We start from the raw sequence: 70,066 nt of genomic DNA on the forward strand, positions 1-70,066 counted from the left end.
GACCCAGATTAAGTTCCTGGCTCCTGGCTTCAGCCTGGCCCTGCCTTGGCTGTTGCAGGCATTTGGGGAGTGAACCAGCAGACAGATGATCTATGTTTCTCTGTCTCTCTTGTATAAACAATTTTTTTTTTTTTTTTTTTTTTTTTTTTTTGTTAACTAGCTGTAGAGTGGTAAATAAGCCTAGATTAGGGGAAAACAGGCACAGAGACAGAAATGGAGGCTGAGCGCCTCAGGACGCCCAGGCCTGGCCTCCACATTCCCCAACTCCCACCATGCCCCCACACTTGTGTTGTCCGGATTACTTAGCTTTTCTGCAGCGCTACTGTTACTGGAGAATGGCAGGGTTCTTGTCCTCACGCAAGAAAGAATTCAGGTGTGAGACAGAGAGTAGTGGAAAGTAAAACAGCAAGGTTTATTAGGGAAGGGACATCCATAAAAAGGGATGGGCACCTCTCCAAACAGAACCTGAGAGAGAGCGCCCAGTCACTCGGACTGGGGGGGAGAGCGAGGTTACATGGTTGAGTGGAGAGATTACACCTGGGCAGGCCAGGTGGGCGGCTCAGCATGGAGGCAGAGGACTGAGCACGCAGTCCATTTGAGGCCTGAGGTTTTTAAGGAGATGGGTCTTTGTCTTCACACATCTCCTGGAACAAAAGACTTTATGGATGTAAATACTAAAAAACTCCTATCTGAGTTTTCGCTCTGAAGGTATCAGACAGGAGGAAGCCTAACTGACAGATTATCAGGCAGAAGGGGCGGAGACCCCCACCTGGCAGGTTACCAGGCAGAAGGGGGCAGGGCAGGATGCAGATACTGGACTGCCCCTGAGAAAGCTATCAGGATAACTTTGAGATGCATAGATGTCAACTCTTTAGGCCTTTATGTTACACACACATAAGCTCATATCTGACTTCCTACCTAACACCACCTTTCCTGATTGGGCCAGGAGCACCCCCTTCTGCACCCTGCGCTCCTGCTCGGTCCAGACCCCCTCATTGTCCCAGGTCCATGAATGCTTCCTGCTCAGGCCTCCCCTGGTGCTCCCAGGACGCTGTACAGAACCCCAGCAAGGTGGACTGCAGGTCTCTGGGTAGCTTCAGGGCAGTGACTTCACTGTGTTCAGCTCTCTTTCCCCAGCACCTAGCATGAGCCCCATCCCACTGTTTAAATAAGCGCTGAGGAAGAAGGAAAAGAAGAGCTACGAGAGGGTCCCAGAAGGGAGGCAGACCCAAGGGTGTGAGTTAGGAGAGTGGACTTTATTTCCTTCCTGTGCACATCTGCCCATGGTCAGGGTCAGTGGACTGAGTGCCCACAAGAGGGTCAGTGAATTTGTCACGGGGGTGGGGGGGGAGGCCACAGAAGCAAAGGCCACGGTTCTTCACGCAAGAAAGAATTCAGGCATGAGACAGAGAGCAAAGTGATGAGGCTTTATTGGGGACAGGGCATCCGTCAGAACGGAGAGAACAGACAGAGAGCGCCCAGTTGCTGGGACAGGGGGAGAGCGAGGTCACATGGTTGAATGGAGAGAATACATCTGGGCAGGCCAGGCCGGTGGCTCAGCAGAGAGAGCGCTGAGCTCGAGGCCTGTTTGGACTCCCTTGGTTTTTAAGGGAGTCTGTTTACCCACCTCCCCCTCTCCTCCAGGACAAAGGAGGGGGAGCCCTGGCGGAAGGGTTTGTTGGGTGAAAATTTGCAAATTCCTCCCCAGGTTTGCTGGCAAGGGGCCTCTGAGAAGGTTTTATTGCCCTGTGTTATCAGGTCAGGTAACCCCTTTGGTCCTGAGGAGAGAGAATTCTCCTGGGAGTTTGCCTTGGGGGAAGGGGTGGGACCACCTGGGAGGTTACCAGGGTCTGGGCAGGACTCTGATGTGCAAGATGCCGGGCTCCTGGGGCTTCCACAGTGGGTGCTGGTCTTCAGGCCTGTCTCACACACACACATAAGCTAATATCTAACTTCCTGCCTAACAAACTGGGGAGTGGGAAGGCAGTGAAGAGGCAAGCAGACAGGTGTACCAGTGCCATGTTTACGTTTATAGGTGGATTACACACAAACTGCTTATCTACACGTGAGAACTGGCACAGGCAGCTCCGGGGTTCCTGGAGCAAGGGCCTTGCTGAACACCGAAGTGGCAGGCACCCGGCTGCGGGCTGCCGGGGAGGAGAGCAGGGGCAGGAGCAGGGGGCCAGTCTTCTGGGCGGCCGTGTGGACGGCCCTCTGGGCAGGGCTGGGCCTCCTGAGGATGAACCAGGGCCGCCAGGCGCTGCCGGACACACTCAGCCGTCAGCCGCGCTTCCGGGTCTGCGTCCCAGCAGTCCTCCAGCAGCTCCCTGAGCCCGCCGGGGTCCTGGGGGAGCAGGAGGCAGGCTTGACCCCAGGAGCTTGAGTGGCTCCAAGGCTACAGGCATCTTCAGTGCCGCTGCTGTTTCTCCCTGGAGCCTCCCTCCTCTCCCTCTCGCTGAGACAGCTGCCTGAGAGCCTTCCAGAGGGTCCATCTTTCCTCCAAAAGAGCTAATTTGCTTGGATAGCTCAACTTGCTAATAGGAAATCCACCCTCCTTCCCCAGGGTCTTTTACAACCGCTGCCTGGCTTCTGTCATCTAACCGACAGACCAGGTAGCAGGAGAAGGGGCAGCCTGTTTAGGATGCTATCTGCAGGCCCTTTGCCCCTAGAACTGGCTTTTACTGTGGTCCCCTCGCAGCAGAAACAGATATACAGGCCAGAGCGAGGAGCAACTGCATTGAATCCTGGGCTCCCGTGCGCTAGGAGAACCAGCACCTTGGGGCAGAGTAGAGAGCCAGGGAGGGGCACCTTGGGGCAGGAACAGAGGCAGGGAGAGCTTCCTGGTGGGGAGGATTGAGGAGCAGGGCTAATTGGTGGCAGTGAGGAGGGAGAGACTGCCCAAGGCTGGGCGGGACAATGTCATGGGTCTCCAGTGCAGGGAGCAGGCTGTGTTAGGGTAGAAGAGCAAGTTTGCCCAGTTCCAGCTGAATGTGAACTAGGAAGTGGGGCATATGGGAGGAGATAGGAGCAGATGAACTTGGCCCTGACAGGGGCGTCCTTGAAGCTCACGCCCAGCAACCCCCCTTGCTCCAGATCCCTAGGCCACCTGCCCGTGGCCTCTTACTGTGGCAAAGCAGCACCAGGAGGATGGGATGTCAGGGCGCCTCCTCTCCTCTACTGCCAGGGCCCACAGCTCACAGGTGGTGGGGGAGCTGCCCAGTTCTGCTTCATAGGCCAGTTGGAAGGGTGGTGGTCTGCCGTCTGGGGGAAGGTGGCGGGGAGGGGGGTCAGTTTCCCTTCCGTGTGGAAAAGCCAGGAAGAAAAAGGTCATAGCTTTCTGAGAACAAGGTCAGGACGTGGTTGGCCCCTAAAATGGGTCAAAGGGGAACCGGGGAGGGGTCCAACCCCCTGCCGCCATCCGTACCAGGCCTCAAATCCGGGCAGCGGCTCAGGATCTCCCACAGGAGCAGGGCCAGGGAGTAGACATCGGCTCGCCGGAGGGCAGTGCCCCAGTCCTGGAGGTCCAGGGACTTGTCCAGGAGCTCTGGCGCCATGTACCTCTGTGTGCCGGCCTGAAGAGGGCGGTGTGGAGGGCCAAGAATCACCTCTGCCAGACCCTCACTGCTGCACTGTACCTCCCCCGCACCCAGCTCCAGACTCAGCAAACATCCTGCCCATTGTAAATCCTGCTGCTCTATCCCAAGGACTCCATCCGGCACCCTGGGCCTCACCCTTACCCAGGGCACTCACCTCCATGATGGCCGCTGGGCCTCGGGGCTGCGAAGGGGCCCAGGCACGGGGCTGAGCGAAACCAGGGAGCACCAAGGCCAGGCCCAGGTCTCCAATGGCACATGACCCATCTTCCCGGATGAGCACATTCTGGCTGCTCAGATCTCGGTGGGCAATACCAGGCTTGTACTGGCCTGTGAGGAAACCCAAGGTTCAAGGTCACAGATCTTCTCCCAGTGGGGCCCCTCCAAGCTAAGGGAGCATCGGAAACCTAACAGTGTGGCTGCTTCCCTGCTCCCAGCTCACCTACCATCCTGCCAGCACTCCTCATGGAGAAATGCCAGGCCCTGGGCTAGAGACAGAGCCATCCTCAGGGAACTTCCCCAGTCACTGGTGTGCTGGCTCAGGTACTGGCACAGGGAGCCCTGGGGGGTGGGGAGGCAGAGGGAAGGATGGGGCACACAGAGCTCCATCCTAGAGAACAGACATCAGTTCACCCCCTCCACATCTCCCCAGCAGACACCCAGACAAATCCAGGCCAAGACACAGGCAGCATGGGGGGTGAGAGTGAGCCTCAGTCAGACTGATGCGACAAGCAGCAAGTGCGGGTCAGGTGTTCCGAGCATGCCCTGTGGCTCAGCCCTGTGCGCAGGGCTTCCTGTAATCCTTACCACGACCCTAGGAGGTGGGTGCTCCTAGGGCCTCCACGAGACGGCTGAGATTTACAGAGTGAAACTGACTTCTCTGAGGTCTGTGAGTGAGCACGTGGACCTTGAATCCAGGCTGACTCACGCATCGCTCACTGTCCACCACCACCCTACCCTGACTCAGAGGACAAAGGCGGAAACAGAGAAGGCTGGATGAGCTGCACAAAGGCATTGCTCATGACCCGGCTGGCCTGAGGCGGCCAGAGTCCACGGGAAGGGTGAGAGAAGAGCAAATTGTAATAGAAGGGAGAGGAGCAGTTTGCTCAGACACCGGGATGCCCAGGGTCTGGTGAGAGATAACAGTCCCATAAAATACAGAGTGTGCAATAAACCCCAGGATAGGAACCCGCACTCAGTGTCAAGGGCATAGAATAAGAATGACTAATGCTGCAGGGTGGGGTGGGGGGCAGAGAGAGAAGCTTAAACAAACAATACTTTTTGGGCTGGGCCAGTAGCCATGAGGTCGAAGAGAGGGGGCTTTCCAGAATTTAAGATTCCAGGGGTGGAGGAGCTGATCCAGGGCAGGAAGGGGGCCACAGCATGTGGGCACCGAAACTTAAACCGGAGAGGCGGGGCTACATGGAAACGTGGGAAAAAACAGGTAGCCCTGACGGAGCGGTAAAGAGGAGAGAAGTAGCACAGATAACAGGAGAGCCCTCTGGTCACCCGGATACCAGGCAAACTCTCCTTTCCTGGGCCCCGGGTGGATCATAACTCCTACTTTATAGTGCATTTGTGGAGGTTAAGTTTGAAAGTACGCATAGGGGCCAGCAGGTTAAGCTGCCCCCTGCGATGCCAACATCCCATATCAGAGCACCAGTTGGAATCTCGGTTGCTCCACGCTGCTCCAGCTCCCTGCCAATGCGCCTGGGAAAGCAGCAGATGACCCAGAAGCTCCTGGCTCCTGGCTTTGGCCTGACCACCCAGCCCTAGCCACTGTGGCCATTTAGGGGGTGATTCAGCAGATGGAAGACCTCTTTCTCTCTGTCTCTCCCTCTGTGTCATTCTGCCTTTCAAATAAATAAAATAAATCCTCAAAAAATGTGTTGAAACTTCCTATGCAATGCATAGTGCAAAGTAGATGGGGAAAAGGTGTGGAATTCAGGAAGAGCTTCAGATCTTGAGCTGGTCTTCCGCCTTTGTTGCTCTTGATCTCCCCCTCGTATTTTCTCTTACAGGATCACGGCCCTCTCTTTTAGCACTTAGAACACGCAACATTTTTGTCTCTTATTTTTCTTCACTTGATCCATTTCTACCTCCGCTCCAACTAGAAAATCTGTAAAGGCAGTGACTGTTTTTCTTGGTATTGAGTAGAGCGCTTGCCATATAGTTTGTAAGTATTTGTTGTTGAGTGAAGACATGAGCAAATTTGGAGGGCAATGCCTAAATGCCTAGAGGCATTTCTGCTTTTTTTTTTTTTTAAAGATTTGTTTTATTTGTTTGAAAAAACGGAGTTGCAGAGAGAGGTAGTGACAGAGAGAGAGAGAGTTCTTCCATTCACTGGTTCACTCCCTAAATGGCCGCAACAGCTGGAGCTTGAGCCGATCTGAAGCCAGGAGCCAGGAGCCTCCACTGGTTATCCCACATGGGCGAAGGGGTCCAAAGACTTGTGCCATCCTCCACCGCTTTCCCAGGTGCACCAGCAGTGAGCTGGATCAGAAGTGGAGCAGCCGGGACCAGAGCTGGCATTCATATGGGATGCTAGTGCTGCAGGTCAGGGCTTTAACCTGCTACGCCAGAGTGCCCACAGCACTGGCCCCAGCATTATTTATTTTGTATTTATTTGAAAGCCAGAGGAACACAGAGAGAGATTTTTCCATCAGCTTGATTCACTTTCCTCCAAATACCCACAACAGCCAGGGTTGGCCCAGGCCGAAGCCAGGAGCCAGGAACGACATCCGGGTCTCCTACATGGGTAACAGGGACCCAAAGTACTTGAGTCATCAGTATCTCCCAGGGTGCACATTCACAGGCAGCTGGAATCAGAAGTGGAGCTGGACTCAAACCCAGACATTCTGACAAGGGATGCAGGCATTCCAAGGGCTGCCTTTGGAGGTATTTCTTTAACAATGATTTTCTTTAAAGTTGGGAATATTTTAATTTCTGCCTTGCTGTATCTAATATATGGACTAAAAATATTAACATGTATAATTTGTGTAATGAAAAAGAAAAATCACCTTTAGTGTTTTAGAGAAAATATGAAGCAAAAGAGGAAGTGCGGCTAGGGTCTAGCTTCCATGCAACCCCTGACCCCGTATAAACATACAGGTGGGGCCAGCGCTGTGGCGTAGCTGGAAAAGCTGCTGCCTGCAGTGCCAGCATACTATATGGGCGCCAGTTCTAGTCCCTGCTGCTCCACTTCCCATCCAGCTCTCTGCTATGCCTGAGAAAGCAGTGGAGGATGGCCCAAGTCCATGGGCCCCTGCACCCACGTGGGAGACCTGGAAGAAGCTCCTGGCTCCAGATCAGCCCAGCTCCAGCCATTGCAGCCATCTGGGGAGTGAAGCAGCAGATGGAAGACCTCCTTCTCTGCCTCTCCTCTGTGTGTGTGTAATTCTGACTTTCAAAAAACAAAACAAAAAAACATAGGCACACATTCCTTGGTGCTTACCTTAGGGTGCAGTTCCAGTACCAGCAGGGGCCCAGAGGGCAGGGGGCCGGGTCCCCCCTGGCCAGCAGCGATAAATCGGACAACGTGGTTGTGCTGCAGGCCCGGCAGCTCATACAAGGCTCTCTCAGCTCGGAACTGGGCCACGGCCCTCCGGGGAAAGACCTTGATGGCCACCAGCTCCCCTTGTAGCTGCCCAGCCCACACTGCCGCGTGACCTCCTTCCCGGATGACCTGGTGGGGAACCTGTGCTGGGTGTGGACCTCTGAGCTAGGACCAGGGCCAGGCTTCCTCCCCAGCACAACCTCCAGGAGGACCCAGAAGAACCCAGCCCTCCCTCCCTCCCTGGGGCACCTGGGAGAAGCACAGCTGGGGCAGCTCCGGCAGCTCCTCACTGCAGTCCCTGCCTGAGTCTGGCTCTGGCTCTGGCGCACTCTGCACCCTGTAGGCCTTTCGCTGGAGCAGAGCTGGGGCAGAGAAGAGCCGTGGGGTTAAGGGTACACGGGCACGGAGACCGGGAAGGGGCCTTTGTGGGGCGGGAGTTTTGGTGAGAGGTCAGGGGTCGGGGTGAGAGGTGCCTGGAGAGGGATTGGAACTTTGGGGCGGGGGGGGGGGGGGCAGATCAGTACCCACGACGATACCGCCTAGCAGCAGCAGCAGCAGCAGCAGGACCAGCCCCAGCAGCACCAGTGCCATCCAGGGGGACTCACCTGGACATGAAGGCAAGAACCAGCCTGGCGAGCCCTGCCCCAAACCCTGCAGTTGGCTCTTCTTCCCCTCCTCACCGAGCTTGCTTCTCAACCCACCCCCACCTTGGTCGCCAGCCCCCTTATCTCCCGTCACCAGGGCAACCAACTTCCCAAGGCCAGGAGGAGGAAAGCTTGGGGCAGGGAGGTAGGGTGAGAACTGGCCCTGTTTCTGCCTCTCATGCTAACCTAGACCCCAACCCCCACGGGGTTCCAGTACCCCTGGGTTGTAGCTACCTGGGGCAGCCTGGGGACCCTGGGGGCCAGGAGTCCCAGGGCCCCCCAGAGGAGGCAGATGGCTGTAATTGGCATTGCAGAAGTCAGCACCACAGGAGCAGGTGAAGAGAGTGGAGCCAGAGCTGGCGTGGGCTCGGGGACTCGGGTCACAGCTAAGGGACTCACAGCCCGGCTCGTCACTGTCTCGGCATCCTGAGGGTTGGGTTTGGGGAAGAGGAGAGAGAGAAGGAGTGGGGGAGAGAACTCAGCCGGGTCTGGGATGAATCCCTTCTCTATCAAAGGCGTCCCTTCCAACTCACGTGGGCTTTTCTTTCCCTCCAACATTCCATTTCCCCCTTCCTCCTCAGCGCCGCCCACCCCCACCCTAGCTATCACCTGCCATTCACCTTGCATCTCCACCTGTGCCCGGTCTCGGGTTAGGTTCCAGATCCCAAAGCAGCAGCGGCTGTAGAGGCAGCGGATAACCCTGGGGGGCCCTGGTCCTGCATCTAGCAGCTCCCCCAGTGTCTTTGTGCTTCCCCGCACTCCAGGGGCCTCAAAGAACACACAGGTCCTCCTGTTTGGGGGTGCTGAGGCCCAGGATGGGGGAAGGGGAGGATTCAAAACGGGAGTGAATGCTGGGGCAAAAACAGTAGCCAAAAGGATAGACAAAGCATATATATATAGATAGATTTTCATATCCCAGGGTCAGTAGAGTGAAGCCACAGGAGGACATGGGGTCAGCCGAGGCCTGGAACCTGAACCCCACCATCGGGACACATGGATCTACCCTTCACCCTCACTCATCCAGCCCTCTCGCCATCTCCTCACGGTGCCCCCTCCCTGTATGGGGTGACAGGAAAGACCCTGCCCCTCTCTGTGGGCACTTACCCTGCACAGCCGCAGGAAGCAGTGCCCAAAGCCCCAGAGTGCCCAGCATCCTGCCGCAGGGTGGCAGCCGCTGCAGGAGAGTACGAGCCAGTGCGGCCAGCGCTCCCTTTACATACAGGGCGCTGTGGGGCTTCAGGTCCCTCCGTCCCCAACTCCGCCCCCTCCGTCCTATCCCAGTCTCCAGGGAGAAGGCTGCTGTGGGGGAGAGGGTGGGTGGGGGGAGAGCAGGGGAAGAAAGGGAGGAGCGAGAACCAATCTCATAGCCTCCTCGCTTCAGTCACCTCCTCTTTCCTCTGCACGGTGGGAGGAAGGGGCCGTGGAGGCCCGGCGGAGAGCCTGGTGATGCCTGACTGCAATCCGCTGCCTTTGGCTGACTTTGAGAGGGTGCCCTGCTGGCCACTTCTCAGGCTTAGAAAAACCAAAGACCTTGGAACCATACATTCAGGGGTCACATCTGCAGGTCTCTGGGCAGAGAGCAGCATCACAGCCCAGAGTTCCAGTCTTCCAAACTCAGGAACTAGAAAGGATATAAAATTCCCCAGAGTTAAAATCACATTGATTCACATCATTATTGAAAGGTTAACTCTTTTTTTTTTTTTTTTAACTGGGCACACACCATGTGCTAGGGTGCAGCTACATCTATTCTTTGACAATCATCTCACTTCTCCTGCACAGGTAGTTAGGAAAAGTGAGTTTAGGTAGGCTGCCCAAGGTCGAGTCGGACCTGAACCTAGGTAAATGACTCTGAAGCCCAGGCTTTGTTCTTTGTAATACACCATGCTGCCTGAAAAAACTATGTAAAATTCAGCAATAAAAGAGATATTTTCACTTAATATTTGGATCGTTGAGAAAATATGCACCATTACCTGCCGGCGGGCCACTAACTAGAAAAGGAGGGTACAGTTCACCCTGTCACCACCAGAGGTCAGCAGACATGGGAGAAACTCCAGGCTGCGCTGGGGGCAGAGGGATGCCCACAGTACACCTCTGGGGAGGAATCCGATGCAGTGAAGGGAGGACACGGGGTGTGAGGAGAGAACACAGGGTGCGCACGGAGAAGGCCTGTGGCTTCGGCTGCAACGGACACAGGAGTCCAGCCCCAGCAGACTCTTGCCCAAAGTGAGAAACTAGTGAACTGGAAATTATTTCCACACCTGTGAGCAGCTGGCTCCCAGGCGAATGGGGGTGGGGGAGAAGCAGTGTTTCCCCAGCTTTCTGTCCCCCTGGTGCAGCCCAGAAACCCTTCCTCAGAGTGACCTGGCTGAGGCCAGCGATGAGGATAGACACTTTCGTTTCGGGGGGCCTTTCTCCTCCTGGGTTGCTGCGTGCAAAGGGGAGAACAAACGCTCCAATGGCTGTAAAACTGCCACTGCAGGGACGGCCAGGGCTGGAGGGGGCTGCCCGTCCTTCCCCGTGCCCTTCCAGGAGCCTGCGGGGCCATGCCGGGGAGGAGGAATGTGCAGCTGTCTGTGGGCTCCCAGATCAGATCAGTCTGGGAAGGAGGGTGGTAACCGGTGGGTGGAGTTGAAGGTCAAATAGCTTCTTTTGTCTGGAGTGTCTCAGACAACTCCTTCAGGGTGGGAGCAGGCCAAGAAAGGCAGCGTCTACGCTGAAAACCCTTTTCAAAGGCAGAAAAACCATGCCTAGAGATGCTGAGAGCAGGAGTGAGGATGTGGGTGCTGGGTAGGAAGAGCCTGGAGGAGGCTTCCAGCCCCAGAGGAAAGGCTTCCTGGATTGCACATTCACAGCCAACCTCATCAGGGACTCGGGATTCAAGGCAGCGGTGATCCTGCTGAGTAAGGGGCTACAGGGAGTTGTTTATTCATTCAATTCAGCAAATAATTAGATCTCACTCTAAAAAAAAAAAAAAAGGTATTTCATTAGGTCCTGGGCCTACAAAAGATGGAAGTGTGATTCCAGCCCTCTAGAAACTTAGAAAAGCAGGTGCATACACACATTAGCAAGCAAGCATAAAATTTATTATATTAGGCGTATCAACAAGGAGCCATCCAAACAGAAGGAAGAAATCAGCTGATTCAGCCTAAGGCACAGAAAATAGGGGGGAGGTGCCCAGAGAGGGCTTCAGAGGAAGGGTATTTCCATCACCCCAGAAAGGAGCATGAGCGTGGCACGGAGATATAAACACAAAGCAGACTGTGCTGGGGGTGAGGGAAGTGAGAATAAAGCGGTATGAGACCGGGGCCAGACCAGACTGGAGAGGTTTTCCAATCCTGCAGCCAGGAGCTTAGCCTTTTTGTAAAAAGCAAAGGATTTTAGGCAGGGGCCTGGCAGCAACATGACAGTGGCTGAATGGGGCTCAGGGAGATCAGTAGGGAGGCCGAGGCCATGGGGTGGACACTGCGGCACAGTGGGTTAAGCTGCCACTTGGGACTCCCCCTCCCACACTGATGTGTCTGGATTCAAGTTCTGCCTCTGATTCTGATCCAGCTTCCTGTTAATGTGCATCCTGGGAGGAAGATGATGATGGTCAAGTACCTGGGTGTCTACCACCCACGAGAGAGACCTTGGTGAAGTTCCCGGTTCCTGGCTTTAGCCTGGCCCAGCCCTGGCTATTGTCGGCATTTTGGGGAAGCAGATCAAAGCGCTCTTCTCTCTTTCCAATCTCTGTTGCTCTGCCTCAGAGACAGCACTAAAGGCCGACTGAGGTTTTAAGTATGAGTGTTCAAGGGCTAGGTGATACTGTTAAGTGAGACATGGATCAGAAAAGACTGTCCTTCTAACATGTGCAGGACGTCCAGATGAAAATGTCCTGCAGGTATCCAGGACAAGACAAAAGCTAGGACTCGAGGTTTGGGAGTTGTCATCATTTAGGTAAGAGTGGACAGGACTTAAGGGGGAGAAGGAACAAGGAACAGAAAATCAACATCTGAGCACCAGGTGACTATGGAGGAGAACCAAGAGCGTCGACGTCACCCCATGGGAAGGAAGCTATAGGACGCGGTGGTCAGGAGAATATTGCCGCAGAGAGGCCTAGGGGGCCGGCTACTCAAAGATGACTGGGGCTGGCAACTGGGTTGCTGATGTTAATTAGAAAAAAGTCTTGGTAAATAATGGGTGCCAAACAGGGGCTTAAGGAGTGCATCCTGGAAGAAAAAAAATGAGCATAAACTACCGTAGGAACTTTGGAAATGAAAGGAACTAGATCAGAAGCTTGAGGTTTTTTCAAAATGGGGGAAGGAAGAGGGGACTCAAACAGGCTGCCAGGCTAACCAAAGGGAACCAAAGGAGGGACTAAGGATAAAAGAGGAAAATATAAAAAAGAAGGAAAAAAAGAAGCCAAAGAAACGCGATCAAGAGCACACATAGCCGGTCTGGCCTACTAAATGGTGAAAAAAGAACAAAACAGGAGGAGTCTCAGATCATCCATGGAAACACAAGTTACGGAAAAACTATTCATTGATTTCAAATTTTGTTTGGCACCAAAATAAACATCTTGGAGAAACTTTTTTTTTTTTTTTTTAAAGAGGGAGGTGGGGCTGAGAGAAGCTCCCATCCAATCTGCTGGTTCCTTCCCTAAATGCCTGCCCTGCTGCTGCTGGGAGTGGGCAGAAGCCAGGAGCCAGAAAAGCAATCCGGAGCTCCCACGCAGGAGTCCAGTTATTTGAGGGATCACTGTCGTCTCTGCATCCCCATTAGAAGCTGGGGTCAAGAGTGGAGCTGGGGAGCATTTTTTTTTTTTTTTAATTAATTTGAAAAGGTTACAGAGAGAAGAGAGAGAGAGAGAGTCTTCCATCTATTGGTTCACTCCCCAAATGGCTCCAACGGTCAGAGCCAGGAGCTTCTTTCAGGTCTCCAACAAGGGTGCAGGGGCCCAAGGACTTGAGCCATCTTCTACTGCTTTCCCAGGCCATAGCAGAGAGCTGGATCGGAAGTGGAGCAGCCAGGACTAGAACCGGCACCTATATGGGATGTCGGCACTGCAGGCAGGGGCTTTAATCTACTGCTCCACAGCACCAGCCCCAAACCCATGCATTCTGATATGAGATGTGGGCATCCTAAGCCAGAATCCAAAACTCATCTTTTAATTCCATTTTCCCATAAACATTTTGAAGTTCCCTGTCTAGTGTTTGTATTGTGAGAAGAGGAAAGTTTGAAAACACTTACACTTCCATTTTATCCATGAACTAAGAGACAAGTCATCTGCTGAAAATGAGGTCAGGATTGGAAAACTAGCAATTAATGGAATCTGTCTTAACTTCCATACTATGAAGCATTTAAAATTTTTTTTCAAAGATTTATTTTATTTATTTTACAGGCAGAGTTACAGAGAAAGACACAGAGAGGTCTTCCATCTGCTAGTTCACTCCCCAAATAGCCACAATGGCCAGAACTGGGCTGATCTAAAGCTAGGAACCAGGAGCTTCTTCAGGGTCTCCCAAGTGGGTGCAGGGGCCCAAGTACCTGGGCCATCTTCCATTGCTTTCCTAGGCCATCAGCAGAGAGCTGGTCAGGAAAAGGAGCAGCTGAGATCTGAAGCAGCGCCTGCAAGGGATGCTGGCGTCGCAGGCAGAGGCTTAACCTACCATGCACAGTGCCAGCCTCCCAGCCATGAAGTCTTGGTGGCAGGGCCTGTTGTATGTAACTTTCTATCCTCAGCCTAAGTTCATATCCCATACACAGGAAAGGCTCAATAACTGTTTACTGAATAAATGGCGCAATTAGGGGCTCATTTAAGGCTGCAAAAATCACACACACACACACACCCATGTGAAAATGTTATTTTGTTATGGCTATCGAAGGAAATCAACTGGTTGAATTTACCCAGTGCTGTGTATTGACAAGACACAGGGAATGGAATGAGCAAAACAATTGAGAACACTGGTACTCATGGTATTAACAGTTGACTAAAGATTTCTTGGCTGGGTAGGAAAATGAAATCAGAGCCTGATGGACAACCACGGAGCCTGTCAGGATAATTTCAATTTCAGAAGGGACTGCAATCCAGATTTAATGTTAGATACAGGCTGGTATTAACCAAACACAGAGTATGTCGGATCTTGGTATCTAAATCCCATTCTCCAATAAAACAAAGCTCCTTAAGGAAATGGCTAACCCTTGGACTGGGGCAGGGGAAATACAAGATGAACCTAAAGTATTTTATGTTATCAGAAAGCAAGACAGTGTTAAAAACAAAACCCTAAAGATGGTGAGTGGGATGCATGGGGAAGGTTCTGGAGTAGAACCGTGGTATGTATGAAGCAGGATGATAAGGTCCCCCAGGGTGGGGTAGGGGACAAATCTTGTTTGGTGGATGAGGAGGCATATTTTTCATCATACAGTATTTTAAAAGAGTAATTTGGGGGCCGGTGCTGTGGCGCAGCAGGTACAGCCACCACCTGTGATGTGGGTATCCCATATAGGCACCCATTTGTGAACCGGATGCTCCATTTCCAACCCAGCTCCCTGCTAATGGCCGCAGAAGAGCAGATGGCTCAAGTGTTCAGGCCCCTGACACCTATGTGGGAGACTTGGATGAAGTACCTGGCTTTGGCTAGCCTCAGCCCTGGCAGTTCCAGCCATTCGGGAAGTGAACCAGCAGATTTAAGACCTCTGTTTCTCCCTCACTCTCTGTAATACTCAAATAAATAAATAAACCTTTAAAAAAAAAAAAAAAACCCAAGTGGCAAAACTAAAAAAGGAAGCCCAGGGGCTGGCACTGTGGCATAGTGGGTAAAGCAGCCACCTGCGATGCCAGCTCCCATGGGTGCTGGTTCAAATCCTGGCTGCTCCACTTCCCATCCAGCTTCCTGCTAATATATCTAGGAAAGCAGCTTGGGCCCCTGTACCCGCATGAGACCCAGAAGTTCCTGGCTCCTGGTTTTGGCCTGGCACAAATGGCCTTGGCTGTTGTGGCCATTTGGGGAGTGAACCAGCAGATGGAAGCTCTCTACCTACCTTTCAAAAAAAAAAAAAAAAAAAAAAGGTGGGGGTGGGGGGGATGCTCGCATTTGGCCTAGTAAAGATTAAAGAAACCCTCATCCCATCCTGGAATGCCTGTGTTATATGAGGCTCTGGCTCCTGACTCCACCTTCCTGCTTGTGCAGTGCAGACCTTGGGAGGGAGCAGGTGATGGCTTCAAGCAATTGGGTTCTTGCCACCCACATGGGAGACCTGGATTGAATTCCCGGCTTCCAGCTTCAGTCCAGCCCACGCTCTGTGGGCCTTAGGGGAGTGAACTAGCAGATGGGAGTTCTTTCCATGGTTCGCAAACAAACAACAAAAAAAGAACAGATAAAAGATATACAGGAGCCAACCTGGAAGAGCTCCCAATGGCCAACCCTGGGACAATGTGAACAACCAAGTAAAAGTAGCAGTGACTGATTGCAACCCATGTAGGAACTATACATGAAGACATATCTAAATCCTAACTTCAGAGCTAGAAACCTGACACACACCAATTTAACAAACTCATGAAAATGATCACGGGAAAGGTTAAGTGGATGCCACTTACTGTCTAACAGGATGTGATAAGGGCACTTACTGTCTAACAGGATGTGATAAGGGCACTTCAATCTCTACGGTATTCCAAAAAATCCAAAGGAAGTTTCACAGTGAGCAAAAACCCCAGACAACCCCAACCTGGGAGATTTCAATAGGATACTTGTTCAATATTCCTGAAGACTGCGAAGGCCATGAGAAACAAGAAAAGAATGAGAAACTGTCCAGAGGAGACTGGGGAGGCACGGTAAATCAGAGGGAACAGACCCTGGACAGAAAAAGGGCATCAAAGGAAAAACTGGGGGCACCCAGAGTCTGCAGTTCAACGAATGTAACGTGCCCGTGTTAGCTTCTACTTTTTTTGGTCATTGTATCACAGCAGTAATGTCAGTAATGTCAACAAGGGAGAAAACTGGGAGAGGACTATATAGAAACTCTATCATTGTAACTTCTTTACACTCAAAATTATTCCAGAATCAGCAGCTTGGAAAAAAAAAAAAAAAAAAAAGTTGGAGCTGCCCCTCTTCCTCTCGATGGTCCGTATCTCTATGAAGTTGTGGCGTACTGATCTGATTGTGAAACTGTTACCTGGAAGATAAGTATACGATGACTGCACATGTATGGTAGCACACCAGTATAGTTGGAAACCTTTGTTCAGTTTAGAATTCTACCCATTCCCAACCCCCCTCTCAATACACCAGAGACAGCTTTTTATTAAAAAAACTTTTTAATTGGTTTACAAAGGAGCTACAGACTACATTGAAACTAATCTTTGTACAAAAGGCCAAAAAAAAAAAAAAAAAAAAAAAGCGCCCCCAAAACACCCAGAGACAAAAGGTAGGGGGGAGAGACAAGAAAGGAAGAGACAAGAGGAGCAGGAAGAAACTGAAAGGTCAAAGATTAGCATCGTACACACCCGAGGGTGAAGGGGGAAAGAGCAGGATGGGAGCATTTAAACGCATTTACCCACACAGCCCTGGTGACAACTGGATGGGAACCGATAACACAGTGTGAGATTATCAGGAAAAGGCAACAGTGGTATGGAGACTGGTTATTGCCAGTGTTAAGAGAAAAATTAACTTGTTTTAGGCACCAGAGATTGGAGCACTACCCCTCGCCCCCAGAGGATGACAGACCTGGGAAGAGGGAGCAGGCCCTGGGGCAGCTGCCATTGGTGTGTGTAGGAGGGATCTCCTCAGGTCAATCTCAGCACATTCTCCTCAAAGTCTTTGTGTCCTAAACTCTAGAAAAGGGTTACAGGATGTCAGTGGGGAACAGGGATGATCAAAAGTATGAGACCTGCCTTTGTCCACACTGTTCAAGAGCAGTTACTGGGGAAGTGGAGAGCTGGGGAGACAAAGCCCATTCCCCTGTGGAGAAGGCACAGTGGAATTCCTGAAGGCGAAATACAGGAAAACACACAGCCCAGGGGAGGGATCAACAAAGTCTTCACTGCCTGCAGCAGTGGCCTAACCCCATCTGAAACCCCACCCTCCCTGCGGAGCTGGGACTTGGGGGAGATGAGAGATAAATTACACTTCTACTCCCTTAGCAAAAACAAAGAAGGCTGGGGCTCTTTCATATGGAAGAAGGGAAAGGTAGGATGAAATTCTCCTTTTTTCACATAGGAGGTTGTGGAAGGTGTCTTTTGGGACTTGAGGAGGTCAGAGTAGAGAAGATTTAGGGAGAAATGAAGCAATGCACTCCCCCTTCTTTTCCCAATCTTCAATCTAAGGCAAGTGAGCCAAATCTGAAGAGGGAAAAGAAACGTAAGCCTATGGCTGCTTAATGTCTTCCGGGGGGCTGGTGTTTCGGGAAGGCAGACAGAAAAGAAACAGGTCAACCTCAAAGCTGGTCTGCTCATCCTCCCAGAGGAGGTCTGCACCCCCGGAGTAGAGCCAAGAGAGGCACTAGAGAGAGAACAGTCTCCCAAACAAAAGCAATAACCTGCCCCTATTTTATCAGCAGTTTTCAAAAGCAAGGTTTTCCGGGGCTGGAGCAGTGCCATCTCCTCCTCCCTCTCCCCCAAGCTACCGCTGCCACCTTTCATCCTCGCATGGAAGTTACTGGTTCCCTTCTAAGTGAAGATCAAACTCTGAGATTCCACATTTCTCCTCCCAACCCCCGGAGACTACCCAGCTTCAGCTAGAGGAAGAGGAGCTAGGCAAAGGGACCTCCACTTGAGTTAGCAAAACTGTCCTCTCTTCCTTGGTACCTGATCTCCAAAATTATTCTGATCTGATCCCAAGGTTCAAAAGGCATCAGGGTACTTAAAATTGAAGGAAAACTCTACGCAAGTAGCACCAGGGCTCCCCCAAAGCATAACAGGGGCCTGATTAGCACCCCCAGAAGAACCCCTTAAAAAGTATATAAATTTATTGCGTTCTAGCAAAGATCTGCAGCTTCCAGTATTCACACAATGTGAAGATATTAACAATACAAAATATACTCTGACAGTCAAACACCTGCAGTTCATAGTGCTTTCTCAGATTTGTTAAAAAAATACGCTTACTTCCCTATATAGGATATACAAAAGCAAAAAATATATATATGTATATAGTAGAAATAAATCAGCCATAGTAATTTACAGCTTTTGTCTCCAACCCTCCCCCAATCATAATCTTTACCCCACACTCAGTCTACACTTTCTGGGATCAAAGGTTTATTCATCCTAAAACCAAGCTGAGAAATTTCCATTAAACTGCATTCTGAACAGCACCCACAGACAGAGTGCAGGCTGGGAGCCCTGAAGGGCGATGCTGTGGGTAAAAAGTGAGAAAGTCAAAGGGTGAGCGAATCAATGCGACTGGGAGCCCCAAAAGGGCGAGGGAGTGAGTGCTTTCACAGCACCCCTCTTCTGGGCATCCCCCGCCTCGCAAGGCTTGGTCATTGAAGAAATTAATTAATTAAAAAAAAAAAAAACTCATGAAAAAACTTCAGAATCAACATACATGTCAGTTAATTTCTGCTGGCTGGAAAGCTCTGGGAAAAGGGCTTTTCAGTAAGGAGCTCCTGCTCACAAAACGCAGCCTCCCAGCTTGCGATGGAGGAGACCCAGTGACTCACGAGTCACGGCTGCTGGAAGACAAGGGGCCCAAACAAGAGAGCCGGGTCAGGAGCTTGCCTGGTAGTAAGGTAAACAGAGCAAGTGGAAAGAAGTGGCTATCAGTTCACTCGTGGTAATGCTAATGAAGGGGGCCGAGGGTAAACCAGCAGTTTTTCATTCAAGAGAGAGAGATAATCAAATAACCTCAATGCTTGCAGTCTCCTGCATTGTTAACCTAGTTTGTAGCTAACAATTTCATACTGGAGAAGGTTCCATCCCTTGAAATGCTCTAGCAAAACACTGCTCACTCCAGTTGATCCTGCCCCTTTCCTCCAAAATACGCCAAAGCACATGATTACAGACATAAAATAACAGGTCTGAGTTCTGCCTTTCAGTGGGGATAAAGGGTGTGAAAGTGGCTGGGCATGGATGGCTTTTACTTCAGCACTAACAGGATCTGCACTGGGTCAAGTTCCTTGCAATAGTTCCTGAGTGGTATAAGAAGTCTGCAGAGAAAGGAGTGAACTAGTATATAGAGTATTAACAGTTATTATATTTCAGGTTAAACAACATAAAGTTACCCAAAATCTAATCTGGGTGAATTTTATATAAAATATATAGTAGAATCATAGCATCATCTTTTGTAGCCAAGATAAAAAAGACATAAGAAAAGGACAAAACTCTGCTATAGCTCTGGATGTTGGTTTCACTTTCAAACACAAAAATAGTTCCTTCTTTAAAAAGTGCAGAATATCCCCCATTCATAATTGTAAATGATTTAGCAAAAGCAGAGAAATTACCTCAGGAACATACCCAGGTTGTAAGGTAGATTTCTAGGTAATGGGCCTGAAAGGCATTTTGATCTGAATTTGATTTATTTTCCAACAATTTCAAATATAATTTCTCATCTGTATGTAGATATATACAGGAACACACACACACTCACACACAGTCATCCACAAACACTGCACTTTCTATCAGATCAGGGTTATTTTTTATTGCAGGTCTTTTTTCATATTGGCTAACAATAAACCTACCCCCAACCTAACAGATTACACACATACACACAGCCATTTCCACACTTCCTCACAGTGAAAAGCTCTCTAACAAGATACCAGAAGGTCAAGAGAGACAATGCTTTTAATGGCTGGGCCTTGAGGACAACTCTGGTTGCATTTAAATCTCAGTGCCAAACGCACTAAGAGTTCCCTGCCGCTATAATTTTTGGATCAGTCTCTTCTGGAATCAGGCCACGGAGAAAGTAGGATGGTTTCTCCCAATCTCTCCTATAAACCAGTGGTAAGACAAGATTTCTTTTTGTTCTGGGCTATCATTCCCATGATCGCATGCTTCTTTTTCCCCTAGGAACCACCCAAGTACATACAGGGAAGAGTCTGGGGAAAAGATCCTAAGAACAACTGTCTTGCCACTAGGACATGCTCTGGAGTTCTGCAGAATGGAAACCTGGAACACATTCATTGGCTGATGCTCCTTAACAACAGAATGGAAAAGAAACTAATGGGGGGTGTTCAAGAGGAAGTATGTTTCCTTTCAGGATCTGAACTCAGAGCTCCACACATCAAGGCTTAGTGTTACCCTGGAAGACAACGGTGCCCAAGTCCAAATACTCCACTAACTTCTGAATCTGACTACTACGAGTCACTTCCTCTTCTGAACACATCTTTTCCTTACTGAAGGCTTCTACCTATCATTTGACCACTTTTTAAAGTTTAAGCAAAGTGATTTCAGATCATCACCTTCAAAGCATCTCTTGTATAGTTCCACAGAAAGGCTTCCGATTCTTCACGTTTACAGCAGCTAGTGAGGGGAGATGTGTTTGACTCTCCGGCGCCAAGAAGGTGCCTGCGTCAGTAGTATTTTGAGCACTCCCGCCACAGCTACCTCAAGCATCAGCCTGAGTTCTGAGGTTTTTCCATTCTGCTGCTGGGACTAATGTCTTGAAAAGATGGACAGAAGTGCCTCACCTAGGGATCACTATCAAACACAAAGTGTGAAGTGACCAGGAGAGAGAGGGGCAGACAGAAAGGGCGGAGTCAGGAAAGGAGTGCAAGAAGCTGATCCCAAATAAAAATACAAAATTAAGAAAGGAAAAACATTATGTTTGTATAATTAAACTAAAAGCTGAAGATATGAACGCTTAATCTGGTGGGTAGCCAAGACAACATCCACAGAAAAGCTTGATGTGTCACAACAAGGCTCAGCCATAGGAAAATAAGGCAATATAAAAAAAAAATGACCAAGGTATTTTGGTCACAGAATGGTCTCCTTCCTCCTCCCAGCCAACCCCTGTGAATGCATCTCTATATATCTTTTTATATATAATATATATATATAATATAGAATCTTTTTTGTTAAAAAGTATTTCAATGATCATATATATTTATCAAGGCATGATGGCTTTAGGAAAGGGGGGATCCATCATGAGAGAGCTGAGAAGGGAAATGCAGGAAGGAGAGGCTGGGGTCAGAAGTGTAAAAAGAAACCAGGGTCAAACACTCATCAAAGGGTGGCATCAGTAGAATGTTCACTAATGTCTCCCGCCTTCAGAAAGGCACTGATGACACACAGGTAGGTGCCAGGACCCCATCGCTTCTCTCGTTTGCCTTCCCCAACTCTTCTACCACCATGCATTTTAATGCCTCATGGCTTCACTCTCCCACATGTCTCTTGGACCCATGCTACCTTGTATCCCAGGGTTGACAAGTATGGCCCATGTGTCTCTGGCCCCGGGTGCCTATCTCAGAAGCCATTGCCACTGATATTAATGGACTGCAGATCCGCCACCTGCATGACGTTGATGCCACTGTTGGCAAGACGGGCAATGCCCTCTGGACAGATGGCCTCCATGGCTACCATATTGGTGGTAATAAGGGCTGACGGGGTAGCAGTGCCGCTGCCTTCTGAACCTGCCCCACTGTCCAGGGGCAAAGTGCCCACACTCAGGGCAACACCTGGGCCTGCCTTCTTATTCTGGTGAGTCTTGATATGCTTTGACAGGTGGTCACTCCTCATGAAGCGCTTAGGACACTCAGGACAGGCAAATTTCTTTTCACCTAGGTAAAGAAGAGAAAGAAGATAAGAAACTAGGGGCTGGCAAAGTGGGTAAAGCCACTGCCTGCAAAGCTGGCATCCCATACTGCCACTGGTTTGAGTTCTGGTTGTTCCACTTCTGGTTCAGCTCCCTGCCAATGTGCTTTGGAAAGCAGCGGACGACGACGCCTGGGCTCCTGCACTCACATGGGAGACGCAGAAGCTCCTGGCTTCCATCTGGCCTGCGCTAGCCATTGTGGCCATTTGCGGAGTGAATGCATGAAAGATCTCTGTCTCTCTCTCTCACTTCCCTATAACCCTTTTATTTTTTTTTAAAGATTTATTTATTTGTGGCCGGCACCGTGGCTTAACAGGCTAATCCTCTGCCTTGCGGCGCTGGCACACCAGGTTCTAGTCCCGATTGGGGCACCGGATTCTATCTCGGTTGCCCCTCTTCCAGGCCAGATCTCTGCTATGGCCCGGGAAGGCAGTGGAGGATGGCCCAAGTCCTTGGGCCCTGCACCCGCATGGGAGACCAGGAGAAGCACCTGGCTCCTGGCTTCAGATCAGCGAGATGCGCCGGCCGCAGCGGCCATTGGAGGGTGAACCAACGGCAAAAAAGGAAGACCTTTCTCTCTGTCTCTCTCTCACTGTCCACTCTGCCTGTCAAAAAAAAAAGATTTATTTATTTGAAAGTTAGAGTTAAACAGAAAGAGAAGAGGCAGAGAGAGAGAGAGGTTTTCCTTCTGTTGGTTCATGCCACAAATGGCCGCAACGGCCAGAGCTGCACTGATCCAAAGCCAGGAGCTTTTTCTGAGTCTCCCACATGGGTGCAGGAGTCCAAGCACTTGGGCCATCTTCTACTGCTTTCGGCAGCACCGGCCCCCACCATAACTCTTTTAAATAAAAGCAAAAAGAAAAAGAAACTAATAATAAGGGGGCCGGTATTATGGCATAGCGGGTTAAGCTACCACCTGTAATGCCTGCATTTCATATGGGTACCAGTTCCAGTCCCAAATGCTCCACTTCAGATCCAGCTCCCTGCTAATGCTCCTGGGAAAAGCAAAAGAAGATAGCCCAAGGGACTGGGCTATCTGTCACCCATGTGAAAGACCTAGATGAAGCTCATGGTATCAGCATGGCCCAGCCCTGGCTGTTGCAGTCATCTGAGGAGTGAATGGTGGATGGACAATCTCTGACTTTCAAATAAATAAATGTATCTTTGAGGGAAAAAAAAAAAAAAAGAGCGAGAGAAACTGCTAATTCACTGCCTTCAAACTGTATTAGGCAGAAAAAGACCAGAATTCTTTCCAATTTTTGGAGAAGAACCTTAGGTAAAGGCTGGGAGGCGACACAGAGACTAAAAATATGAGATCAATCCTCCTCTTTCAAAATCCCACTTGAGGGGCTAGCATTGTGGCATAGGGAGTTGGGCTGCCCCTTTGCAGTGCCAACATCCCATGGGCACCAGTTTGACTCCTAGCTGCTCTACTTCTGATCCAGTTCCCTACTAGTGTGCCTGGGAAAGCAGCAGCAGATGACCCAAACCCCCAGGTAGGAGACCAGGAAGAAGCTCCTGGCTCCTGGCTTTGGCATGGCCCAGTCCTGGCTGTTACAGCCATTTAGGGAGTGAACCAGTGGATAGAAGACCTCTCTAACTCTGCCTTTCAAATAAAATATTAGAAAAGGGAAAAAAAAAAAAAAAAAAAAAAACACACACACACCACTTGAAACCTAGTTCCTTTTTAAAATTTATTTGAAAAGCAGAGTTCAGAGAACAGAACAGAGAGAGAGAGAGAGAGAGAGAAAGAGAGAATCTTCCATCCACTGGTTCACTCCTCAGATGGCCATAACAGCCAGGGCTGGGCCAGCCCAAAGCCAGGAGCCCAGGGATTTGGGCCATCTTCTGCCACGTTCCCAGGCACATTAGCAGGGAGCTGGACTGGAAGTGGAGCAGGATGGTCTCCAACTGATGCCCACATGGGATGCTAGTTTTGGAGACCCAGACTTAAACTGTTCCACCACAGCACTGGCCCCTCCTTCCTTCTTTTTTTAAATTTATTTTTAAAGATTCATTTATTTGAAAGGCAGAGATACACAGAGTGAAGGACTTGGGTCATCTTCCACTGCTTTCCCAGGTGCATCAGCAGCGAGCTGGGTTGGAAGTAGAACAGCTGGAACTCGAACCGGTGCCCATTTGAGATGCCAACACTGCAGGCAGAGGCTTAACTTTCTATGCCACAGCACTGGCCCCTCCTCCTTCCTTCTGAAGTTTTCCAGATTAACTCCAATTCTATTTGTGACCCAAATACATATTTCAGTTTCAAAATCCTAAGTTGCTCAGAAAGTGAAGCTGCTTCATAGGTACATTTTGTGCCTTTCCATTCTGGTCTATTACTGCTCTTGCTCACCTGTGTGTGTGCGTTTGTGCCTCTGGAGCTCATCCGAACGTGTGAAGCGTTTCCCACAGTAGGACCAGGTACACATGAATGGTCTCTCGCCTGTATGCCAGCGCAAGTGTGCCCGTAGGTGTGAAGTCTTGCCATATACTTTCCCACAGCCTTGAATGTGGCAAATATGCTGTTTTTTCTTGCCAGGATCTCCAGAGGCCCTGCAAGAACACAAACTGATTTACACATTCTAGAGACAGAAATGTATCAACTGCAATTACCCAACCCACCCAAAATTAACCTGAAATGAACTTTCATTTTTGAAAAAGTTTCTGGGAGCCAGCATCCCACTTCAGATCACATATCAGCTGCTCTGCTTCTGATCCAGCTCCCTGCTAGTGCACCTGGCCACCATGTGGGATGGAGTTCCTAGCTCCTGAATTTGGCCTGGCCCAGACCTGGCTCTTGCAGCCATTTTGGGAGTAAACCACAGAAATGAAAATCTCTCCTTCTTACTATCTGTGCCACTCTGCCTTTCCAATACACACGTACATTGTAAAATAAAAGAGATAAATATCCAGCTATTCTGGCTCCAAATTCCCAAAATTCAAATTGTAGGTTTGCCCTTTACTGGGTATTTGTTTGTTCTTGCTCTTCTTCTTCTTCTTCTTTTTTTTTTTTTTTAATTTTTTGACAGGTAGAGTGGACAGTGAGAGAGAGAGAGACAGAGAAAAAGGTCTTCCTTTTTGCCGTTGGTTCACCCTCCAATGGCCGCTGCGGCTGGCGCACCGCGCTGATCCGAAGCCAGGAGCCAGGTGCTTCTCCTGGTCTCCCATGGGGTACAGGGCCCAAGCACTTGGGCCATCCACTGCACTCCCTGGCCACAGCAGAGAGCAGGCCTGGAAGGGGGGCGACCGGGACAGAATCCGGCACCCCGACCTGGACTAGAACCCAGTGTGCCGGCGCTGCAAGACGGAGGATTAGCCTTGTGAGCCGCGGCGCCGGCCCTGCTCTTCTATTCTTTAATTAATTTAACCGCTGTTATTTCTTGTTGTTTCAAGAGATAACCATGCTCAAGGTACTTGTGAAGTGTATGTAATTTTTTTTTTATTATTTATTTTTACTTTTTGACAGGCAAAGTGGACAGTGAGAGAGAGAGAGACAGAGAGAAAGGTCTTCCTTTGCCATTGGTTCACCCTCCAATGGCCGCCGCGGCTGGCGCGCTGTGGCCGATGCACCGCGCTGATCCGATGGCAGGAGCCAGGGGCTTCTCCTGGTCTCCCATGGGGTGCAGGGCCCAAGCACTTGAGCCATCCTCCACTGCACTCCCTGGCCACAGCAGAGAGCTGGCCTGGAAGAGGGGCAACCGGGACAGAATCCGGCACCCCAACCGGGACTAGAACCCGGTGTGCCAGCGCCGCAAGGCGGAGGATTAGCCTAGTGAGCCGTGGCGCCGGCTAAGTGTATGTAATATTTTTTGGGCAGTTTACAGAGAGGCAGCTAGAGACAAAGAAAATCAGACAGAGTCTCCATCCTCTGGCTTACTGTACAAATGCCTACAAAGGCTAGGAGCAAAGCTGGGAGCTAGGAGCTCAAGCTAGGTCTTGCACGGCAGGAGGACCAATTATTTGAGCCATCAATGCTATCTCCCTATGTCTGCGTTAGCAGGAAGCTAAAGTCAGGAGCCCAATTAGGGTACTCCAAGGTGGGATGCAGGGATCTTTTTTTGATTTATTTATTTACTTGAAAGAGTTACACAGGGAGAGAAGGAGAGGCAGAGAGAGGGAGAGAGAGAGAGGTCTTCCATCCGCTGGTTCACTTCCCAAATGGCCACCAACAGCCAGAGCTGGGCCGATCCGAAGCCAGGAGCCAGGAGCTTCTACGGGTCTCTCACACGGGTGCAGGGACTCAAGGACTTGGGTGATCTTCTACTGTTTCCCCAGGGCATAGCAGAGAGCTGGATTGGAAGTGCAGCAGCCAGGACATGAACCAGCGCCCATATGGGATGCCAGCACTTCAGGTGGCAGCCTTACCTGCTATGCCACAGCACTGGCCCCTGGTGCAGGCATCTTAACCAGAATCATAACTACTAGGCTAAACACCCATCCCATTTTCAGAAAGTTTTGTTTCCTTAAAAATAAAATCCATGGGGCCAGCGCTGTGGCAAGCCAGGGGAAGCCACTGCCTTTGGTGCCGGCATCCCATGTGGGCACTCGTTTAGGTCCGGCTGCTCCACTTCTGATCCAGCTCTCTGCTATGGCCTGGGAGAGCACTAGTGGATGGCCCAGGTCCTTGTGCCCCTGCACCCACCAGGGAGACCTAGAAGTAGCTCCTGGCTTCAGACTGGCCCAGCTCCAGCCATTGCGGCCATTTGAGTGAACCAGTGGATGGAGGACCTCTTCCTCTCTTTCTCTCTCACCTCTGTCTCTGCCTCCCTGTAACTCTGCCTTTCAAATAAATAAATAAATCTTAAAAAAAAAAATCCATTTAAGTGCCAGCTCAAGCCCCAGCTGTTCCACTTCTGATCCAGCTCCCTGGTAAAGTACCTGGGAAAGCAGTGGAAGAGGGGTCAAGTCCTTGGGAGCTTGTACCCATGTGGGAGACCTGGATGAAGCTCCTTACTCAACCCAGCCCCATCCTGGCTATTGTGGCCATTTGGGAAGTGAACCAGTGGATGGAAACTCTCTCTCTGTAATTCTGTCTTTCAAATAAATAATCTTTTATAAAAAAAAATATTTTATTTATTTATTTGAGAGGTAGAGTTACAGACAGTGAGAGGGAGAGACAGAGAAAAAGGTCTTCCTTCCGTTATTTCACTCCCCAAATGGTCACAATGGTTGGAGTTGTGCCAATCTGCAGCCAGGAGCCAGGTTCCTCTTCCGGATCTCCCATGCGGATGCAGGGGCCCAAGGACTTGGGCCATCTTCCACTGCTTTCCCAGGCCATAGCAGAGAGCTGGAGTGGAAGAGGAGCAGCTGGGACTAGAACCGGCGCCCATATGGGATGCTCGTGTCACAGATGGCACCTTTCCCCTTTATTCCATAACACTGACCCAAAATTTTTTCTTTAAAGCTACGAAGGTGAAGTTTTGGTTGTCATTTTTTATTTTATTTTTATACATCTATTTATTTGAACAGTGAAGTTAGAAAGAGAGAGGGATCTTCCATCCATTGGTCACTCCCCAAATGGCCACAACAGCCAGAATAAGGCCAATCCGAAACCAGCAGCCAGCCAGGAGCTTCTTCCAAGTCTCGCATGTGGGTCCAGGGGCCCAAGTACTTGGGCCATCTTCTGCTGCTTCCCAGACCCATTAGCAGGAAGCTATATTGGAAGTGGAGCAGCCGGGACTTGAACTGATGCCCATGTGGGATGTAGGTTCTATAAGAGGAGGCTTAACTTTCTATGCCATAGTGCGAACCCAACGGCCGTTTTCCAGTGCCTTCCCAGGTGGATTAGCAGAGAGTTGGAATGGAAGTGGAGCAGCTGGAACTCGAACAAGTGCCCATATAGAATGCTGGCATTGCAGGTGGCAGCGTTACAGGGTACACACAATGCTGATGTAGTGTTTTGTTTTTTAAAATATTTATTTATTTATTTATCTGAAGGGCAGAGAGACAAAAAGAGGGAAAGATAGAGAGAGAGAAGAAAGAGAATCTTTCATTTGCTAGTTCGCTCCCCAACTGCCTGCAACACCCAACTGCCAAAGCTAGTAGCTAGGAACTCCATCTTGGTCTCCTACACAGCTGGCAGGGGCCAAAGGACTTGGACCATCTTTCTCTGCTTTCCCAGATGCATTAGCAGGAAGCTGGGTCAGAAACGGAGAAGTCAGGACTCAAACTGGCACTCTGATACAGGAGACTATTGTCACAAGTAGTGGCTTGCCCTGCTGTGACACAAAACTGGCCCACTGGTTTAAGAAAATGGTACTGTATTTGGTGCTTTTGACTCAGGGACACTCAAGTCTGTCAGTCCTGTAATACAGGACAAACTAAAGAATTCACATTACTTTTCTGTTTTGGTAATCTTGCTTTGCTATTTTTGTGCTTATTTTATTGGGATAAGGTTTTGGAAGATTTTTCAAGGGAACTGAAAAGCTGAAGCAAGGGCAGGTATGTGGCCTCGTGGCTGAGATGCTGTGTGGCATGCTCACATCTCCTGCCTGCATTCCAGCCCCACTCCTCTTCTTATCCAGCTTCCTGCTAATGTGTACTCTGGAGGAAAGCAGGTGATAACAAGTACCTGGGTCCCTGTCACCCCCGTGGGAGACCCAGACTGAGTTCCAGACTCCTGGCTTCAGCCTGGCCAAGCCCTGGCTGCTGTCTTTGAAGAGTGAACCGGTGAAAGGGAGCACTCTGTCTCTGACTTTCAAATAAATAAAATAAATGGATAAAAGACTAAGTGACTTTCTTTTCTTTTTCAGAAATAATGACCTGAACAAAAATAACTTACAATTCTCCAAAGGTAAAATGATATAACAAGAGCTACTAATAAGAAAATTTGTTAAAATTCTGATCTTCAGGATACTTTAGATGCTCTGATGGAAGAATTTTCTAACTGGAGCTGGCATTTTTGTCTATTTTTATGGAAAACTGTATTCTCAAATCATTACAGTAGGTACAATTTTCCATGTTATTTTGCAAACTGGTTAAAGCCATCTTGAGGGGCCAGCACTATGGTGCAACAGGTTAAGCTGCTGCCTATGACACCAACATTCCATATCAGCACTGGTTCAAGTCCTGGCTGCTCCATTTCTAATCCATCTGAACGTCAGCTCCCTGTTAATGCTCCTGGGAAAAGTAGCAGAAGATGGCCCATGCAATTGGGGCCCTGCCACCCACATGGGAGACACAGATGAATCTCTTGGCTCCTGACTTCTGCCTGGCCCAGTCTTGACTGTTGAGGCCATATGGGGAGAACCAACAGATGGAAGATCTCTAACTTTGCCTTTCAAATAAATAAATCCCTTGGGGCCGGTGCTGTGGCGCAGTAGGTTAATCCTCTGCCTGCAGCCCCGGCATCCCGTATGGGTGCCAGTTCTAGTCCCAGCTGTTCCTCTTCCGGTCCAGCTCTCTGCTATGGCCTGGGAAAACAGTAGAAGATGGCCCAAGTTCTTGGGCCCCTAAACCCTCATGGGAGACACAAAAGAAGCTCCCGGCTCCTGGCTTTGGATCAGCACAGCTCTGACCATTGCGGCTATTTGGGGAGTGAACAAGTGGAAGGAAGACCATTCTCTCTGTCTCTCCCTCTGTAACTCTACCTCTCAAATAAATAAATAAATAAAATGTTAATAAATAAATAAATAAATCCCAAAAAACAAAACACATCTCAAAGCAGACATCTGGTGTCAAACAAGCTAGCTCCATGCAATTTTCTGATCTCTAGGTGAAAGCAGGCACCTATTAAGTCCCAATATCTTATGAGACAATGATGTAAAAATGAAAAGAGAAAAAAGGTGGAGGAGATGGGAAGGAGAGAGAATAGGGTGGGAAGTATCATTATGCTGTTAAATCTGCATATATGAAATACATGAAATTTGTTCCCCTTACATAAATTTTTTTTTTTTTTGACAGGCAGAGTGGATAGTGAGAGAGAGACAGAGAGAAAGGTCTTCCTTTTTGCCGTTGGTTCACCCTCCAATGGCCGCTGCGGCTGGCACATCGCGCTGATCCGAAGCCAGGAGCCAGGTGCTTCTCCTGGTCTCCCATGTGGGTGCAGGGCCCAAGCACTTGGGCCATCCTCCACTGCACTCCTGGGCCATAACAGAGAGCTGGCCTGGAAGAGGGGCAACCGGGATAGAATCCAGCGCCCCAACCAGGACTAGAACCCAGTGTGCCGGCGCTGCAAGGTGGAGAATTAGCCTGTTAAGCCATGGCGCCGGCCCCCCTTACATAAATTTTTAAAAGGTAACAAAATCAATGAAAGGGTCAGGGCTGGGACAAGTTCCTATAATATAAGATATTCAAATGTACTATTATTATCCCTTTGTAACATGGCTACATTGGTCTGAAAAAACTACATTTCACATGATGGCATGCTCATGAACCACAAAAGGATCTACTGAGTCTTAAAATAGAAAAAATTGACCCTCTTCCTCTTACTTTCAAATCCATTGTTTTTTTTTTTTTTTTTTTTTAAATGCAACTCACCTTCCTTCGCTATCTTTACAGTAGGGACAGGTGCATGCTTCCCGGCGGGTCCTGCGACCAGCCTGGGGTTGGGGATCTGGGCTGTTCTCGCCTTCCTCTCCACCTGCTGTATCATCATGTATTCCATCACCACCAGCACCATGGAGGCCAAGCTGAGCTCCATGATCACCTGAAATTAAAGAAAACAAAGTGGGAAAGTGTGAACATCACCACAGCACCAAACACTCCAGGGACACCATACATTTATACAGCATCAAGTCTTCAAAGTTTTAAAGCCACATCCACCGATACCACTCAAACCTGAAATTTTAAGAATGCACACAGCCAAAGAGTATATGAAAATGTGATCACTCATAATTTACGTGAAAGGAAGAGAGAGGGTGAGACAGACAAAGAGGCAAAGATCTTCCACCCGCTGGTTCACTCCCCAAATGGCCGCAATGGCCAGGGTTGGGCCAGGCAAAAGCCAGGAGCCAGGAGCTTCTTTCAGGTCTCTCATGTGAGTGCAGGACCCAAGCACTTGGGCCATCCTCTGCTACTTTCTCAGGCACATTACTAGGGAGCTAGATTGCAAGTGGAGCAGCCAGAACTCGAAATGGCACCCATATGGGATGCAGGTGTTACATGCCACAGCCTAACTGGCTGTGCCACAATCCTGGTCCCCAATCACTCATAATTTTTAAAAAGGATTTTTACTTAAAATTAATTTTTGGGGGCCAGTGCTGTGGCGTAGCGGTTAAAGCCACCACCTGCAGTGCCGGCATCCCATATGGGCACTGGTTTGACTCCGGGCTGCTTCACTTTTTTTTTTTTTTTTTTTTTGCATCTGTATTTTTTTAAAAAAGATGTATTTATTTATTTGAAAGAGTTACACACAGAGAGGAGAGGCAGAGAGAGAGAGGTCTTCCATCTACTGATTCACTCCCCAATTGGCCACAACAGCTGGAGCTGCACCGATCCAAAGACAGGAGCTGAGAGCTTCTTCTGGATCTCCCACATGGGTGCAGGGGCCCAAGGACTTGGGCCATCTTCTACTGCTTTCCCAGGTCACAGCAAAGAGCTGGATCGGAAGTGGAGCACCTGGGACTCGAACTGGTGCCCATATGGGATGCCAGCACTGCAGGTGGCAGTTTTATCTGCTATGCCATAGCACCAGCCCCTGCTTTACTGCTCAACCAGCTCTCTGCTATGGCCTGGGAAAGCAGTAGAGAATGGCTCAAGTCCTTGGGGCCCTGCAACTGCGTGGGAAATCCCCAAGAAGCTGTTGGCTCCTGGCTTTGGATTAGCATGGCTGCAGGCATTGCGGTCATCTAGGGAGTGAACCAGCAGATGGAAGAAAAGAAAGAAAGAAAGAAAGGAAGAAAGGAAGAAAGAAAGGAAGAAAGGAAGGAAGAAAGAAAGGAAGAAAGAAAGAAAGAAAGGAAGAAAGGAAGAAAGGAAGAAAGGAAGAAATGAAGAAAGGAAGAAAGGAAGAAAGGAAGAAAGAAAGAAAGAAAGAAAGAAAGAAAGAGAAAAAGAACTATTTTCAGGACTAATATTGTGAAGCACCAAGTTAAGCCACTGCCCACAACAACGGCAGCCCATGTGGACACCAATTTCATAGGTTGGTTCACTCCTCAACTGGCTGCAATGGCTGGGGCTGGGCAAAGTTGAAGTCAGGAACCTGGAACTCCAACTGGGTTTCACAGGTAGGAGGCAGGGACCCAGGCACTTGGGCCATCTTCTGCTGCTTTCCCAGGCATATTAGCTGGGAACAGAATACAAAGCAGAGCAGCTAGGACTTGAATTGGTGATGAGATGTGGGATGCTTGTGTCTCAAGAGGTGGCTTAACCAATTGTGCCACAATGCTGGCCCCAATATTGTTAGGAATTTAAACGCACATCTAATTTGAATCAATAATGTCCTATGGATATATTCACCAGTATACAAGGATATGTGACAATAAAGTTTTGTATAGTCTTGTAAACACAAAAAACTGAAAATAATCTAAACATATACCATTAAAGAACCAGTTAAGTAAATTATGATAAACTTACGTAACAGATTGTACAGCCATTAAAAAAGAAAGCTGTCCAGCATCTCTAAATCACTCCCTAAGAACCCTGAGCTAAAATGCTATAAAAATGACTACAAGATGTTAAACACTTTCAAATTAGAGTCCATACAAATTTTGAAAGCCTGAAGGATAAATGGTACAAAGCAGGAATTTCTCAAAATAAGCAAATTGTTCTGAATATTCAAGAGAGGATAGTACATGTGTATTACAAATTTTGACACAATAAAGAAAAGAAGAAAGCTTTGAGATCAAAGTTAATTTTTATACAGCTAGCTATGCATCTCAGTAAAGTTTTGATCTGGCACGGTATGTGATCCAAATGCTGGATAAAAGAAGAAGATATCAAGCACATACTGTAGTCCACATTGGAGAATGTCACTGTTTGCTTGTTTATCTGAGAAATCGAGACTTCCCATCTACTGGTTCACTACCCAAATGCCCACATTGGCCAGGGCCTGGACCAGGCTAGCTGGGAACCAGGAAACTCAATCCAGGTCTCCCATGTGGATGGCAGGGATCCAAGGATTTGAGCCATCATCCCAGGGTAAGCATCAGCAGGAAATTGGATTTAGGAGTGGAGCCAGGACAGAGTCAGGCACTTCAATATGTGCATTGGTGTCTTAAGTACTAGGCCAAAGACCCCAGCCCCCACTTGCTTTCAAAGATAAAAATTTGTATAACTCACTATAATTTCATCCTGGTTAAGTTAAAATAAGTAAATGCTATAAAGTTCTAGGCCAGTGTTTCTCTAAACTTTTTTTTTTTTTTTTTTTTTGACAGGCAGAGTGGACAGTGAGTGAGAGAGAGAGAGAGAGAGAGAAAGGTCTTCCTTTGCCATTGGTTCACCCTCCAATGGCTGCCGCGGCTGGCGCGCTGCAGCCGGCGCACCGCGCTGATCCGAAGCCAGGAGCCAGGTGCTTCTCCTGGTCTCCCATGGGGTGCAGGGCCCAAGCACTTGGGCCATCCTCACTGCACTCCTGGGCCACAGCAGAGAGCTGGCCTGGAAGAGGGGCAACCAGGACAGAATCCGGCGCCCTGACCAGGACTAGAACCCGGTGTGCCAGCGCCACTAGGCAGAGGATTAGCCTACTGAGCCGTGGCGCCGGCCTCTCTAAACTTTTTAAAACTAGCAACCCATGGGACTGGTGCTGTGATATAGAAGGTTAAGCCTCTGCCTGCAGTGCTGGCATCCCATGTGGGCACTGATTTGAGTCCTGGCTGCTCCATTTCTGATCCAGCTTCCTGCTAATAAGCCTGGAAAGCAGCAGAAGATACCCTAGGAGCTTGGGCCCAGACACCCATGTGGGAGACTTGGGCCAGTCAGAGCCAGGAGCCAGGAGCTTCTTTTGGGTCTTCCATGAGACTGCAAGGGCCCAAGTAGTTGGGCCATCTTCCACTGCTTTCCCAGGCACATTAGCAGAGAGCTGGAGCAGCTCAGACTTGAACTGGTGCTCACATGGGATGCTGGCGCCGCAAGTGGCAGTCTTACCCACTTTGCTATAGCACTGGCTCCCACGCTGAATGATTTTATAAGTCATTAAAATGTCACATCAGACATTTTCAAACATTGCTTTAGGCCCATGAAAAAAAGTAATATTTTATAAAGAAATAGATAACATTTATCTTAAATTTTCAAAGCAGTTACTATCAGTAAGTATTCATCTACGAAACCACTGTGGAAATAAATCAATAACTCTATCCATGTTTAAGATTTCTATAAACGGAGAGTACTGGATTAGCCTGCTTTGTTTCATCTACTTTATAAAGAAGGAAACTAATTGGGTAGTCAGACTTAACTTCTAGAAATCTAAGCTCTTGATTTGACTTTTGTACCTGATCCTTATACTTTTCAGCTCATCAACATAACATGGAGTTACCATGCCTGCTAAAACTTTTTATTTTTCCTTTTCATGTTATCACTTCTAAGGTAAAGACTATGGCGTTAAAATAACTTTGACTACAATTTTTTGAGATTTTCATGATATCTGAGGAATTAAAACTGGAAAGACACAATGCAGTTAAGAACAGGTTTTAGAGTAAGACAGACTTAGATATGTATTCCTTCACCACCATTTGATAAGCTTTCCGATAGTAAGCACAAAACTTCTAGTTACCAGTTTCCCCATCAGTAAAACTGGGATGAAATATTATCAGATACTGTGAAAACAAATCAAACAATACATGCAAGGTACCTTGTCACATAGCAGGCATTCAACACATTCATCAGGAAAATATTTTGAGTGACAAAATCATACCAAGAAATCATGGAATGAAATATACACACACATACACACCCCAACATTTAGTTTAATTGATTTAACATCTGTAATCTAAAAGCTAATCTTAGAATCTATACTTGCCATTTAATGGACACGCCCCCTAGTGGGATGTGGAATTTATGCTTTGAAATAAGCCCACAAAGCTTAGCAAGCTAATTAGTACTGCTAGTTACCTACCAAAATTTATCTTCAGAAGAGAAACTTGTGATACTAGAGCTAGCTGTTTACAACAGGTTTTTCAAACCAAGACAAAAAACTTCAGGGTATATAAATAAGCACACAGGGCGTTGTGACATTGTAGATTTAGCCTCTGCCTGTGGCACAGGCATCCCATACAGATGCCAGTTCGAGTCCTGGCTGCTTCTCTTCCAATCCAGCTCCCTATCAATGGCCTGTTAAAGTAATGGAGGATGGCCCAAGCACTTGGGCCCATGTGCCCACATGGGAGACCCAGAAGAAGCTCCTGCCTCTTCGCTTTGGCCTGGCCCAGCTCTGGCCGTTATGGCCATTTGGGGAGTGAACCAGCGGGTGGAGGATCTCTCTTTCTGTCTCTCCCTCTCTGAAACTGTGCCTCTCAAATAAATAAATCTTAAAAAAAAAAAAAAAAAAAAAAAAAAAAAGCTAAATAAATAAGCACACCATCTTCTCTGCTCTATTTTCTAAGCTAATCCAATCTCATTAATATTTGAGAAACAATTCTCTTTCTCTCTGTCTCTCACTGTCCACTCTGCCTGTCAAAAAAAAAGAAAAGAAAAAAAATATTTGAGAAACAATTCTCTATTCTCCAATGTTCTCACTTATTTTAATCAACTGTAAAGAGATGGTTAATTCTCCATTTTAATGAAACATGGAAATAGTATTCAAGTCAGGGCATAATTCAGTAAAGAGGGAAACAAAGACATACTTAGCTATTAGGATTCTGAAACCATATCCTCAACTCTCTTTATAATTTTTATAAAACACAGTCAAAATTAATGTGCTCCTACTCACACCATGATTTCAATGCATTTTCAGATATATTAAAACTGGGAATGTCTAGATTTAATAACCAATTTCAAATTACATTTAACCAAAAAATGGGATGAAAACACCAACAAACATACCAGAATTTGTTTCCCGCCTCTTTTAATAACAGTTTTAGAAAAAGAACAGTTTTAATCTTAAAATGTGGTACTGGTTAAGCAATGAAATAAATTAAAGATTTTCCTTTCCATGATGAAAGTAACTAAAAAACCAGAGGCACAGTCTAATGACAGTCTTGCCCAGCCCTGTGGTTGCACAGCATCAGTTTCTATAACAGCTACGGTTGTTGCACACTTTTTCAGTTTCCTCAAAGTGAAGAAGTGTGCTGAAGTCATGAACTTCAAGAAGACCACCGTGACAAGTCAAAATCCTATCCTCTGACAAAAACTTCAGGCAATACTAACGCAAGATAAAAGATGAACCTTCTCAGTAACTTGAACAAGGCCCGTTCCCTTACACTTCCAAAGGTACTCCAGGGCTTTCCTTCACTATTCATTTGCTCTTTACTTTAAGGCTGAATTGGGAAACTAAACCTATATTAAACAGATCCTGGTTACTTTAAACAGGTTTCATTTTATACCACAGATTTGATTCAAGGAAGTGCATAAATTATGAGCTGTTTGTATTCTCAGCCATGCTAAAAGAGAACCCAGGTAACACAGCTGGTATGTGTGTGGAAAACCAGGGACCCAGAATACAGCTCCAAATCAAGCTGCCGGCTGTGATGCTAGCATCCCATATGGGCGTCCCAGATGCTCTACTTTGATCCATCTCCCTGCTAATGCCCCAGGGAAAACAATGGAAGATGGCCCAAGTACTTGGACCTCCGCAACCCACAACCCACGTAGGAGATGCAGATGAAGCCACTCAAAATAAATAAATAAGTCTTTAAGAAAGAAAAGGCAAGTTTGGGGCCCGTATTGTGGGGCAGTGGGTTAAGTGGCCAATTAAGATGCTCACATCCCACATCAGGACTCCAATGTGCCTGGGAGGCAGCACTTGACAGCCCAAGTATTTGATTCCTGCCACCCCCCCCACCCCCCCCCACCCCCCGGTGAGATCAAGATGGAGTTTCTGGCTCCTGGATGCAGCCTAGCCCAGCCTCAGTTGTTGCAGATTTTTGCAGTGAGTCAGCAGGTGGAAGATCCATTTCTCTGTCTCTTCCTCTCTCCTTGTCATTCTACCTTTCAAATAAATAATAACAAAACTGTTGGGGCCAACATTGTGGCACAATGGATTAAGCTATTGCTTGAGATGTAAGCACCAAATTTTATTTTCAAGAAAACCAAGGCAGGAATTTACAATCACACCAGAAATAAAGCCATGTGACATCAACACATACATTAACATTTAAACAAGGCTGGGGCAGGAGTGCAGCTCAGCATTTAAGATGTCCATGTCCAACACTGGAGTGCATGCACTTGATTCTGGCTCCTGCTCCTAATTTCAGGTTCCCACTGATGTACTTGGGAGACAGCAGAGATACATGAAGTAATTAGGTTCCTGACATAACCATGGGAGACCTGGATTGCATTCCTGGCTCCTGGTTCTGGCTCAGACTTTGCGGCACTTGGGAAGTGAGAACCAGCTTGCCTCTCTCTTCCTCTCTCAAATATTAAAATTTTTCTATTATTTGTTTAAAAGGTAGAGTGACCAAGAGAGGGGGAGAGACACACAAAGAGAAAGATCTTCCATCTGCTGGTTTACTCCCCAAATGTCTGCAACAGCCTCGGCTGAGCCAGGCATCTGGACTCCACCTGAGTCTCCCATGTAGATGGTAAGGACCCAAGTACCTGGGCCAATACCCTCTGCCTCCCAGGACGGGGTAGCAGGAAACTGGATTGGAAGTGGTGTAGCTGGGTCTCCAATGAGGCACTTCAATATGGGATGCTGGTGTCGCAAGTGATAGCTTAACCTGCTACACCCCAGCACCTGCCTCAAATTAAAATATATATATATATTTTTAAATGTAGGGGTGGGTATTTAGTCTCAGTTAAGATCTGGTTAAGATACCTTCATTTCTAATCAGTGTGCTCTAGTTCAACATCTGGCTCTAGATCCTGACTCAGACTTCCTGCTAATAATGACGATCCTGGGAGGCAGCCATGTCGGCTCAGATAATTAGGTTCTTTTTATCCTCAAGAGAAAAATGGATTGAGTTCCCAGCTCCTCACTCTGGCAGTGCCCACTCCCAGCTGTTGTGAGCACTCAAGCAGAGAACAAGAGGAGACTGAGAGCTCTTTCTCTGTCTCTCAAAAAACTGAGTAAGACAATTTCTTTTTAGGTGCCAGCAATGTGGCTCAGCAGGTTCAGCTGCCACCTGTGGTGCTGGCATTCCATATGGGCATTGGTTCGAGTTCCAGCTGCTCATCTTCCAATCCAGCTCCCTGATGATGTGCCTGGGAAAACAGCAGAAGATGGTCCAAGTGCTTGGGCCCCTGCCACCTATGTGAGAGACCCAAGTAGAATTCTGGGCTCTTGACTTCAGCATAGCCTGGCTCAGCCCCAGCTATTGTGGCCATTTGGAGAATGAACCACAGAATGGAAGATCTCTCTGTCTCTCCTAATCTCAATGTAATCTGCATTTCAAATAAATAAACATTTATTTAAATATACAAAAAACTAAAAAAAGTTTTTTTTTTTTTTTTTTTATTTGACAGGCAGAGTGGATAGTGAGAGAGAGAGACAGAGAGAAAGGTCTTCCTTTTGCTGTTGGTTCACCCTCCAATGGCCGCTGCGGCCGGCGCATCTCGCTGATCCGAAGCCAGGAGCCAGGTGCTTCTCCTGGTCTCCCATGCGGGTGCAGGGCCCAAGCACTTGGGCCATCCTCCACTGCCTTCCCGGGCCATAGCAGAGAGCTGGCCTGGAAGAAGGGCAACCGGGATAGAATCCGGTGCCCCAATTGGGACTAGAACCCGGTGTGCCGGCGCCGCAAGGCGGAGGATTAGCCTGTTAAGCCACGGCACTGGCCTAAAAAAAGTTTTTTTAATTTAAACAAAGTAGAAGAAAACACATATCGGTGATTGTGATAGAGAATGCTTTTCAGTTTTGCTTTCCCTATGTATTCTCTATATTTTCTACAATGTAGTTATAGAACTGTTATCATTAAACATATCCAAAAACAACATTTCAGTCTATGCACATCCCTGTTTTTTGGTTTATTAGCAGGAGTTTATAGATTTAAGAACTGGCTCAGGAAGTGGGTAGTTTAGGGCTGGTGCTGGGGCACAGCAGGTTAAAGCCCCGGCCTGCAAGCACCAGCATCCCACACAGACACTGGTTCAAATCCTTGCTGCTCCATTTCTGACCCAAGTCCCTGCTAATGGGCCTTGAAAGCAGTGCAGGATGGCCCAAGTCCATGGGCCTGCACCCACATGGGAAGAAGCTCCTGGCTCCTGGCTTTGGATTGGCTCAGCTCTGGCCGTGGCAGCCATCTGGGGAGTGAACCAGCAGATGGAGGACCTCTCTCTCTGTCTCTACCTCTCCGTAACTGTCTTTCAAAATAAATAAATAAATAAATCAGAAAGAAAGAAAGAAAGAGAGAGAGGGAGGGAGGGAGAGAGGGAGGGAGGGAGGGAAGGAGGGAGGAAAAGGAAAGGAAAGGGGAAAGGGAAGGAAAAAGGGAAAGGGAAAGGGAAAGGGGAAGGAAGGCAGGCAGGCAGGCAGGCAGTAGTTTTCCCTAAGCATTAAGCAGTCACCACAATGATGGAAAAGGCTCTCACCAGTAGGTGTCGTTGTAAGTAAATGATACACAAGTGGTTGTTTTTTTTTTTGTTGTTTGTTTGTTTTGTTTTGTTTTGACAGGCAGAGAGGATAGTGAGAGAGAGACAGAGAGAAAGGTCTTCCTTTTGCCGTTGGTTCACCCTCCAATGGCCGCCGCGGCCGGCGCATCTCACTGATCCGAAGCCAGGAGCCAGGCGCTTCTCCTGGTCTCCCATGCGGGTGAAGGGCCCAAGGACTTGGGCCATCCTCCACTGCACTCCTGGGCCACAGCAGAGAGCTGGCCTGGAAGAGGGGCAACCAGGATAGAATCCGGTGCCCCAACCAGGACTAGAACCCGGTGTGCTGGCGCCACAAGGCAGAGGATTAGCCTGTTAAGCCACAGCGTCGGCCAGATACACAAGTTTTTAAACTCCACCCTCTCATGCAAGAAGGAAAAAATAAAAATAAAAAACAAGAAGAGGTGAGAGGAGAGACCAAATGGAACCATTTAAGATAATACAAGATATTTCAGATGTCTCTATATTGAAAGTAGGTTTCTGGGACTGGCACTGTGGCTTGCGGATTAAAGCCGCAGCCTGCAGCACCGGCATCCTATATGGATGCCACTTCAAGTCCCAGTTATTCCACTTCCAATCCAGCTCCCTGCTAATGCACCTGGGAAAGCAGCAGAAGATGGCCCCTGCACCCATGAGGGAGACCTGGAAGAAGCTCCTGGCTTCAGCCTGGCCCAGCCATGGACTATGCAGCCATTCGAGGAGTGAACCAGCAGATGGAAGATCTCCCTCTGTCTCTCCTTCTCTAACTGTGCCTCTCCAGTAAATAATAAAATTAATTTTAAATTTCTTTTACACCTCTACCACTTCCATGAATTAAAGGAGAAATAAACAGAGCTCCCTGATTGGCTGGGTTAAAAAAAAAAAAAAAAAAAAACTTTTTTTTTTTTTTTTTTTTTGGTTTTGAACAGTTTCAATATTCTAAGAATATAATGATGTTACCTCCCTCCCTCTTGGTTGGGTTTTAAGTAGGTTTTTTTCACTGAATTTTGGATATTCACATCCATTAGCTGACATTTTAAAACTTTTGAGAGTCTCTGGATGTTTAAAACTAGTAAGGGTGATTACATACACAAAGGTACTTTAAAAAAGTCACTGGAAAATGGAGAAAGGTTAGTCATTTTGATAAAAAAAAAAAAAAAAGATTTTTTCCAAGAATTATTTATCTATTTGAAAGGTAAAGTTGGAGCCGGTGCTATGGCCTAATAGGTAAAGCCGCTGCCTGCAGTGCCAGCATCCCATATGGGTGCCAGTTCTGGTCCGGGCTGCTCCACTTCTGATCCGGCTCTCTGCTATGGCCTGGGAAAGTAGTAGAAGATGGCCCAAGTCCTTGGGCCCCTGCACCCACGTGGGAGACCCGGAAGAAGCTCCTGGCTCCTGGCTTCGGATTGGCTCAGCTCCGGTCATTGCGACCATCTGGGGAGTGAAACAGCAGATGGAAGACCTCTCTCTCTGTCTTTACCTCTCTCTGTAACTCTGTCTTTCAAATAAATAAAATAAATCTTAAAAAAATAAATAAATAATTTTTTAAAAATGTTAGTAGGGAGGACATTTTGTATGCATAATTCAAATGCAGTGTTTTGTGTCCTGGATTATGGTTAAGATAATATCTAATATATATTATCTTTTATACTACCTGTCTTTTCAGTCATTTTGTACATGGTGGGACTTCTTTTATTTACTTGAAATGCAGAACAACAGAAGAGACACAGAGCGAGAAAGAGTGATTGATTTTCTTCTACTGGTTTACTTCTCAAATGCCTACAACAACCTAGGCTGGGACAGACTGAAGCCAGGAGCCAGAAATTGCATCCAGGTCTCCCACATGGCTGGTAGGGACCCACGTCCTTGAGCCATCATCTGCTGCATCCCAGGGTGTGCATTAGTAAGAAGCTGGAAAACCCAGACTGAACTCCCTGCTCCTGCCTTCAACCTGGCTCAGTCCCAGTTGCAGGTACTTGGGAAAGTAAACCAGTATATGGAAGATCTAGCTCCGTCTCTGCCTCTCTCAAATAAATAAATAAATAATTTTTAAAACAGGAGTATGACCAAATAAGATTCATTTATAAAGAGAATCATTCATAAGACTATACTTTCAGGGATCAAAAAAAAAAAAAAAAAAAAAGAGAGAGAGAGAATCATTCATGTACAATATGTGGGTTTTAATATCAGCTCAGGCATGTAAGACATTTATTGGAGAGGCAGAGAGAAAGAGTGTGCGTGCACACAAGCACTACCTGTCATCTGCTGGCTAACTCCTCAAATGCTTGCAAGGGCCAGGGCTGAGCCCAGACTGAGCCTGGGAATTGAGAACTCAATCTGAATCTCCCATATGGGTAGCAGGCACTCAACTACAGCTATCACTGCTGCTTCCCTGGAATCAGAAGTCAAATCAAGTATCAAACCCAGGTGCTCCCAAGTCCAACAAGGAAGTCCTAACCAACATCTCAACCACCAGGCTAAATGCCTACCCTTTAGCTGATACTTTTATATAGCATCTAATTTATTTTCAAGTAAAGCAATGATTAAAACCAAATAGTCTGGAATAAAAATTTTCAGTACCAAGAAAGAAGTGCAGGAAATGAAGGTGTCTAATTCATATAATGTCAACTACATGTGCCTATTTCTTTTTTTTTTTTTTGGAAAAAGATTTATTTGTTTTTATTTGAAAGGCAGAGTTACAGAGAAAGTTAGATTTATCTTCCACCCACTGGTTTGCTTCCCAACAGCCAGGGCCAGGCCAGGCCAGGCCAAAGTCAGGAGCCGTGATTGCAGGGGCCCAAGTACTTGAGCCATCCTCTGCTACCCTCCCAGGTACACCAGCAGGGAGCTGGATTGGAAGTGGAGCAGCCAGGAATCAAACTGGCACTCACATGGGATGCTAGAGTTGCAGGAAGAGGCCCAACTCGCTACGCCACAACACCAGTCCCTATATGTGCCCTCTCCTTTTTTTTTTTTTTTTTTTTTTTAAGATTTATTATTTATTTGAAAGTCAGAGTTACAGAGACAGAGAAGGAAAGGCAGAGAGAGAGAGAGACAGGGAGGTCTTCCATCTGCTGGTTTACTTCCTAATTGGCTCCAACAGCTGGAGCTGGGCTGATCTGAAGCCAGAAGACAGGAGTTTCTTCCAGGTCTCCCATGTAGATACAGGGGCCCATGGACTTGGGCCATCTTCTACTGCTTTCCCAGGCCACAGTAGAGACCTGGATCGAAAGTGGAACAGCTCGGACTTGAACCTGCGCCCATATGGGATATTGGCACTGTAAGCGGCTTGACCCACTATGCCACAGCACACTCCCGTCCCATGCCCATTTCTTAAGTGTCTACTTATTAAATTTTTATGTTAAGCCAAATCTACACACAGTTACATAAAATATTTTTAAAGATGTATTTATTTATCTACTTGAAATGCAGAGACACAGAAGGAGAAGGGGAGAGAGCATGCAGCTGGGATTGAACTGGCACCCACATGGGATGCTGGCACTGCAAGTGGTGGCCTAACCTTCTACAGCACAGTGCTGGCCCCTTCAATATTTTATGATGTCTCCATTTTTTATTATCACCATAAAAATGTTAATACTAGGGGCTGATGTTGTGACACTGGCATCCCTTACTGGAGCATCAGTTTGAGCCTTGCCTGCTCCACTTCCGATCCCACTTCCTACTAGCTAGTAAGACTGGGAAAGCACAAGAAGATGGTCCTGACCCTCACCCCAGCCCCCCTCTGTCACTCTGCCTTTCAAATTAAAAAAAAAATAAAAAAATAAAAAAAAAAATTCAGGGAATGGAGTTTGACACAGCAGGTTAAGCTCCTGCTTGCAACACCAACACCCATATCAGAGCACCAATTTGAGCCCCAGCTGCGCTGCTTCCAAACCAGCTCCCTGCTAACACACTTGGGAAAGCAGTGGAAGATGGTAAAAGTGCTTGCACCCCAGCCACCCATGCAGGAGACCTGGATGGAATTTTAGGCTCCTGGCTTTGGCCTGGCCCAGCCTTGGTTGTTGTGGCCATTTGGAAGCAAATCAGCTGATGGAAGATCTCCATCTCTATCAGTGTGCCTTTCAAATACATCTTTTACTAAACACTCAAAAATTTTCAAAGTTTCTAGAAGCTAAAAGCAAAGACACAAAAAATAGGTCCAAAATATATTTCTTAAAAAAATAGAAATAGAATCATGATACAACCTAGCAATCCTAATTCTGAGTCTATATTCAAAAGTACTGAAACCAGGATCTCAGAGATACTCACATACATACCAATGTTCCTGGCAATATCAGTTACAATAGCCAAGAAGTGGAAGCAACTCAGATGTCTACAGAGGGATGACTAGATAAGCCAAATGAGATTTTAAAAAAAGGAGAGAGAGGAATATTATATAGCTCTAAAAAAGTAATTCTGTCACATGCTGCAACATGGATGGAACCATGGAAGGAATTATGCTAAGCGTATTAAGTCAGTCACAAGGACAAATATTGCATGGTTTCACTTATATGAAAGTATCTAAAGTACAGAAATCAAAAAAAACAGAGACAAATTTTAATTACTTTACTCTCATTCTGTTTGAAAGGCAGAGAGTCAGAGGGATGGAGAGAGCACTTCCATCCTTTGGTTCACTCCCCAAATGCCCACAACAGCCAGGGCTGGGCCAGACCAAAGTCAGGAGCCAGCAACTCAATCCCCATCTCCCACTCGGGTGGCAGAGGCCAAGCACTTGAGCCCTTGCCTCTGCCTCCCTGTGCATCAGCAGGAAGATGGAACAGAAGTGGAGTCATCAGGACTCAATCCAGGCAGTCTGACATGGAATGTGGGCACCCCAAGCAATGACTGTACCAAATACCCACTCCAAAGAAGCAGAAAGTAGAATGGTGACTGCCAGGGACCGAGGAGGGTGAAATAAGGAGACGTTTAGTGAATGTAAAATTTCAGCTTTCCAGAAAAAAAGAAAAGCTCTGGAGATCTGCACTACAACATGAATATGTTTACAGCTAAACTGTGGGGCGGGCATGGCCCTGCTCAGGATACCCACATCCCACATTGGAATATCTGCTCTGAGTTCTGGCTATAACACACTTTTGATCCAGCTTCCTGCTAATGTACCTGGGAGGTGGCAGATGATGGCCCAAGCACTTGGGCCCCTGCCACCCATGGAGGAGACTGGGATGGAGTTCCTGGCTCCTAGCTTGGGCCTGGCCTGGATGTTGCAAGCATTTGGAGAGTGAACTGGCAGACAGAAGACCTGTCTCTCTGACTCAATCTTTCAAATAAATAAGTCTTCTAAAAAACAAAGCTAAACTTTAAGTTTAAAATTCTAAGACAGGAACACACAGCCTAACAATAAGATCCCCACACCCACACTGCAGTGCCTAGGTTCAGTTCCTGGCTCCCATTCAACTTCAGCTTCCTACGAATGCAGAGCCTGGAAGACACCAGGTGATGGCTTAAGCAACTGGGTCCCTGCCACCTACGTGGGAGGCTTGGATTGCATCCCTGGCTCCTGGTTCCAGCCTAAGCCACTGCTAATATCTGGGCAGGGAATCAGCAATTGGGAGCTTAGTCTCTCACTCTCTCAAAAAGCAATAGGGGCTGGTATTGTGGCTCAGTGGGTTAAACCACTATCTATGATGTTGGCATCCCATATGCGTGCCAGTTCAAGTCCCAGCTGTTCTACTTCTGATTCAGCTAATGTGCGTGGGAAAACAACAGAACATGGCCCAAGTTTCTGGAGCCCTGAACCCATGTGGGCGATCCAGAGTTCCAGGCTTTGGCCCTGGCCTTTGCAATCATTTGGAAAATGAACCAGCAGATGGAAGATCTGTATCTGTCTGTCTCTCTCTGTAACTCTTGCCTTTCAAATAAATAAATAAGTCTTTAAAAATAAATAAATAATGGGCCAGCGCTGTGGCGCAGCAGGTTAGAGCCCTGGCCTGAAGGGCTGGCATCCCATATGGGTGCTGGTTCTAGTCCCGGCTGCTCCTCTTCTGATCCAGCTCTCTGCTATGGCCCAGGAGTGCAGTGGAGGATGGCCCAAGTCCTTGGGTCCCTGCACCCACATGAGAGATCCGGAAGAAGCTCCTGGCTCCTGACTTCAGATCAGCTCAACTCTGTTCCAGCCATGTGGCTATCTGGGGAGTAAACCAGCAGATGGAAGACTTCTCTGTCTCTACCTCTCTATATAAATCTTTCAAATAAACAAATCTTTAAAAATAAATAAAATAAATAAAAATTTTAATAATAAAAATGGCAAATTTTCTTATGTGTTTACTATAATTAAAAATATTGGGTAGGAGGAGGGGGATGGCCTAGCGGCTTAGGAGATACTTAGGACACCCACAATTTTGCTGGAGTACCTAAATTCAATTCCTAGCTCCACTCTGATTCCAGCTTCCTGCTGACGCACACACCTGGGGGATATCAGGTGATTGCTGAAGTACGTGGGTCCCTGCCATCCACGTGGGACATCTGGATGGAGTCCTAGTCTCCCTGCTTTAACCTGGCCTAGCCCTTTCTATCCTGGGCAATTAAAGAATTAATCAGAGCACAAGAACTTTCTCTCAAATAAATAATAAAATTTTTTCTAAAAAAAAAAAAATTGAGCCCATTTTTACTTTTATCCTTGAGCCTGCCGGCAATAATTAAGGCACTTAAGTATCCCAGTACTGAGTAAATGCTTATGGTAAGTATGACTAAATTTCTTAAGCAACATTTAAAGCTAAATTAGAAACTTTTAAATGTGATAATTCCAATAGATAATCTTCTTGATGATTTGGAAAATTCCCCAATACAGTTTTCAGAGTTTAAGGGCTTTTTTGTCTTTTTAGAAGGTTTATTTATTTATTTATTTGAAAGGCAGAGTTGGGCCGGCACCATGGCTCAACAGGCTAATCCTCTGCCTTGCGGCACCAGCACACCAGGTTCTAGTCCCGGTCAGGGCACTGGATTCTATCCCGGTTGCCCCTCTTCCAGGCCAGCTCTCTGCTATGGCCCGGGAATGCAGTGGAGCATGGCCCAAGTCCTTGGACCTTGCACCCCATGGGAGACCAGGATAAGCACCTGGCTCCTGCCTTCGGATCAGCGCGATGCGCCGGCCGCGGCAGCCACTGGAGGGTGAACCAATGGCAAAAGGAAGACCTTTCTCTCTCTCTCTCTCACTGTCCACTCTGCCTGTCCAAAAAAAAAAAAAAAAAAAAAAAAAAAAAAAAAAAAAAATTAAAAAAAAAAAAAAAAGGCAGAGTTACACAGAGAGAGGGAGAAGAGGGAGAAGCACAGAGAGAGGTCTTCCATCTGCTGTTCACTCTCCAGATGGCCACATCAGCCAGGAGCTTCCTTCAGGTCTCCCACACTGGTGCAGGAGTCCAGGCACTTACACTATTCTTCAGTACTTTCCCAGACAAATTAGCAGAGCTGGATCAGAAGTAGAGCAGCCAGGACTTGAACTGGCACCCACATGGGATGCCGGCATTGCAGGTAACCCACTGTGCCATGGCGCCAGTCCCTCAAGGGCTTTTTAGTATCAGGACCAGCAGATTAAGCCTCCACCTGTGCCACCAGCATCCCATATAGGCTCTGGTCCTAGTCCCAGCTGCTCCACTTCCGATCCAGCTTCCTGCTAATGGCCTGAGAAAGTAGCACAAGATGGCCCAAAGTGCTGGGAACCCTGCATCCGTATGGGAAGACCTGGAAAAAGTTCCTGGCTCCTGGCTTTGGCCTGGCCCAGCCCTGGTTGCTGTGGCCATTCAGAGAGTGAATCAGCAGATGGAAGATCTGTCTCTCCTCTCGCTGTAACTCTGCCTTTCAAATAGATAAAAAAATAAATAAAAGAACTAACATGCATAAAATTACATTTTTTTCATGACTACAAGAAACTACCAAAGAATTATAAGCAGTGTACTACCAGATATTATACCAATACCCATGAGAAACATTATGCATGCTGATGGAAGGCCTGGGCAAAATAGGGTCCATACAGTCTCTCAAAGGATTGTGAAAGGGTTAGGGAAGGAAGACACTAAAGGGTATTTCCAGAAAAACATGGAAAACAACAAGCAGGAACAATAAGGAGATAAAGTTTGCTGTGACAATGTCTCAAGCATAGTAGTGGGAGAAAAAAGGAACAGTCAGGAAAACAGACCATGTGTTCTTAAGTGTAAAAAATCAAAAATAAAGAGACTACTCTGCCCAACATATCATGTATGACGCAGCTGGCCTTCAATGTTTTCAAAGGTAATTATATAAGTCTTTGATTTTCTTTCACCATCTTGCTTCTCCCCTGCTATGCTCTGATCACATCATTGATTATTTCTATTTCTTTCTTTCTTTCTTTTTTTTTTTTTTTGACAGGCAGAGTGGATAGTGAGAGAGAGAGAGAGACAGAGAGAAAGGTCTTCCTTTTTGCCATTTGTTCACCCTCCAATGGCCGCTGCGGCCGGCGCATCGCGCTGATCCGAAGCCAGGAGCCAGGCGCTTCTCCTGGTCTCCCATGCGGGTGCAGGGCCCAAGCACTTGGGCCATCCTCCACTGCACTCCCGGGCCATAGCAGAGAGCTGGCCTGGAAGAAGGGCAACCAGGATAGAATCCGGTGCCCCAACCGGGACTAGAACCCGGTGTGCCAGCGCCGCAAGGCGGAGGATTAGCCTGTTAAGTCACGGCACCGGCCTCTATTTCATTTCATTACCAATTAAATAAACGCAAAGTAACCAATCTGGTTCTAACAAATTCTGATTCATAAGGAAGTGTATAAAGAAGTTGCTGATTGTGCCACTTCCTTCTTTTCCTTCCCACTATGTCTTAGGTTGCAAGTATCAGTGACATTGAGAAGAACTGAAGTAGACAAACTCCCCTTGAGTACTTGAGAGAAGTCCTGGTACAAGGTAAGTCGGAAGACTTGTGTCACCCTTTAAATCGTATAAGTAACCACTGGGAAGGCAGTGAATGGCTACACCCTAGGTTCTGTCAAAACGAGAGTACGGGGCAAATGGAGTTCTGTAGCTCCAGCACCCTTTAGCCTGACTTCCACATATGGTCCAGTATAATAGTATTGTGTCTGTGAAAAAGTTAACTTTTGAAGTCATCAAAACAAAGCGACACTTATTGAAGAACATACTTAATAATCTGAAGAGACATCTCAATATCAATTAACCTAATCTACATTATTTGGAACAAACATTTGCTCTCCTATGCAAAACCAATGTTTTAAATTTTCAGAGATAGAATTTTTACCCCGTTCTCCCACCTCTTAAAGGGTAAGTCTCCGTCTTCACCTAGGTATTTTATATTTTAAATCCTTCAAAGTGGTTGAATTATTAACTGTTTTGTATATAGGTAAGGAAGATTCATAGTAAATTAGATATGCACATCCAAACATGTCAAACAAGTAATACTGCCCAGTTTCCACAAGCCTAAAAAACATTATAGCAAAAGTACAAATTTAAATTACAGCCCAGATTCTCAACAAACTCTGAATCACTCAAAATCTTTCTACAGAAATTTTTCAGGGTCTTCTAAGGGAACAATTTCTTAAAACCTAGCACAGTACTAACAATATAGTCACAGTGTAGTTACACACGCATTTAAAAAAGAATCTAGTGCTGTGGCACAGTGGGTTACCACCCTGGCCTGAGGCGCCAGCATCCCATATGGGTGTCGGTTCTAGTCCCAGCTGCTCTTCTTTTGATCCAGCTCTCTGCTATGGCCTGGGATAGCAGTGGAAGATGGCCCAAGTCCTTGGGCCCCTGCACCCATGTGGGAGACCTGGAAGAAGCTCCTGGCTCCTGGCTTCGGATCAGCACAGCTCTGGCCGTTGCGGCCATCTGGGGAGTGAACCAGCAGATGGAAGACTTCTCTCTCTCTCTCTGCCTCTCCTTCTCTCTCTGTGTAACTCTGACTTTGAAGTAAAATAAATAAATCTTAAAAAAAAATCTAAATGTCAAAGAACAGGACAATACCCTTGTGACATACATACCTTCTGTAGGAAATATGAAAAGCGATGTGGTTGTTTTTCAATTAAACAGCAAAGTGAAAAAAATTCAACTATTAAATATTAATGATGACAGTTACCCAATAAGTAACTTATAAAGCTCTATGGCCGGCGCTGTGGCTCAATAGGCTAATCCTCCGCCTTGCGGCGCCGGCACACCGGGTTCTAGTCCCGGTTGCCCCTCTTCCAGGCCAGCTCTCTGTTATGGCCCAGGAGTGCAGTGGAGGATGGCCCAAGTCCTTGGGCCCTGCACCCGCATGGAAGACCAGGAAAAGCACCTGGCTCCTGGCTTCAGATCAGCATGATGCGCTGGCCGCAGTGTGCCGGCCGCAGCCATTGGAGGGTGAACCAACGGCAAAAGGAAGACCTTTCTCTCTGTCTCTCTCTCACTGTCCACTCTGCCTGTCCAAAAAAAAAAAAAAAAAAAGGCCGGCGCCGTGGCTCAACAGGCTAATCCTCCGCCTTGCGGCGCCGGCACACCAGGTTCTAGTCCCGGTCGGGGCACCGATCCTGTCCCGGTTGCCCCTCTTCCAGGCCAGCTCTCTGCTGTGGCCAGGGAGTGCAGTGGAGGATGGCCCAAGTGTTTGGGCTCTGCACCCCATGGGAGACCAGGAGAAGCACCTGGTTCCTGCCATCGGATCAGCGCGGTGCGCCGGCCGCAGCGCGCCAACCGCGGCGGCCATTGGAGGGTGAACCAACGGCAAAAGGAAGACCTTTCTCTCTGTCTCTCTCTCACTGTCCACTCTGCCTGTCAAAAATAAAAAAAAATAAAAATAAAAAATTTAAAAAAAGCTCTATGTAACAAAGCTTTTCTACTATGTCCACCTTAACACTCTGAAACATTCTCAAGGAGGGAAAAAAAACTAATCAGAAGCAAGGTATGAGCAGAACTCAATTATTAGTGACACATTACATGCTCCTTTACAAAACCAAACAAGGAAAAGGAAAAGATAGAAGAACAGATAGTAAGCTTTTCTGAAACACTAGGAATGCTGGTGCTGCTATTTAATTAAGAACTAAAATGGCCACATTACACAAGGCAACTTGATTTAACAATGATGTCATTTAGTGAAAGCTGCTAGAATGAATAAATAGGAGCAACTGAAAATGTCTGAAGACTCTTCTCATAGCCCACTGATTTTCAAATCTGCAAAGGCACCTAGGTATTAAACAAGACTTTCCATACTTAAATGTAAGTCACTACTTTACAAAACACTAACATCACCCTAAGAAACAAGTATTACAATGAGGACAAAAGATGCAATATGTTTGATGTTATATTTGATAAAGAATATTACTTTAACTTACAAAATTCTCATATGACCTTTTCACTAAAATGATAATTCTGAAGAGATTTTAATCATCTAAGCCTCCTTTAATTTAATGTCCAACGGCACTAGTTTAAAACACCGCTTTTTAACAAATGAGGCCTCAGCAATCTGACCCCAAGCTTGGCGACACTTGGCAAACCAGCCCTGTATCACATTCAACTTGACTTCTAAGAGAAGACGTTTTCCTGACCCCAATAAAACCCAACAGATGTGAAATTTTTATTTTTAGTACCTAAAATTTGCTTCTTGAGTGAATTATAGCCATCACAGAAATATGTTCTGTTCTCCTGCCAAAGCCCAGCCCTGCACTCTTTATTAGGCAGAACTCCCAAGAAGTCATCCAAAGTCAATCTTTCAAAGCCCGCCACCTCAACCTGAGCAAGACTCAAGACTTTTCAGTTTTTAGCAGTGGCTGAGAAAAAAAAAAAAATTTGAAACTTTAAACTGAAAACAAACAAGAACAACAACAACAACAAAAAACCCAGCAAGATCCATGAGAATATGAGTAAAGGGTCTTGGTTTAAAAAAAAAGTTCCTGATGACTTTAAAAAAATACTAAGATCATTTCACTGTTTGGAAAGTAAGCTAAGTTCACTGGGTGGTCCTTGCCTCATTACCACCCACCAAGGACAGAGCCAGGAAAAACAGAAAACACAAAGGTACCTGGTTTATTTTTAGTTTATTTTCGTTCTAAGTTTGTGCCTTTGCTTATGTATTAGGCAAACACAAGTAAGCAGAATAAAAAAGTCAACAGGAGAGCCTAAAGATTTTTAAAAGATTACTTTAAAAAAATAATAATTTTTTTAAATAATAAATTTAAACTAAGTGAACACCATGGAAGCTGTGGTCTTCCACAACCATGTAATAATAACACCTCATCTTGTTGAGAGATATATACTATCCGTAGCTTACAATCTGATTTCACATCCAGTGCTTACTCTATGGCATCATGCTGCCAAGAGGCTGCATACATTACTAAGATTGAATTTTTCCAGTAAAATAAGGTAATTTGTAGTAGCCAGGGAACAACTGAAAAGCCTAAGCTTCCAGGAAACAATTTATTATCTCTCACTAAGGGTCAGATCAATGAAAGGGGAACAAAAATGTTGCAGAACTGATTAGCTAGAAAGAAGGAAATGTATCTGAAAAACCACTATTAATGAAGCAAATAACCCTAACTCTCATAAAATGGCCTTTCACTGCCTCATCCTCTCATCTGTGAATGGTAAACTGCTAATCCCTTACAGAAACGCGTTCATTCTCTTGAGTTCAGAGGCCATCAAAAATAACCAGCTAGCACTATAGCCCTATCCTATGACATACTAAGTGGCACACTTCCCCAGAGCATGATTTAGCAATGGGAAAGTCTCAACGGTTCTCTACAGCCCAAGTTATAAACCTTTTAGAAATTGCAAAGATCCAAATTATTAACTATTACAATCCCAGTCTTGGCTTTCCTTTGAAGACGAGCAAAACTGCTGAAAACAACCACCTAAGAGCAAAGAGAAAACAAACATGCTGGTGTAGATTACCCATGAAGTGTCTAATTTTCCAGACTGTTGAATTCAGTTTTTAGAAAAATGTTCCCACATCTACACCCATTAAATCCTTAGCCTACAAAACATCTGTCATCTCTAGAGTTTTGGATCTTAAGAAACAAACCTTTTCTAAAACATTTTTAACAATCAAAAGGATTTCCCAGAGTCCCATGTTAAAATTAACAGGTAATGTCTCAGACCAGGAGAACCAACCACAAATCTCAGCTCTGGCGTATCACTTAAAAGCTTCTCAGTACCTCAACTTCCTCATCTGAAAAAGAAAGGAGTTGTACTACAGGACTGCTTAGGTCCCAAGCTCTTTCCACTCCAGTATCTCCAATTCACTAAGAAAATTACTGCCTCATTAAAACTCAAAATGTAATCATTTTAAACAAATCACACGAAAGTAAAGATTTCAAAAACCCACATTAATTTCTCTAATTTACTTTCCGTGCATCTGTTTTTACACAGTTAAGATGATACTCAACAAGTGAATTTTATCTTGCATTTTAAAACTCACATATATTTCAACAAAACTGTAAGTTTGGTGGTATTAAAACTACATCCAGCATACTTAGTATCATGCTAGAACATAAAACTAGGTGTATGGATCCTTTTATTGTGCTTTACTAAAGATTAGCTCTATTTGATGGAATTTAAAGTGATAAATTCTAAATATGCTTTCACTTCTATTTTATGGACGATTTAAATTTCAAATTAAGCAATAATGAAAATAATTGTAAATTAAAGACTGAATATTGTGGTCAACTGATTGGAAATGCATTCTAAAAATACACCTCTTCCTTTTTCCTTTCAGTGCTCTCCTTATTCCTATCAATCCCACCCCTCCTCTCGCCTCTTTCTTCCTCTCTCCTCAGCCATCCACAGTACTTTCAACGCAGTCTCCACCTAGAAAGCATTACAAACACCTAGGAAGTTTATTTAAAATATGTATTAGTGTGAGGCGGATAAATCCTGTTTTTAAAATAAATGAGTTTAACAAAAAGATGAAAGCTTGACTGACAAGCTTGCAGTCATCGACAGATTAACCAGGGAACTTATTTGGTTGAAAAACTTTCTGGAACTCGTTAGATCATTTTCCCCTCCATTAGGAGTTACAGTTCTTGAGAAAAACCTGACAGATGAAGCTTATAATCAATTTGTATCCTATGCAGGAGTTGGCCCATAGAATTAAGAACGGTTTTACATTTTCAAAGGAGTGTTTAAAAACCACATCCACACAAACGGATGGACACTGTGGCACAGCTGGTTAAACCACGGCTCCCATCCCATGTCAAAGCGCAGGTTCAAGTCCTGGCTGCTCCAGGCTGTTGCAATCGAGCTTCCTGCTAAGGCAGCAAGATGATGGTCCAAGTACTTGGGCCACTGCCACCCATGTGGGAGACTCGAATGGAGGTCCCAACTCCTGGTTTCAGCCTGACCAGCCCCAGGTTTTGCAAGCTTGTAGGGAGTGAAGCTGCAGACAGAAGATCTCTGTTTTTCTGTGTGTCACTCTGCCTTTCAATTAAAATGAACACTTAAAAAAAAAAACCCACGCAAACAAAGAGTACGTGACTGAGATCATATGCTGGCCACAAGGCCCAAAATATTTACTCTCTGACCTTGTATCCAAAAACAAACAAACACACAAACAAAAAGATACTTCTTCAACCTTTTCCCTGCAACACCAAAGACTGGGAAGCACATAAACCTCAGGACATTGCCCAGAATCGCTCCTTTCACATCAGATTAACTGAAAAGTTTCTGTTAATTCAGTTCCACATGATTTCAAAAGAATCACTGCTATTTCTCTAACTGACCAGCCCTGGGGCAAGTGTTAGCCCAAAAGGCTCTGTTCCCTTCTTCCCACTCCATAGTTTCAGCTGCTATGCTAGTTAGTTCATTATAAATGCAGACTTCCAAAAGACTGGAAGACTTACCTGGGGCATTTGCTATGGCCAACGGCAGGCCTGGGAGCTGGTGCACCTGGATTCCTGACGTACCCAACGCACTGAGGTTAATGGTCTGAAGGCCTGGCATGGAGGAGAGTTGAGCAGCATTCACAGTGACTGTGCCGGCAGGGATGGAGGCAGCTGAGGCAATGGGTGTAAGGGTGGTGCTGCTGCTGCTGGTCTGCCCCAAGGAAACACCCTGCATCGGGGCCAAGGTGATTGTCTGGGCCTGTGGGTTCTGAACTTGGAGGTTCTGCAGCTGAAGAGTCTGCCAACTGACCTGTCCATTGGGCCCAACGGTTGGTGTCCGGATGATGATGGGGCCAGAGTTTGGAACAGCCTGCAGCTGGAGGTTCTGGAGGGTTTCCTGGGAGATGGCCTGGGTTGTAAAGGTCTGCCCTGACAATGGCGCCGCTTGGAGGGCCTGGAGGGCCTGTCCCCCCTGAACTAGCTGAGGCTGGATCAGAATCGGCTGTTGCTGTGTCTGCTGGTTTGGCTCTCCCTCCTTCTGCTGACTTCCCTGCAGGGAGCCTCCAGACGTCTGGTTCTGCTGGATGTTCAGCGCATCAGACCCCTGCAGCCCCCCGACCCTCTGGGGTGTCTGACCTTGAGAGTTGGTCCCTGATGATCCGCTGGTGGTGAAGTTCATGATTCCCATGTTGCTGGTGGTAGTCGTCGTGGAGTAGCTGTTAGCATTGGTGAAAAAGGCGCTGGAGCTGGCTTGTGATGACACCAAACTGGCGGAACTGATGGCGGTCGTCCCTGAGGTGACGGGCTGTGAGCCACTCTCCTGGGACCCCGAGCTGCTGATGGTGACTGCCTGAGAGCTGGGAGTCAGGGTAGCTGCAGAAACGCTATTGACAGGTAGCAAGGTGATGTTCCCGTTCAGGGCCACCGGGACGTTGGTCACATACTGAGTCTGTCCTGAGAGCACATTATTGGCCAGACCTTGGAGGGGGACAGCCTGTTGAAGCAGGTTTGGCATAGCAGCGATGATGTTGCCTCCACTTCCTCGGTTTGTGATGATCTGTTGGTTTGCACCTGGTATGATCTGTATCTGACCAGAACCATCCTGCTGCACTTGGGCCCCCGTGGTGGCGAACTGCAGCTGCTGCCCATCGACGGTCTGGAATTGGGGGATTACTTGGTACTGAATGTTGGGCATCACTCCAGGTAATCCTGTCAGAACTTGCTGGTTCTGTAAGTTGGGGGTGGCAGCCACTACATATTGCCCACCAGAGACGGTGCGGTTCTTGGAAGACTCACTGCCATTGCTGCCATTGGTATTGCTGCCACTCTGTTCCTTTGAGGTAGGGGTAGCCCCAGAGGAGGAGGAGATGATCTGCCAGCCATTGGCACCCTGTGAAAGTTGTGCGGCGGTGAGGTCAAGCTCACCTGTGCCCCCTGACTGGCTGGGGCCCTGGGAGTTGTTGCTGTTCTCATTGGGAGACTCAATTCTGCTGCAAGTTGCTGCCAGCAGAGCCAAAGGGGATGGCTGGGATTCCTGGCCAGAAAGGGGGAGATGAGAGGAGTTAGTGACACCCAGCCACCAGCCTAGGGGGCAGTATACAACAAATAAACAGCAACACAATGAAGATTAAAAAGGGGGGGGAAAACCAACCCCAAAACAGAAAGGAGGTCCTATCAGTACTGCTGCAAACTACCATCTTTAGCTAATCTAAGTCCCTTGAGTCTCTGCGCTGGCCTCCCCATCTATAAAATGTAATCCTCTCCTAAAACTCTCCTGGGAAGAGTAAGCCATTTCACTACGAGTATTTACAACCAGCCTCTCCACACCACCCCGCCCCCAGTTCCGGCTGTCACTCACCTGCCCGCCTCCACCTCCTCCGCTGCTGCTGCTACTGCCCGCGCTGCTGCTCCGAGCCTGAGAAAAGGCACCGCCACCGTTGCCATTGCCCCCATTATTGCCACCAACTCCCTTTTCAATCTTCACCACTGCTGTCATTTCATCCATGGAGTGATCTTGGTCTAAAAAAAGAATGAAAAAGAGAAAACAACTTAGCGTGGGGGGAGGGGAGGAGGGGTGGATAAAGTGCAGGAGAGTTAACAGGAGGCTATGATGAAACAGCAGTGACTAACAGGAAGTACAAAGAAAATGCATTGGGGCAGGGGGGAGTTGCAAGGCACATGTGTCATGAGCCAGGCTCACGGCCACGAAGTTTGGCCTCAGGTTTTCCTTGCACAAAAATTAAACTCAGAAAAAGGTGCTTTGGGAATAGGCCGCGCAGGCCCGTACAAAGGGTTTCAAAATAAGAAAACGTGTCCTGGGGGTAGAAAGGAGCAGGACAGGTAAGGCCAAACAACATGTGGGTGGATGGAAAGCTTGCTAAAATTAGGGACAAGAGCGATGGAGGCAGAAAATCCAAGTCCAACATGCACCGAGAGGAGACAGGGGGAAAGGGGGGAAGGAGAAACAGTAAGCGGGAGTGGGGAACCATTGGGGCACACAGGTAAGGGGATAAAGGGGTGCAGGAGTGAGCAATCAGAAGGTTTCGGGGCGGGGGAAAGGGCGGGCCCTGGAGGGAAAGGGCGGTTTCGGGGTGAGGGGCGTGGAAAGGGCGGGACGCTGGGGGGGAGGGGAGGTCTACGGAAAGTGGGGGGAGGAGGGCCTTGGGGCAGGCGGCGACCGGAGGGCGGACCAGGGAGGCGGTTGGCCCGGGCGGGGCCTGCCCTGCTCGGGCCGCCCCCGCGGCTCCAGCCCCCCGACGGGAGGAGCCTGAGGCGGGAGGCCGAGTTGTGGGGGGTAAGGCCGTCCCCCCCGTGGCCGGGGCGGGCAGGGGGCGGGCGAGGCCACGCTGCCCCCTCCCCCGGGGCGGGCGGCCCATCCCCCTCCTTCTCGGAGGCCCCGCCACTGCCCCTTCTCCCTCCCTTCCCTCCGCCCCGGGCGGGACCAAGGCCGCCGCCGCCGCCTCCCGCCCGCCCCCCCTCACGGCGGGGACCGCCCGGTCTGCCCTCGCGCGCGCCCCCTCACTCCCCTCCCACCCCTCAGCGTGGAGTGGACTCATCCTTACCGCTCATGGTGGCAGCTGAGGGACGAGCTCAAGGGGGTCCTGTCCGGGGGGGTTGGGGGGGGCCGGGAAAAACGCGGACGCTGACGAGGCAAGCGAACCCGGACCGGACAGGGAGGGGGGGGGTAAGGAGGAGGGAGCAGCGCGCCGCAAGCCCAGCCTGGGCCCCGCCCCTTCAGTGCTGCCCCGCCCAATGAGGGAGGGGGAAAGGAGGGATTTGGAGAAGAAAGGCGGGCAGGCTATCCAATGACAACACTCCCTCGCTCCCTGAGGCGTGTAAGACAAAGTTGAATGCCTGGTATCCGCCCAAAAAGGCCGCCCCCTCAATTTTCAGAACCAATGAAGAATGCAGGAAGTGAAGGTCGGCGGGCGCTAGAGATGATAGACTTGAAAATAAGCCAGTCAGCCGCCAGGCGGGATCCCTGAGAGGTAGCGATAGGAAGAGCTTTGCTAGAAATGACAGACCAACAACCAACCCCAATCCGGGACGTGCCTGGGCAAAGTCCTGGTGGGAGGAGCGGTAAGAAGTAGCCCGGAATGGGCTGGGATGAAGCTGATCATAGCCAATCAGAAATCAGGCGGGCTGCCAGGAAAGTTATGATTGGGCTAATGCTGAAAAGAGACGGAAGAGGACGCATATTGACGTGAACTGAAAACCAATTAACTTCCGAGAGTGCTCTGTAGGCGGGAACTTAGAGTGGGCAGAGGTGAATTGGCTTCTCCCTCAGTTACTCAGGCCAATGAGGGAGCGAGGTGAGCCTGGCACCGCCTCCAAATTGGGCAATGAGTGTTATTAGGGCCTCCCATCATGAGGGAGGGAACGGGGCTGTGCCAAGAGAAGTCCGTCGCCATGTTGGCCCTCCTCTGGGGACGTCTTTACGGTGATTAGGTGGTACGCGTCAGCAGAGCCCTGCAGCTCAACAAGTGGCAGAGCCAGGACACTCGGCGCGCAGTTGTGCCTCGCCCGCGGGGGCTCGTTTTGGTTTTCATATATGGGGGTGGAATAAGGAGGAGGGAAAAGTGCCTCTCACGCCGCACCCCTCCGCGGGTGGGTGGGCAGCGGGCGGCTGCCTCCAGATGTGGGTGGAAACCCTTGGGAGTTCCGGAGGGACGAGACCTGGCGACAGCGCTCACGAAATCGGCTGTGACTGAGCTGACCGATTTGCAAGGTCTTTGTGAGACTCCAGCAAACGCCATTTTATTAAGACAAAGGCGCTCAACACTGAGCTGCTCGGCGGGTTAAGTTTTCGAGAATTCGTCTTGGAAGCTGAAGTGCATGGGGGAACCTCGCACGGTCGGGGTCTTAGAAGCCACTTCCACCGCACCCCTTAGTTGTAAATGCAAACGAAGCATAAAGCAAGGTAGCTGAGCTCCAGCTTTTTGCACAAAAATAATAGCTTTCACCCGGGGCACCTGAATTGCTGGCCTCCATCTTGTCTTTTTTTCCCGGGCCTTGATGGCTTCTCAATGACACGATGAGGTCATTCCCTGTAGCACTTGGGTCGTTAACGTGGAGTCACTTCATTATCTACCATACAGCACCTCATTACAAGTTCTCCAGTGTTTCTATCTGGATCCCCTAGTAAGCCTTTTGCAGGTAGAGACGAAGGCTGCTGCTGCCCTGGCCAGCGTCTAGGAAAAAAATCTACTTCTGAAGGGCCCTGTGTTAGGTGCCTTAAAAGTGTATCGGCAAAAATCGCACAGCTTCTGGGTCTTCTGGGTCGTAGCGTCCCAGAAGTTTGTCCCAGGCAGTTTGCTGGGAAGTCCTTAAGTGAATACAATAATGCCTTAGGTTAATATGTTTATGCTTAATAAAATTGGCTTTGCTGTAAAATACCTTTCTGATTTTACCTTCTGGCCCCTGACAAGTCCCGCCTCTCCTCCCAGGTCTGCTCAAAAGGGCGCCATCGCCTTGCCTTGTTTATAAAGTGTTATCAGATTACCATCAGTTACTCTCCCTGTGTCAGCAGTTCCTCAGACAATATCAGGGAGGTTCCTAGACCCCCTCCCCAGACCAAAGAAATCGGAATCTCTGGGGTGGGGTTGAGAACGTGTGTTTTCAAGTGATGGGTTCCTAGATGAGCTTAAGAAACAGTTGGTAAGAAACTTCCTGGAAAGGAAGAAACAGTATTACTCATGGCTGTTCAGTGTATGCAGCCGTGGGCCACACCTAACCCTGCTGGGGTGGCGGGGAGAGGAGCCGACATTGTGGAGCTGTACTGCAAACATTTCACATCTGTTATCTAACTTAACTCCTACAGACTGAAGAGACTGGCACCTCCTGGGACAGGTGACCGAAACAGGCTTAGATACTTATGTTAAATTTTGATTCTATTTAATTCCCAAGCCTATGCTTTCGCCATGGATCTAAGCTAGTCTGTGCTGGAAATGGAAAATATGTTTGATTTTATCCCCTAGATTTTTTAAAGAGATTTATTTATTTGTTTATTTATTTATTTGAAAGAGTTACACAGAGAGGGGCCAGCGCCATGGCTCACTTGGTTAATCCTCCGCCTGTGGCGCTGGCATCCCATATGGGTGCCGGATTCTGTCCCAGTTGCCCCTCTTCCAGTCCAGCTCTCTGCTATGGCCTGGGAGGGCAGTGGAGGATGGCCCAAGTGCTTGGGCCCTGCACCCACATGGGAGACCAGGAAGAAGCACTTGGCTGCTGGCTTCGGATCGGTGTAGCTCCGGCTGTAGCAGCCATTTGGGGGGTGAGCCAGCGGAGGGGAGACCTTTGTCTCTCTCTCTCTCACTGCCTATAACTCTACCTGTCAAATAAATAAAAAATAAATTGATTTGAAAGGCAAATAAAGTCAAATAAAAAAAAAAGTTACACAGAAAAGGAGAGGCAGAGAGAGAGGTCTTCCATCTGCTGGTTCATTCCCTAATTGGTTACAACTGCTAGAGTCCATGTCTCCCATGCAGGTGCAGGGGCCCAAGGACTTGGGCCATCTTCCACTGCTTTCCCAGGCCATAGCAGAGAGCTGGACTGGAAGTGGAGCAGCCAGGACTTGAACTGGCACCCATATGGGCTGCCGGCACTGCAGGTGGCAGCTTTACCCGCTACGCCATAGTGCCTGCCGCAAGCTAGCTTATTGACAGTCCCAGGAGCAACTGAGCAGCATGATCTGGCTTGTCTAATTTATTTGTGAACACCTCAACACATGGTTTTTTTTTTCTCTCTCTTTTTTTATTTTTTGACAGGCAGAGTGGATAGTGAGAGAGAGACAGAGAGAAAGGTCTTCCTTTTGCCATTGGTTCACCCTCCAATGGTGGCTGCGGCCAGCGCATCTCGCCGATCCGAAGGCAGGAGCCAGGTGCTTATCCTGGTCTCCCGTGGGGTGCAGGGCCCAAGCACTTGGGCCATCCTCCACTGCACTCCCGGGCCATAGCAGAGAGCTGGCCTGGAAGAGGGGCAACTGGGACAGAATTAGCCTATTTCAAATTAAGTAAGTAAATTTTTTACAAAGAAGATTGCTGTTGGCTGGCGCCGTGGCTCAACAGGCTAATCCTCCGCCTAGCGGCGCCGGCACACCGGCAAGATGTGTCGGCCGCAGCGGCCATTGGAGGGTGAACCAATGGCAAAAGGAAGACCTTTCTCTCTGTCTCTCTCTCTCACTCTCTCTCACTATCCACTCTGCCTGTCAAAAAAAAAAAAAAAAAAAAAAAACAGATTTATTTATTTGAAAGGCAGAGCAACAGAAGGAGAGAGAGGATATTCCGTCTCTGGGTCACTCCCCAGATGGCCACAACAGCCACGGCTGAGCCAAGCCAAAGCCAGGAGCCAGGAGCTCCATCTGAGTCTCCCTGGCTGTGATGTAGGCGTCACGTGTGGTAACTGCTGCCCCTCAACAAGGCAGTTAAGGCCCGCTGGGGCTCTGAACTTTCTCAGGCCCATCAGCCCTTACTCGTTCACTCTGTGCTTTGTTAAATGCCCTCCCAGAGCCTTGCTGTCCTGGCTCTGCAGGTCCACAGCTTTCTTTTTTTCATGTACTTCAGAGACAAGAAAGCTCCCATCTGTCAGCTTGCTCCCCAGATGCCCAGATAGCCGGGGCTGGACCAGGCCAAAGCCAGGAGCTTGAAACTCAATCGAGGTCTTCCACATAGGTGGCAGGGACCCATCACCTACAGCCTCCCAGCTGGCACAGGACAGAAAGGTGGGCTCAGGAGTACATCCGGGCAGTCCAGTATGGGATGCAGATCTGGTAACTACTAAGCTAAATTGTCTGCCTCAAAGTCCAGAACTTTATAACCAGAGTCCCCTTGGCCTGTCTTCCTTCTAGACTACCAAACTCTTATTTTTATCTTATTTATTTATTTATTTGAAAGAGTTACAGGAGGAAAGAGAGAAAGAGAGATCTTCCATCTGTTGGTTCACTCCCCAAAAGCCAGGGCTGGGCCAGGCCAAAGCCAGGAGCCAGGAGCTTCATCCAGGTCTCCCATGTGGGTCCCGGGGCCCAAGCACTTGGGCCATGTTCTGCTGCTTTCCCAGGAACATTAATAGGGAGCTGGATTGGAAGTGGCGTGGCCAAGATGCCAACCGGTGCCCACGTGGGATGCCAGTTATTTATGTATTTGAAAGTCAGAGTTACAGAAACATCTTTCATCTGCTGGTTCATTCCCCAATGGCCAGGGCTGGATCAGGCCAAAGCCAGGAATGTCTTCCTGGCTCCCACATGAATGGCAAGGGCCCAAGCAATTGGGTCATCTTCCATTGTTTTTCCCAGGCCATCAGCAGGGAGCTGGATCAGAAGTGGAGCAGCCAAGACCTCTCATAAGGGATGTTGCCGTCACTGGTGGTGACACAATACCAGCCTATTTTTATGTTTGATAAGAGTGATTTCTGTGAAATCTTTCTTACCTCCCGCGGGTACTGAAGACTAGACAGCACGCTCACTTCACACACCTCCATTAGAAACAGCTGGGTAAGAGGCAGCCCTGTCCTGCAACACCAGCCTCCCAGTTCAAATCCGAGTTGCTCCACTTCCAGTATTTGCCCGGCCTAGCACCAGCCACTGCAGGCACCTGAGGAGTAAGCTAGCACGGACGGAAGCTGTCTCCCAGCCTCTCAAACTCAACACATAAACACAAGTGATTCCAATCTCTCCGTTAAATTTTTTTTCTTTATTTCAAAGTCCTAGTCACACAGATAGCGGTAAAGATGGAGAAAGAGAGAGGTCTTCCATCAGCTGTTTCACTCCCAACTGGCTGCAATGGCTAGGGCTGAGCTAGCAGCTTCATCCGGGTCTCCCATGTGGGTAGCAGGGATCCAAAGGCTCAGGCCATCTCCCCACTGCTTTTCCCAGGCCATTATGGGGTGCCAGAGACACAGGCAGTGGCTTAACCCACCGTGCCACAACATTGGCCCCCCAGCTTCTTCCTCCCCCCGCCCCCGCTTTTTTTTAAGATTTATTTATTTGAAAAACAGAGTTACAGAGAGGAGAGAGGTCTTCCATCCACTGGTTCACAGCCCAAGCGGCCACAATGGCCAGAGCTGTGCTGATCCAAAGCCAGGAGCCAGAAGCTTCTGGGTCTCCTAGCTTCTCCCCTGAAACCATGGCTGCCATTTGCTCTCTCTCAGTTTTCAACCACAGCTGTTGGTAAGTACACAACAGATTAACTGCAATTTCTTCTACACGTCTTGCCTACTCTAGGAAAAAGGAAATTAGGAAAAGTAAGAGTCCTCTCACAAGTCTCAATACCCTTCTCACTTCTACTTTCTAGCTCTCTGATCAAGAAAATAAGACTGGAGTTTGTCAAACATTTGTGTACTTATTTGAAAGACGGGGGGGGGGGGGGGGGGGGCGGAGAGGAAGCAGATTGAAGCCAGGAGCCAGGGACTCCATCTTGGTCTCTCACATGGGTGGCAGGGGCCCAACTACTCAGGCCATCGCTCCCTACTTTCCCAGGGCGTTAGCAAGGAAGCTGGATTGGAAGCGGAGCAGCCAGCACTGGAACTGGGGCTCCGAAATGGGATGCCTGTGTAGCTTAATCCCCTGTGTCATAAACTGGCCCCTATTTCGCATCAAGTTTTTGAGGGGGCCAGCGCTGTAGTACAGGGGGTTAAGCCACCAACCACATGGGTACAGGTTTGAGTCCCGGCTGCTCCACTTCTGATCCAGCTCCCTGCTAATGGGGCTGGGAAAGCAGTGGAAGATGGCCCAAGTGCTTGGGCCCCTGCACCTACATGGAAAATCTGCATGTAGTCCCAGGTTCCTGGCTGTGGCCTGGCCCAGCCCTGACTGTTGCAGCCATTTGGGGAGTGAACTAGTGGATGGAAGATTCTCTCTCTGAAACTCTTTTTAAAAGCTTTTTAAATTAAAAATAAAGTTTTTCAGGCAGACATTTTGGCACAATGGTTCAACCAGCTGCTAGGGACGCCCACCCCTCACATCTGAGTGCCTGGGTTCACATACCAGCTTAGCTCTGGATTCCACCCCTGTAATGCACACCAGGGAGGCAGTGGGTGATGGCTCAACTAGTTGGGGTCCTGCCACTCACATGGTAGATATGGATTGAGTGTAGGCTCTGGCTTCAGCCTGGCACACCTCTGGCTATTGTCGTTATTTAGGGAGCAAAGTAGTGGATGGAAGATCTTTCTCATTATGCCTTTAAAATGGGTGAATTAGGGGTCAATGCTGTGGCGCAGTGGGTTAAAGACCTGCTGGCATCCCATATGGGCACTGGTTCCAGTCCCAGCTGTTCCTCTTCTGTTCCCCCTCTCTGCTATGGCCTGGGAGAGCAGTGGACGATGCCCCAATTGCTTGGGCCCTTGCACCCATGTGGAAGACCTGGAAGAAGCTCCTGGCTCCTGGCTTCAGACCAGCTCTGGCCATTGTGGGCATTTGGGAAGTGAACCAGCAAATAGAAGACCTTTCTCTCTCTCCCTGTCTTTCAAATGAATATAATGAGAAAAGGGGGAGTCCCTTTAAGAGTACACAAAATGCATGCTTCTCTCCAAAAGCTGTCTTTAGCAAGATAAAATAGCCAGGTAAGAGATAAAAGTGCCGATCCCACCCTAGTTTTTTCAGGAGAACACAAAGTAGCTACAAACCCCACCCTGTTGATGGCTTGTTTTATCGGGAGCAGGCTAGACAGGATTACAATTCTGGCCTCTGATGAGTTATGTCCTGGCCCTTTGATTGTTCCCAGAATTATGCTTAAAAGACTCCACTTCCCCCAGTCTCTGGGGTCTCCTAGGAAGATGGTAACTCAACCTTGCTTTGCTCACTGCCTTGTCAGCGTGGGAATTCTCTGAGACAAGAACTGGGGTCAGCCCCACTAGTGGTCATTTCCTGTGTAACAGAAGTAACATCACATACATCCTTAATCCAGAACAAACTCAATCAGGGGCCCAGCGGGTTAAAGCCCCAGCCTGACACCATCCCACATGAGCACTGGTTCAAGTCCTGGCTGCTCCACTTCCGATCCAGCTCCCTGCTAATGGGCCTGGGAAAGCAGCAAAGGGTGGCCCAAGTGCTTGGGCCCCTGCACTCATGTGGGAGACCGGGAAGAAGCTCCTGGCTTCAGATCAGCTCAGCTCTAGTCGTTGCGGCCATTTGGGGAGTGAACCAGCGGACATAAGACCTCTCTCAGTAACCGTCAAATAAATAAAATAAATCTTAAAAATAGAAAATAACTCAAACAAGTGGGCTTCCTTCTGTTTGGGAAGCCCAGAACTGGTGAGAACGCAGGCCTGGCTGCAGACAGTAATTATTATCATTACTTAGAATGACTCACTCTGTGCCTCTGCTTGTGTCTTTGTCTCTGGCTCCGAGCAGCCGCGTGATTGATGCCTGCCTACGCTGTACCTGGTACTAGCCCGGCATGCATTCAGTTCTCACTGGCTCTAGGGGTCTTGAAGGCCCTGGGTGAGGAAGAGAAAGCTGGAGGAGGGGATGGTGAACAAGACAATCCAGTTATTGTTGGACGCTGACTCTGGCCCAACCTTCTCGAATATTCTTTCGGATTCTAAGGCCAGCTGAGGACCTCAGGGATGTGAAGATCCTGCGCCCAAAAAAAGCAAGGGTGGTCTGAGGCATGGAGGTGGGGGCGGCACGAGGAAGAGAAACTGTTCAGAGACTCACTCAGTTCCCCAACCCCCTGCCTTCAGGGAAACCAGGGCGGGCCAGAGCCCAGCCTGCAGCCTAAAAACATTAGGAGCAGAGAGCTTGTCTGGACAGTTAAGTAAATCTGACCCCTGGGGATTCCAGTTTGGAACAAACGCATCAAAAAACATTTCCCTTCCCCAAACACCCAGACCCCTGGCGGTGGGGAAAAAGGCCCTCTCACCCGCCCCCACCGCGCCGCGCGGGGACCTGGGGCCCGCCACTCAAACGTGAAGTTCCCCCTTCTAACCGAAACCGGGGCGGTTTCCCCCGTCTTCCTCTCCTGGGCCAGGCGGCCCTGCATTCCCTCCGGATCCGAGAGCGCGCAGAACGAAGCGCCGTGACCCGCAGCGCGCCCGTCCCCGGAGAGGCACAGGGCCCCCGGGATCTGGGGCGAGCAGCCGCCCGCCCGCGCGCGGCACCGGCTGCAGGAAGGAAGGGGAGGGCCGGGGAGGAGGGGGGACGAGGGGCGCCGGCCGGGGGGCCGGCCCTGCTGCCCCCTCCCACGGAACCCCGGCCACCCGGGGGCGGGCGCAGGGCTGGCCCGCGGGAGGAGGGAGCTGGGTTGGTAAACAAACACGCCTGGGCCACGAGGTGCCCGGAGGAACGGGGTGGGGTTTGCGGGGCCTCGGAGGGCCCTGCCAGGAGCTGGAGGACTGGTGTGGGCCGGGCTGGGCCTCTCCACCCCCAGCGTCCGGCCAGGGCTGGGCGCTGTGCTCGGCCGCCGCGCAAACCCCTGCTTGCTTGCGGCGGTGCCGCCCGGCCGGCGGGAGCTCCTGGAGCCCTGGCGTCGGGCTTCTCTGCACTCTCCCCCACCCCACCGCCCCGGGGGAAAAGCTGGCCCGGGGCTGTTGCTTGCAGGGGAAAGGTCCTGGGACCGGCCGCGGCCGCGGGCCACAGGAGGTGCCTGGACAAAGCGCCCTGGGAGCCTTCCAGGAAGAAGCGCTCTGCGTCATCCACTCACAAGACCAGGAACATCTGGAGGCAAAACAGAAGTGGGAAATGGAATTGAAAGAGTGTACGATGATGCAAATATTGCGAAATCCAAGCATAGTTTTTTTATAATGTGCGTTTTCCTTGACCTCACCTATGCATAGATTTCAGCTTTTTTTTTTTTTTTTTTTTAGATTTTATTTGGAAGGCACAGTGACAGATCTTCCATCTGCCGGCCAAATGCTCTGGACAGCAGGAACTGGGCCAGGCCAAAGCCAGGAACCTGTGATTCCACTGGGGTCTCCCACAGGGTTGGCAGAGACTCAAGTATTTGATCCGTGGTACCTGGGTTGGAAACTGGAATTAGAAGTGGTGCCAGGACTCAAATCCAGGCACTCTGCTGGGAGATGCAGGGGTCCCAAGCACATCAAAAGTCTGGTCCTGTTAACTCCATTTCCCTGAACTTTGTGAAGGTTGGAAGGTGCGGGCTGGTGGAGAGAAAGAGAGAGCTTCCATCCACTGGTTCATTACCCAAAAGGCCACAACGATCAGGGCTAGGCCAAGTCAGGATGAAGCTAGGAGCCTGGAACTCCATCTGGGAGTCTCCCACATGAGTGGCAGGGGCACAAGCAATTAAGCCATCTCCCACTGCCTTCCCAGGTGCATTAGCAGGGAGCTGGATCAGTGATGGAGCAGCCCAGGAGCTTAGCCAGTTAAGCCACCACCAGCAATGCAACAGCAGCATCTCCTGTGAAAGCCTTGTGGAAACCAAGATGAAGCCTCCATTGCAGCCATCTGGGGAATGAACCAGCAAATCTTTAAAAATCAAAAACAGGCCAGCATTGGGCACTGGTTCAAGTTCCAGCTGTTGCGCTTCTGATCCAGTTCTCTCCTGATGCACCTGGAAAAGTGGCAGAGGATGGCCCAAGTGCTTGGGCCCCTGCACCCACATGGGAGATCCGAAAGAAGCTCCTGGTTCCTGGCTTTGGCCTGGCCCAGCCACGCCCATTATGGCCATTTGGGGAGTGAATCAGTGGATAGAAATCGATCTCTCTTTTCCATGTCTCTCCCTCTCTCTGTGTAACTCTACTAATCAAATAAATAAAATAAATCTTTAAAAAACAAACACCAAATCAGGGGCCAGTGTTGGGGCACAGCAGGTTAAACCACCACCTGCAATCCCAGCATCGTGTGTCTGAGCACTGGTTTGAGTCTTTGACTGCTCCACTTCGGATCCAGCTCCTCGCTAATGTGCCTGGGAAAGCACCGGATGATGACCCAGGTGCCTAGTTCCCTGACATCCATGTGGGAGAGCCAGATGGAGTTCCAGGCTCCTGGCTTGACCTGACCCTGGCCACTTGAGTTAATCAGCAGATGGAAGATCTCTGTGTCTCTCACTCTCACTCTGTAATTTCTAAATCAATCAGTCAATCAATAAAATAAACTATCACTTCCAATCCAAATCCTTGTTAATGTGCCTGGGAAAACCGCAGAACTTCTGGATGGAATTCCTGGCTCCTGGCTTGGGCATGGCATCTGGGGAATGAACCAGCCAATGGAAGATCTTTCTGCCTCTCCTTCTCTGTCTCTCTCTGTAACTCTGGCTTTCAAATAAGTAAATAAATTTTAAAGAGAGAGAGAAAGAGAGAGAGAGAGAGAGGTAAGAAAGAACTGAGTGCAATGTGGTCCTATTTTGAACAAACTGAAAAAACTGGGGAACGGGAGAAAATTTGAATATTAAAGAATGATTGAAATTGAGGGCATGATAATACTAGGATTATATGTTTGTGTTAGTAATGCATATTGACCTATTTAAGGATTTAATGCCATAATATCTGTCACTTATCTTTTTTTTTTAATTTTTTTTTTTTTTTTTTTTTTTGGACAGGCAGAGTGGCTAGTGAAAGAGAGAGAGAGAGAGAGAGAAAGGTCTTCCTTTGCCGTTGGTTCACCCTCCAATGGCCGCTGCAGCCGGAGCATCGCGCTGATCTGAAGCCAGAAGCCAGGAGCCAGGTGCTTCTCCTGGTCTCCCATGCGGGTGCAGGGCCCAAGCACTTGGGCCATCCTCCATTGCCTTCCTGGGCCACAGCAGAGAGCTGGCCTGGAAGAGGGGCAACCGGGATAGAATCTGGCGCCCCAACCGGGACTAGAACCCGGTATGCTGGCGCCGCAAGGCAGAGGATTAGCCTGTTAAGCCACGGCGCCGGCCCAATTATCTTTATTAAAGAAAGGTTTATTTATTTATTTGAAAGGCAGAGTTATGCAGAAGCAGAGAGAGATATCTTCCATCTGCTGGTTCACACCCCAGATGGCCACAAGGGCCAGGGCTGGGCCAGACAAAACAGCAGCAGCAGCTTCTTCCAGGTCTCCTACACGGGTGCAGGGTCCCAAGGGCTTGGGCCATCTTCTACTGCTTTCTCAGGCCACAGCAGGGAGCAGGATGGAAAGTGGAGCAGCTGGGACTTGAACCAGCGCCCATGTGGGATGCTGGCACCAAAAGCAGTGGCTTTATCTGCTATGCCACAACACTAGCCCCATAAACTTCTCCTTTAATTCTATTTCCCACAAACTTTTTTTTTTTTTGACAGGCAGAGTTAGACAGTGAGAGAGAGAGAGAGAGAGAGAGAGAGAGAGGTCTTCCTTCCATTGGTTCACCCGCCAAATGGCTGCTACGGTCGGATCTACACCAATCCGAAGCTAGGAGCCAGGTGCTTCCTCCTGGTCTCCCATGCCGGTGCAGGGCCCAAGCACTTGGGCCATCCTCCACTGCCTTCCTGGGCCACAGCAGAGAGCTGGAGTGGAAGAGGAGTAACTGGGACAGAATCCGCCGCCCCAACCAGGACTAGAACCTGGGGTGCCGGTGCCACAGGTGGAGGATTAGCCAAGTGAGCTGCGGCGCCAGCCCCACAAACTTTTGAAAGTGCTTTAAATATTCTTTTTAAAAAATAATAACTGAGTTCAACCTCTGGCCTTCCAGTTTGGATGCCTGGCTTCCATACTGACTGGCTCCTTGTTCCAGCTTCCTAGTATTGCAGACTGTTGGAGGCAGCTTTGTTAGCTCAAGTGATTGGGTCCTGCCACCCACACCCACGTGAAAGACCTGGATTGACTTCCTAGCTCCTGGCTTGGTTGAGGGAATTTGGAGAAGTGAACCAACAAATGGGAACTCTGTCTCTCTCTTTCTCTTTCTCAAATAAGTAAAAAAAAAAAAAAAAAATTCAAGATTTATTTATTTGAAAGTCAGAATTACACAGAGATAGAAGGAGAGCCAGAGATAGAGAGAGAGAGGGAGAGAGAGAGAGAGAGAGAGAGAGAGAAAGAGAGAAAGAGAGAGGTCTTCTATCTGCTGGTTCACTCCCCAGTTCTGCAAGGGCTGGAGCTGCGCCCATCTGAAGCCAGGAGCCAGGAGCCTCCTACAGGTTTCCCATATGGGTGCAGGGACACAAGGACTTGGGCCATCTTCTTCTGCTTTCCCAGGCCATAGCAGAGAGCTGGATCGGAAGTGGAGCAGCCAGGACTTGAGCCGGTGCCCATATGGTAAAGCCGCACTGCATTCGGCAGCTTTACCCATTATGCCACAGCACCAGCCCCTCTTACTTAATTTTTTAAAATATTTATTTTATTTGAAAGGCAGAGAGACAGAAAGATATCTTCCATTTGCTGGTCCACTCCCTAGATGCCCATAACAGGCAGAGCTGGGCCAGGCTGAAGCCAGGGGTCTGGAGCACATTGGCAGGAAGCCGGATTGGAAGCACGGAATAAGTGGGACTGGAACCAGGAACTCCGGTATCAGATATGAATGTCCCAACTGGCAGCTTAATCCACTGAACCAAGATGGCCACATAATTTATTTTATTTTTTGAAAGAGAGTTACACTGGGGCCAGCACTGTAGTGTAGCAGGTGGAGCCACCGGTTGCAGTGCTGACATCCCATGTGGGCGCCGATTGGAGACCTGTCTGCTCCACTTCCGATCCAGCTCTCTGTTGTGTCCTGGGAAAGCAGTGGAAGATGGCCCAAGTTCTTGGGCCCCTGCATCCACGTGGGAGACCCAGAAGAAGCTCCTGGCTCCTG

The 70,066-nt window shown here is 48.5% G+C and overlaps 2 protein-coding genes across 5 annotated transcripts; both read right to left on the reverse strand.

Moving 5' to 3' along the window:
- Positions 1-2,059: 2,059 nt before the first annotated feature.
- On the reverse strand, positions 2,060-8,946 carry AMHR2 (anti-Mullerian hormone receptor type 2). 2 transcript variants are annotated; one of them, XM_062202162.1, is made up of 11 exons: positions 8,898-8,946; positions 8,414-8,596; positions 8,028-8,219; positions 7,674-7,754; positions 7,399-7,511; positions 7,048-7,278; positions 4,040-4,154; positions 3,751-3,923; positions 3,425-3,572; positions 3,125-3,261; positions 2,060-2,344 (listed from the first exon to the last, which is right to left on the reverse strand). In XM_062202162.1, the coding sequence occupies exons 1-11, from the start codon at positions 8,944-8,946 to the stop codon at positions 2,060-2,062; spliced, it is 1,707 nt and encodes a 568-aa protein (XP_062058146.1). The 2 variants fall into 2 exon arrangements, with proteins under 2 accessions (XP_062058146.1, XP_062058147.1); XM_062202163.1 differs by lacking the exon at positions 2,060-2,344 and having other exon boundaries at positions 3,175-3,254.
- Positions 8,947-16,094: 7,148 nt separating this feature from the next.
- SP1 (Sp1 transcription factor) lies at positions 16,095-57,029 on the reverse strand. Of its 3 annotated transcripts, none has more exons than XM_062203603.1 (6): positions 56,954-57,029; positions 55,750-55,910; positions 53,910-55,281; positions 29,990-30,158; positions 23,865-24,064; positions 16,095-21,476 (listed from the first exon to the last, which is right to left on the reverse strand). In XM_062203603.1, exons 1-6 carry the CDS (start codon positions 56,958-56,960, stop codon positions 21,163-21,165), a joined length of 2,223 nt encoding a protein of 740 aa, XP_062059587.1. In that variant the 5' UTR covers positions 56,961-57,029; the 3' UTR covers positions 16,095-21,162. The 3 variants fall into 3 exon arrangements, with proteins under 3 accessions (XP_062059587.1, XP_062059586.1, XP_062059588.1); XM_062203602.1 differs by having other exon boundaries at positions 53,910-55,425; XM_062203604.1 differs by lacking the exons at positions 16,095-21,476; positions 23,865-24,064 and having other exon boundaries at positions 29,986-30,158; positions 53,910-55,425.
- Positions 57,030-70,066: the final 13,037 nt, after the last annotated feature.

The sequence above is a fragment of the Lepus europaeus genome, chromosome 10 (genome assembly GCF_033115175.1).
Source record: "Lepus europaeus isolate LE1 chromosome 10, mLepTim1.pri, whole genome shotgun sequence".
Lineage (NCBI taxonomy): Eukaryota > Metazoa > Chordata > Mammalia > Lagomorpha > Leporidae > Lepus > Lepus europaeus.

What these genes read in the sequence shown, in the direction of transcription:
- SP1 (XM_062203602.1), bottom strand. An exon ending in GGCCATAGCAAATGCCCCAG is followed by an intron (nt 30,159 to 53,909) that starts GTAAGTCTTCCA and finishes CTTTAATTTCAG; the next exon opens with GTGATCATGGAGCTCAGCTT. An exon ending in GCACAAACGCACACACACAG is followed by an intron (nt 21,477 to 23,864) that starts GTGAGCAAGAGC and finishes TTCTTTACCTAG; the next exon opens with GTGAAAAGAAATTTGCCTGT.
- AMHR2 (XM_062202162.1), bottom strand. Translation starts at nt 8,946, where the DNA reads ATGCTGGGCACTCTGGGGCTTTGGGCACTGCTTCCTGCGGCTGTGCAG. An exon ending in GGGTCCCCAGGCTGCCCCAG is followed by an intron (nt 7,755 to 8,027) that starts GTAGCTACAACC and finishes CTTCATGTCCAG; the next exon opens with GTGAGTCCCCCTGGATGGCA. An exon ending in CCTGGTGCTGCTTTGCCACA is followed by an intron (nt 2,345 to 3,124) that starts GTAAGAGGCCAC and finishes CTGCTCCCCCAG; the next exon opens with GACCCCGGCGGGCTCAGGGA.